Source organism: Drosophila rhopaloa, unplaced genomic scaffold (assembly GCF_018152115.1).
Source record: "Drosophila rhopaloa isolate 14029-0021.01 unplaced genomic scaffold, ASM1815211v1 contig_133, whole genome shotgun sequence".
NCBI lineage: Eukaryota > Metazoa > Arthropoda > Insecta > Diptera > Drosophilidae > Drosophila > Drosophila rhopaloa.
This window is the reverse complement of record NW_025335010.1, coordinates 1,714,130-1,786,218: the sequence shown is the minus strand read 5'-3', so window position 1 is coordinate 1,786,218 and position 72,089 is coordinate 1,714,130. Positions and strand designations below refer to the sequence as shown.

The 72,089-nt window shown below is 44.0% G+C and overlaps 2 protein-coding genes across 2 annotated transcripts; both read left to right on the top strand.

Annotated features, from left to right (window-relative positions):
- Positions 1-36,587: 36,587 nt before the first annotated feature.
- On the top strand, positions 36,588-40,500 carry LOC123037112. The gene is made up of 4 exons (XM_044456609.1): positions 36,588-38,368; positions 38,626-38,998; positions 40,117-40,233; positions 40,441-40,500. Exons 1-4 carry the CDS (start codon positions 37,869-37,871, stop codon positions 40,498-40,500), a joined length of 1,050 nt encoding a protein of 349 aa, XP_044312544.1. The 5' UTR covers positions 36,588-37,868.
- Positions 40,501-49,363: 8,863 nt separating this feature from the next.
- On the top strand, positions 49,364-56,394 carry LOC123037111. Its single transcript, XM_044456608.1, has 3 exons — positions 49,364-49,505; positions 55,670-55,773; positions 55,840-56,394. The coding sequence occupies exons 1-3, from the start codon at positions 49,364-49,366 to the stop codon at positions 56,392-56,394; spliced, it is 801 nt and encodes a 266-aa protein (XP_044312543.1).
- The last annotated feature ends 15,695 nt before the right edge of the window (positions 56,395-72,089 follow it).

The following is a 72,089-nucleotide window of genomic DNA, read 5'->3' as shown; positions in this document are numbered from 1 at the left end:
TCATTTTCAATTTCAATGTCATAGTCGTTTTCTTCTTCTTAATCATCAACATCTAAAGACTCGTCTCCAGTTTCATATTCGCATAATAACAATTGAATGACTTCTGGTGGAAGAGAAAGCAGCTTATGTTTTCGGACGCGCTTCTTCAAATTCATTGATGAAATGATGGGGTCTGAAGTATCCATGGCTCTCTGAAAAAACGTCTGTAAAGTTGGAGATTCGACTGTGTGTTTTCTCGAAGACACTTTTGCTTATGTCACACTTCCAGCAGGGCTGCGTCTTTGATAAAGAGATTGGTTTCTAAAAAATGAAATTACGCGAAAAGTCGCACGAAGCGCACGATGAAACAATATGTTCTGAATTCGCAATTAATGACTCTACAACATGGATATAGACACTCACTGAACAAAGTTAAACATTTTTTTAAAACTATATTGAAAGTATAACTATCTTTCCAAAACCCAAACGAAAACATCACCTGCTACATTTACAAATTGTTAAAATTGGACGCACATATTAAGCAATATACAAGTATTTTTACAAAGAACATACCTGGAGAATTGGTAATCATTTAAAATTTGACTGTCTTACGTCATTTTGTTGCAGAGATAATGATTTGAAAGTGAGCTTCAAAGTTAAGCAAAATGTAAACAAAACATGTGCGCTTGCCTTTAACAGTTGGTATTTAAATACTAGACTTTTAAGTTAACATTTGCGGTATGTTACCAAGCAGCTTGATGTTTTCATAATACATTTAAAAAAAAATAGAAAATCGGCATACTTTTAAAAAATACATTTTTTCCAAAAATTCGAGGAAATTCCCCATGGTGCAACAGCGCCCAACGACGAAGAGAAAAAATTAAAAGGGAGGCAATAGAAAGCAATAACAACAAAACAGCACCGAAATATTGTTTAAAACGTTTTATTTTCTAAACACAAGTTAATCCCAATGCACTCGCGAGGCGAACGGAAAGTTGTTAAAGACACACAACGTTAAAAAAGATTTAAGTTAACCCCGGTGGTTTCAATAAGAAAATTAAAATCTGGAGCGCAAAACAAAAACACGTCCACTGTGAAGAGCAACTCAGCTGAACATAAAATTGGAAACTGCGCTTCCTTCGCAGCTCTAACAGTTCAGCAAAGATTCGATTTTGCTAAAAGAGCACCCTTGTGCATTAACTGCCTTCGAAAGGGACACACTGTCAAAAAATGCAAATCGAACAGATGCAGAGTGTGCAATTCCTCACCATACGTTGCTGCATATATATTCCGCAAGTACTAATCTCGCGTTGCCACCTTCTCAGCCCACGCTCATGCAGGAGACTTCGCTTCGCATGTTTTGAACGTTCAAACAAAAAGTGGCGAGTTTGTATTGGCTCGAGCGTTGCTCGACTCAGGATCACAAATAAATTTTGTGACCGATGAGCTCGCTCAGACACTTCAAATTTCAAGAGAGGACGTGTGATTGAGCTTACGAGGCATTGGTGGGACTAATGCTCAAGCTACAAAAAAAATAAACACGGTTGTGAAGTCGCAAGAAGGGAATTTCCAGTTGTCGTCCGATTTTTGGATCCCAAAAAATATTTTTGGTTATCATCCGGATCAAGCGGAGAGCACCAGCGGGTTGAGGGTGCCTTAAAAAATGCAGTTCGCAGATGCATTCCTTTTCAAGCCCCCCCAACAAAATGTGCTTATCGGAGCAGATAATTTCTTTGAACTTTTATCTGCCAAATAAAAAAGCAGGTGCCTGAGCTCCTGAAACATAACATAAAGGCTGAAAAATGGTATATCTCAGCAGCCAGGAAAAAGCGTTGGAGTCAATTGACACAACCCTGCAGAATTTTGGTCTGTAGAGGACTTGCCGCCCAAGACAACAAGACTTTGAGAAATTGTCGTCCGGTAGATTTTCGGTTCGTTTGCCGTTCAAATCTGAACCAAATTATTCTTGGCTTATCATACGAAGTTGCGAAGGACCCTTCGTTGAGGAAGATGTATCTTGAATTCATGGACAAATATGTTTGAGCTTGCGATCAGCAGAATTCCGAATAGAAATTTGCGCCAAAATATTTAGTTGCTTTATGTTGTGTCACACTCGTTAAATTGGTCCAGAAAATTCAACTAAATTATGGGGAAGTAATTTTCAAGGTATGCACTATTTAATGTATATGGATATTTTATGTCCAGTTCTAGGGATTTAGTATTGTCCAATTTATGTGTATTTTTTTAGAAAACTAACATACGTTCTCAGTATTTCGTGGAATATAACTAATGAGCTGTTCCATCCTGAAAGCAACTAATTGGCCCAGATTGTACTTGTGAGTGTTGTCTTTAGCCACAAACCTAAAATCCCCTTTCGTCTTCCTTTTCTGTTGTTAATATATAGGCATATCAAAAATTTTAATAGTTACATTCATATGATGATAAGATATATGAAACAGTAATATATACAAAACTACCGGGAAACGATAATTTTATACCTAGGAATTCGATGTCATAAAATTCTTCGAAAGTCAGTAATTCAGACGAAAAGGTGAAGTCGACAGCAATCAGGACTCCACCTCCCCGTCTGGACTGACGATCAAGGATATAAATTGTGTTCTTACCCGGGAGAATTTCGGAGCTAAGAATATCTGGCCTTAACCAGGTCTCTGTACATACCATAATATTATATGGGAATGAAAAACTATCCGAATACAATTTAGTCAGCTTACTAAGTAAGCCTCTTGTATTCTGATAGCAAAGAGGCACCCGAACACAACCGTTTTTGGTACAGCACATGCAACCTTTTTTGGTACTACAGAATTTGTATCTGTACTACTAGTATCGGCCGGTAATCCGGTCGTTAAGTCTACATGAGGTGATGGGGCCACTACTTTATTTTGATCGGACAGAGCGGAAGTACCTATCGGCGCCACATCGGTTCCAGCAACTTCGGGTACCGAATCACTTTTTGCCCCCGATCTTAGTACAATTTGAGTGGCGCCTAAGACTGGCAGCTGAGCTGGAATTGAATCGCGGGCAGCAGGTTGCACGGCACCTGCCATAGAATGCCCACCGACCGCGACTTTTTTGCCTTTTGGGGAATCGGGCTCAGCTAGCATGTGACTAGTGAGCTGTGATTCAAGCGCCACGAGCAGGTCCGTATTTTTACGGCAGTTCCGGATTAATTCCGTAACACTGCTTTTTGTGAGCCGCCTAATATATCGCAGTAGTAGCGCAGGCCACTCCTCTTATCGATGGCATCACGAACCAGGCCAGAATAGCCAAGACACTTTGCGTGATAAATTTTATCACATGTATGGCAGGGAATACTTTGCTGTCCCCCCGAAATAACTTTCTTGCAATTTTTTAATGAACAGAAAGCCATTTTCGCTGACCACGGACCACTGTGCACTATAGCGGACAAAAAAATCGAAAGCGCTCAAGAACTTTTTAATGAGAGATCAAGCAGAGCGACAGAGCGGGAGCGAAACACCGAATAACTTTGATGTTAGGCACCACGAAACGATATAGAAACGAAAAGAGAGAGAGAGCGGGATTATTAACCGACTAACTCCGGTATAAAACACCTCTGAGAGATTTGACCGTTGGAGTGCGTGCCGTTCCAACAGCGCTCAACGACGAAGAGAAAGACTGAAAAGAGGGGCAATAGAAAACAATAACAACAAACCAGCACCGAATTAAATTATGATAAAAACTTTTTGTTTACTAAACACAAGTTAATCACGATGCACTCGCGAAGCGAACGGAAAGTTGTTAGAAAACACTTAAAGGTGTAGCTACGATGAAGAGATTTAAGTAAACCCCGGTGGTTTCAATAAGAAAAATGATAATTCGGAGCGCAAAACAAAAACACGACCGTTCTCTGTGAAGACGCACAAACCATATATTAAAGTTACATATTTTTTTATCTGTCTGGGTGTGTTTAAAAATTAAAACTAAAAAAAATTTTAAGATACAAAAAAAAAAAAAAAACTGACATTATGCCAAAAATAACGCGAAAAAACCATAGTGCAGTGGCTTGATCTCTTCGATTTGTTTGCCGATTACTGGTAACCCAAAAGCAGTCTAAAATTATATACCAAAATAAAATAGTTTTTGTAGCTCTGATTTTATTTGAAGTTCCCTCACTTCTAATTCCCATTTCACAGGTAAAACGCATCCTGTTTTGTGAAAAAAAAATGAACAGAACTATAGATAATCTTTTCTCTGCGCTGGACTGGCAGATTAGAAGCTATAAGCTATTAAATGAGTCCGAAAAATTGGATTGGAGTGTGAAAGCAGAGGCATCTCAAAACTCCGATTTCACCGCTTCCGGCTTCACAATTTGAAAAAAGTATATTTATGCCGTAACAAGAAATTACTGAGTCTGACCTACCAGCCCAAGTTGGTTCTGCAGAAACCACTCTGCTCTACAAAAATCAGTTTCTGTGTTTCCACGAAGAAAACAAATATATGTTTCATGGCTTTCCCTGATCAACTTCCGTTGCTGCATTGTCTTTTATCTTTAAAGATCACTATGCTCTGGCAACTTTTGGCAGAAAAATAAAAGACTTCCTAGACGAGGCCAATCCAGTGTACCATCTTCTTCTTAGCGCTCTCTTCAAAAAAAGAGGGCTGACCAGTCTAACATGACTTGCTGGCTGTGTGAAAACATGGTGCACACCAAGTGCGCTGGTTTTACTGGCCGGACAAGTGATGACCTTTCAAAGGGGCACAATTCGCAGTGCTGTGTCGAGGTTGCCAACGAGATGAAATCGTTCATGAGATAGTTTTTGCCGAGCTGATGATCTTCTCTCTGCGCTGGACTCGCAGTTTAATAGTAGTAAGCTATTAGATGAGTCCCCTAAGCGCAAAAAGCCGCTGGTGGTAAGCAGCAAAAGGGGAACACCCTGCAACCGCAATCAAAAGAAAAACCGAGCATTCCGGAGAATCAGCAGCTGATTGCAGCAAACCCTCAAATGTTGCTAAGATCAGCAGCTAAAAAAGTTTCGGTATCAGAATAATGCGTAGCAGAATGCATGCCACCAAGGACTTCCGAATTGTCCGTAGTGGTTTCACAATTAGTGGATCTACCTATCTCTCAAAATGTAGCTAAGACTACTGAGTCCGGACAACCGGCTCAAGTTGATTTTGCATAAACAATGTCTGCTCCACCAAAATCCCTTTCAGTGGTTCCACTAAAGAAACAAATTTTCGTTTCTCGGACATCTTCCTTGCTCAAACCGCTGGTTCCGTTAAAATTATTCAACTAACACCGAGACTTAGTCGGTATCGTTGTCTGACCATTCCTCGTTTACTTTTCGGAGTAGTGCCAGTGTTCTAGCTGAGAACTAAGATTTTCTATAACTGTTTTCTGCTTTAACTTGATCTGCATGCACAACATTTCGCGATAAAATTGTCGAAAAGCCTATTAATATACAGATAAATTTTTTCACAATGTGTTTCGCAACCAGTGCCCCAAGCTTCTTCCGAATTCGTCTTTCCTCTATTACCCCGCCATTTTGCTAACATTCCATAGATTTTTTTAATATTAGACCACAATAAATAAGATTTTAAGCATTTGATTTAATTAGATCGTCTCTTGTTCCACGTGGCAAAATTAAAATGCGTTTTTTGAAATTTCCAGCTAAAATGTATAACACCTCACATTAACAAGTCATTTTGTCTACCAAAGCCATACTGGAAATATTCCAATATTTCAAAATTTAGAAAAAATAAAATGGGATGACCTGTGATTTATGACGTGTTCGCGATTTCTAAATAAAGCAACAAATAGCAGATCCAAATCGCCCTCTGTTCTACCTATTATGTGTTAAAGATGTATATAGTTTCTTGCTCTCAACTTCATTTGATTTGATCGAATATAATTGAGTTGTTCTGTTTAATTTTTCCTAATTCTAATGAAGACATGTGCTTTGTCTCTCTAAGAATTTTTCGATAGCTGTAAAAATTAAATTCCGTAGTCTCTCTTATGACGGTTTTTTAATAAGATCACGATAAGATTATAATTTTAGCATGATGATCCTCATCATAGCGTCCTCTATGAATTCTGGCTTTTTATCTGCGTTATTAACTTTATTAAAAGCAGGTTTAATGTCCTTAATATATCAATTAAATTTATGCAGCATAGACTGAAGTAATTTCACTAACGCTGCGACGGAGTTTTGTATTCCTGTGAGGAGTTAAATAACTCCGCACAAGTAAAAGCGAAGAAGCCTGTCAGTTGGGGCGGTTGCTTTTAACTTTTTCACGACCACATTCTGGCGTATTAGACCGGCGGGTCTGTCAGAGTCGATCAATAGAGTACTGTGACGAGGAACCGTGAGCTCGGGGGAAAGGTTGTCTTAAACCCAGTGTGCCGTGCTCGACTAAGAAGGACCTGGCGCGAAGGACGAGCGGTCGATCGATTTGTGGCTTCAAGAGGCGTTGTCCCGGAGAGCCCTGCGATTGCCGACGAAGTCCTGGAAACAGACAATTGAGGTATTCAAGAGGCGTTGTCCTAAAGAAGCCCAGCGGTTCAGCAAGTCCCGGAACGGCGATCGTCCAAGAAGCAGTGCAGAGGACATTGGCAGTGACGCCAGCAGACATCAAAGGCAGCCGCGTCACGATCGCAGCACAGAAATTAATGGGGGGAGCGCAGGAAGCAATTGGGCTAGGTGGAACGTTCGTCTGCATTAGGCGTAAAGCAAAATGAACTGCTAGGCAGCTTCCTGGCGTTAGCCTGGACTGTGAGCGCGAACCGAGCGAAACCCTAGTTGGACCGTTCGGGACAGAGCAATGGACAGGCGATCATTGTGTCAAAAAGCGTTGTCCTGGAGAGCAAGGCCTGTTCACCCTAGTCTGAGAACGGTGACGCTTCCCTAAGCCCGCAAGGCCGATCTCTCCTAAGCATTGACAACTTGTTAAAAGAGGCCCACAGGAGAGAGTCAAGCCAGGAAAGGAAAACGGCAGCCTTGATCTCGAGACCCAGCCAGTCAGACTATGCAAAGGTCGCTAAACAAGTCCGTGAATGGTCGTTCAGGTTCGACGGCACGGAAAACCATTCGAGTTCCTGGACCAAGTAGAATGGTCCGCCAACACATAGGGACTTGACTCCCCGGGAGATGCCGGAATTGCTTAAGGGAAGGGCATTGAAGTAGTTCATCGCCAACAACAAGCAATGGAAAACCTGGGCGAAATTCATAGAAAGCTTCAACACCTATTTTCTGCCGAGAGATTTCTTTACCAGGCTGGCGGATCAAGTCAGGCAACGGAAGCAGGGCTTCAGCGAGCGACATGCAGACGATGGTGAGGCCACTCAACTACTCGCCGAAAGAGACCCTACGAATTATTAAGGAGATCTAAGGATCTTTATAAGAGCGTACATGGTGTCAGACCTCGATACGCTAATGATCTTAGCCGACTAGTACGAGCAATTGGAGAAAGAGCGGGAAGCATTCGCACAGGAGGACCAATGCAAGTCACGTGCAGAAGGTGCGAAGGTCCGGGCAACCAGGATAAACGGAGAAATGAGTGGTCATCTCCACAGCAAGTCCAACGGCAGCAGGCACCCGAAGCACACCGAGGAGGTCAATGGACACCACCCCAACAGCAACAGAGACAGCCAAACAACAGAGACAGCCAAGCACCACACAGAGGCCACCAAATGCAACCCATATCACAGACCCGCAGGAGACCTGTCGAAAATGTGGTGGGAACGGACACTGGGCTCAAGGATGTCGAAACCTACGGCTGTTGTTTTGCTGGGTATGCAGTGGGCGTCAGAAGCATCGAGTGCTGCCAACAATCGGGAAATGGCCAGCGACCTCAGCCCCTCAGTACAGATGCGAGCGCAGTAGTTAGTTGTAGCTTTTTGTGAATCAAGTGAAACAGAAAGTCAAAACTAACAGTTGCAATTGTTATACAACCCGGGCAAAGGGCCTTTGTATACAGGAAGTCGATATAGCAGCGCTCAGCGCTGCCTAATCTCTTATGGCTGATCTTTCGAACTCCGAAGATGAGCTAAACATTAGAAAATCTGTGGCTCTACAGCAACAGAAAATTAAAGAGACACTTAATTGCCATCTTGACTCCAAAACACCGAATTCAGTCACTAAAAATCTGAGAAATTCCAGTAGCCAAAAACTATAGTTTCTGCCAACCGTTTTTTAGTACTGTCCAATATGGACATAGACATCGAACCCGTCGAAGTTCCGCAAACCGATTTTAAAAGAGCCAGTTTCTCTACCAGCAACATCAACGTCGTCAACACCAAAGGACAATTTTGCAAGTAAGGCACTCGGGGGAGTAAGAATGCGGTCAGTAGAAAAATAAGGTTAGGCAGCAAGAAGTGTAATCGGTGCAGTAAAACGGAAACACGAAGAAAGGCGAAAGTGAATAAAAATAAGTGAAATGTATGTACATATATGCAAAACGACAAAGGATGGTTTTAGTGTTTATTATTATTTTACCTCCACGCACCCTTTTCCTCAAGTGACTTAGAATTTATCCGTTGTTTAGGTCAGTGGCCCACTGCACCGCCGCTGCTCACTAAGCTCTCCGAGCTTTCGCTCTCGCACCTCTTGCGCTCCCTCGCTCACTTTCTCGCAACGTCCACGATTCAGAGCGCGAGCCTCGGGTTTCGGATCCGAACTCCTCGGTCGGCCGCTGCCAATCTCCCGCTCTCGCTTCAGCGGAGTGAAGCGGGCGGGAGCGCGGTTTTATGTTTATGTTAAGTTTAGTCTCATGTGTGCAGCGTAATAAAGCTGACCACCATTTTGAAGTACCATGACGGCCCCGACTTCTTCATTTTCGTTCACTTTGCGTTCGCGGCTTGGGATTTTTGTGGTGCCTTTCAAGGAATCTTTTAGTGGCAGGATCGCCCTTCTACATCATTTGGTCCTTCGAGCCGGAATAGGATATCCTTCCGCCACTCAACCAGCAGTTCCGCTAAAAGATAAGTACAAGCCTTTTCCGTCTCTTTCTCGCTGGCGGTCTTGAGCAGTGGTCCGAACATTGAATTTCGTTCACACTGCTGTAAGATCAATTTTTTCGTGTCAACTCCACGTCCGAGTTTGCCCGACACAACGGCAGTCGAGCTGCTGTCGCGATATTTTTTTTGTTTTGTTTTTTTCTTTCCACATAATTTTCTCTGTTCCGTCACTTCAAATACAGTCTACTTCTCGACGCTCTACTGTACCAATACATGCCCTTACACATACAACACATATATCCATAATTGCATGCATGCCCATATATAAATAAATATATTTTCTTCCTCCATAAATGTTTCACAACTACAGTCCACTTATAAAGTTTCCACTGTATGACAAAGAGCAGCATCCAACACATACGCTCACACATACATATTGTGCATGCTCATTCCGCATTTATATATTTTCTGCCTTCACATACAGGAATTTACATACGCACAGCCATACCAAGCCAAAAAAAATTAAAGCGTGACCAAATTACAAATATTTTAAATAAAATAAACGTCGATTCAAATCCACACGGGTGCGACCGCGATTGTTTTTATACCCTTGCAGAGGGTATTATAATTTCAGTCAAAAGTTTGCAACGCAGTGAAGGAGACATATCCGACCCTATAAAGTATATATATTCTTGATCAGCATCACCAGGAGAGTCGATCTAGCCATGTCCGTCTGTCCGTCTGTCCGTCCGTCTGTCCGTCTGTCCGTCCGTTTCTACGCAAACTAGTCCCTCAGTTTTAAAGCTATCTGCTTGAAACTTTCCCAAAAGTTGTCTTTCTATTGCAGGTAGTATAAAAGTCGGAACGAGCCGGATCGGGCCACTATATCATATAGCTGCCAATTAACTGAACGATCGGAAATGCCATAACTTTGGTGTTTTTAAAGTTAGGAAGTTGGGATTTTCTATGAGTTTTATTTTTGGCTAATCAGCCGCTATCCTATAGCCGCTATATAACTGATTGATCGGAAATGCTATAGCTTTGGTGTTTGTAAAGTTAGGAAGTTGGGATTTTCTATGGGTTTTATTTTTGGCCAATCAATCCGACCTACCAAATTTAAGGATCGGCCGACTATATCTTATAGCTGCCATATAACTGAACGATTGGAAATGACATAACTTTGGTGTTTTTAAAGTTAGGAAGTTGGGATTTTTTATGAGTATTAAGAATGCATCATATGAATAATTTTGGAGAATATAATTTATAGAATATTCTGCAAGGGTATATCAACTTCGGCTCCGCCCGAAGTTAGCTTTCCTTTTTTGTTTTTTTTTTTTCAAATTGCCGCATTAACCGCCGCAGCGGCCGTATTGTTATAGTTGCATTTTTTTTCCTTCTCTTTCTTTCCCGAGTCCATCACGCTTGCACTGCGCTTCCGACGGCATAACCCAGTGAGCATTTCTCCCAAACCAAAGCCAAGGTCTTAATTCCATCGTCCCGACTCCGTTAATTATATATGTTATTAATTTATAATTATAATTATTATTTAATTATAAATATTATTTAAATATTTACGGCCAATGGATAGTAATTAATAAATTTATTTATTATTGCGGTTTTCCTAATTTTTTTGAGATCGAAAATATCATTAACAACGCCCAAAAAATAAATAAATACAATTAAATTATTTAGCAACCAATAACAAAGGTAATAATTAAAATAAATAAAAAAAAAGGGAAGTGAACAAAGGGAGTAACAAGATTAATAAATACATTTTCATTGATTTCCCAATATTTGTTCCGAATCTTCTTGTTTTTACGGCACTGTGCTTTCTACTCCGCACTAATTAACAACGTGACCGTTCTCTGTGGGTTTTTTTCCCTCTCTGGTTGCGTTAGGCTCTGTTTTCATACTAAAAAAAAATCAACCGGCTTCAAATATACCGAATAGGTCCTCCTGTGGCAGTATTCGACGTGGGTTTTTGTTTTCGTTTGTTCATTTGCAGCGACGACCAACTCGTTGTTCACAGCTTAACTGTGAATATCCTCACGTTCCGAACGAGACGAACCTTGCTCAGGTCAGTCGACAAGAGCTGATCCGCAGAGTTCGAGTCCGAGAATGTCCACGGAAGACGACAAGAAACCGCGGTCGATCCCATCAATCCGTTTGGACAGGTCCCAATCCGCGCCTTCGCGGCCGTCTTAATTACCGCCAAAGGCGTTATGGCCATTGCCATTCCAAGGGCAAAAAGCGACGAGTCCGTCGAGACTATCCCTGGTCCCCCGTCATGGCTTTCCCGGTCGGTGTCCAAGATGGCTCAAACTGCGATAGACATCGCCCTCAAAAAGTTTATTAGCCAATTTCGAGCGGATATTCTTACTCCGAGCGCAGCTGAACCAGAACGACTTTCCCCTGGCATGTGTCAAGTCCATCGGGACCAAATCCGGGCCCTGTGGGAAAAGGTGGGGAACAGCTATAAAAGTTGCTCCGATCGTCTTTCCACGTCCACCGGTCCAGCTTCAGGACATAATAGACAAGGCCGCCTCCCAGCCCACTCAGGCTTCTGTCAGTGTTCCAACACCCCCGTCTACGGGCTGTCGTTTGCCACCAGTCGACACCGAAGTTTTCGCCCACCTTCAGAGATCTTTTTACCGCGATATACATCCACAACTCGCGTCTTACACCGGTGGAGAAGTTGTTCCACCTATTGTCCAAAACAAGTGGCGATGCGCACGCCATTGTTTCCAAAGCCCCCTGACCAATGAAGGGTTTATCTCCGCATGGCGAAGCCTCACCGATCGCTTCAAAAATCGGCGGTTATTAATGAATAGCCAGTTGAAAATCCTCTTCAACATTCAGGCAGTACCCTAAGAGTCCGGAGTCCCAAGAGCTGCAAGGCACAATCCAAAGTTGCCTGACAGCCTTAGAGATGTCCTCTATTCAAGTCGAGACTTGGGATTGTCTCCTAGTGTATATGGTTTCTTTAAAGCTTCACACTTTCAATGAGGGAGCAATTCATTCACAACAAGGCTGAAATTTCAACATGGAATGTGTTAGACACGTTCTTGACAGAGCTTCAGGCCTAGGAGTTCGGGTCAGTTTCCGCCAAGGTCGACACCTGCGAACGCCCTAGCGCGCAGGCTCAATTCCTACGAGTGGCTCCAGCCCCAAGAGGGTGCGATGTCTGCGCCGATGTTTGCGTCAGTCCACGAAACTCTGCCATTTTTCTATTCGAACGCCTTCCAGACTCGGGCTGCAATTAGAAACTTCAGGGAGTTACCTGCAGCCTCGACGACTCGATGGATCAGGTCCTTACCAAATTCTGGAAGGTGGAGGAAGTGCCAAACAGATAGTCCCCGAGGCTGATTCTGTCTGTGAACACAATTTTTTTCCAAACTACAAGATGAGACAATTGTGGCAAATACGTTGTGACGCTCCCCTTGCGCTATCCCGCGCAATGTTGTTTCCGAGCTCACATACTTACGATCCTTTGCTCTGGTTCAGTTCCTTCGTGACAAGCAGCGTTAAAAAAGGGATCCTCCCCTAAAGGCCCGATTTTTTTTTTTTAATGACGGTATTTTTTTTTTATCGAATCTTCTCTCTTCAAGACTAACGAAATTTAATTAGTTAAAAATAAGTTTTTTAGGAGAACGGCCCTAGCTATTGTTGCTGGGTGGGGAGATTTCTTCTCCAGAGTCGTGAATGGCTAGTGTTCCAGGCTAAAGACCGCGCAAGCCTATTTGGATGAGCCTGTAGCTTGATCGTATACTTTGCTTTTACATTGTCGATTTCGTCTTTAACAGATCCCATATTTAAATTTCTGTGAATGTTTTCATTCCGTATGAACCACGGTGCACCAGTTATAGTTCTCAGTATCTTTGATAGAGCTCGCTGTATTACTTCTAGGTTGCTAACGCATGCCTTTCCCCATAGTTCGGAGCCATATTTCCAAATTGGCTTGAGAACTGCATTGTACAGAAGTACCTTGTACTCCAATTTTAGCGGAGAACGGGCATTTATTAACCAATGTAGGCTTCTTGCTTTTAATTTAAGTTGTGTTCTTTTAGCTTCGATGTGCTTTCGCCAAGTAAGCCGTCAATCAAGGTGGACTCCAAGAATGTTACTTCAGTTGTTTGTGGAATATGAATGTTGTTCAGAGATAGTGGGGTGCAAGTTTGTCTGTTTAGGGTGAAGGTGACGTGTTTACTCTTTTGCCCGTTATCCTTTATGCGCCAATCTGCTAGCCATTTCTCTAGAAGCCCGATATGAGCTGATAACTGTTGCGTTGTTTTTATGGGGCACTTAGATCGACTTAGAATGGCAGTATCATCAGCAAATGTTGTGGTTGTTTGTCCAAGCACGCTAGCTTGAGGTACTCCAGCTTCAATTGGATGGTATTCGGAGAATAAATCTTTAAATCGCACTGCGAAACTTCTATGCTCAAGATATGACTCCAGTATTTTATGGGTGTTCTGTGGAAGCAAGGTTTCAATTTTTTAAATTAAGCCGTCCAGTCAAACGTGATCGAAGGCCTGGGCGACATCCAGAAAGACTGCAGAACAAAACTCTCGATTTTCAAATGTATTTCGTATCTCGGAGGTTATTCGGTTTACTTGTTCAATGGTGCGGTGTTTCTCGTGAAGACTGTAGGTGTTGCTTTATACGATTCAGGAGCAGCTTTTCAAATATCTTTGATAGGCACGGCAGGAGACTGATTGGCCTATATGATGAAGGCTGGGACTTGTCCTTTCCGGCTTTGTGGATCATAGTGATGACAGACTTTTTCCATTGTTGTGGATAATAGCCCCATTTCATCATGCTGTTGAGAAGATTTACGTGAGAAGAGTTACTGCATAGTTCGGCAACTGTTGTTGCTGCCGAGTCTTGCTCATTATGGCTTTTCGATTTTATTATCACTTATCTTGGTAATTAGAACACTTAGTAATTGATCATTTCCAAAGCACATGAGCACAAGTACCCATGCGTACACTCTGAATTCGGCTATTTGTGGTGTATTTTTAGTTTCGCGGCGAAGCGATATAAAAACACGTCTGTTGTCATTGACAGTCACCAATCAAAGGCCCGATATGATAGTGTGATCCAAGAATACCTCAATTTTGTTCACATGGCCGAGGTTTCTTTGTCGAGCAGTTCCGCCACGTACTATTTTCCACATCATGCTGTTCTCAAGCCCGAGAACACAACCACTAAGGTGCGGGTGGTTTTCAACGCCTCTAGCCCTTCCGTAAACGGGACCAGTCTGAATGACATAATTTACGCGGGCCCGGTCTTAAAATCCAACCTCACAATTCAAATCACTAAAGTGGCGATACTTTAGATTCCTTTTCAACACCTACATCGAGAAGATGTATCGGCAATTTTTGATAGGCCCGAAGCATACTCCTTTCCAGCGTAATCTATTTCGCAATTCCGATGGGGAAATCCGCGACTACAAATTTAAGACTGACACATCCGGAGTTAATTGTGCCCCGTTTCTAACGATCCGTGTCCTGCAACATCTCGCCAACGACCAAGAGTCAAGGTATCCGCAGGCGAGTCGGATTATCCGACAGGACATATACGTCGACGACGTTCTCGCGGGGGCAGACTCCAAAACCGAAGCGCAGGTGACTATCCGTGATCGCCAGGGGGCCCTGGGCTCGGCAGGATTCCCTCTTACAACATCCAGACATATCCTTCGCGCTGATTTCCTTGAAATCGACGCAGAGAGCACGGCTAAAACTCTCGGCGTGCGATAGAAGGCGACGTCTGATGAGTTTTTCTTCATTCCGCCTGAATTGGGTTCATCGTTCACGAAGCGTCAAGTCCTATCCCAAATTGGTCTGGCTCGTCCCTTTCATTGTCGGGCAAAGATGTTCATGCAGGACATTTGGCTCCAGAATCTAGGATGGGACGATGCCCTTCCTCGAGACGCCTCGCAGAAGACGTACGGCGCAGGCATTTACGTCCGAGTTGAGGCTGGTTCCGCGGTAGTGGTGAACTTGCTAACGGCAAAGACGCGGGTGGCCCCAGTAAACACGGTGTCGCTCCGGCGGCTCGAGTTGAGCTTTGTTATTGCACGAAATGGCTAACGCAGTTCTTCCGAAGATGCCCGGGCCGGCGTCCGCCGGCACTGTTGGACGGACTCGACGATTATTCGCTGGCATGCCACTAGACAACGTTCTTGGCAAATTGTCTGACCAAGATCACCTAGTTCCCCGAGGTGGAGAAATGGGAACATGTCCGCTCCGACAATAACCCGACAGATCTCGCTAGCCTCGCGGACAGCTAGCTATGGTGGCATGGTCCTGCCTAGCTTCAAAGGCCTCGCTGCGAGTGGCCTATTCAAGGCTATGACCCCCATGTGACTGAGCTCGAGAAGCGAGCTGTGAAAGTCCATGTTCCAAACACAACACCCGTCCAGAGATCTTTTTACCGCGATATACATCCACAACTCGCGTCTTACACCGGTGGAGAAGTTGTTCCACTTATTGTCCAAAACAAGTGGCGATGCGCACGCCATTGTTTCCAAAGCCCCCTGACCAATGAAGGGTTTATCTCCGCATGGCGAAGGCTCACCGATCGCTTAAAAAATCGGCGGTTATTAATGAATAGCCAGTTAGCCAACATTCAGGCAGTACCCTAAGATTCCGGAGTCCCAAGACCTGCAAGGCACAATCCAAAGTTGCCTGACAGCCTTAGAGATGTCCTCTATTCAAGTCGAGACTTGGGATTGTCTCCTGGTGTATATGGTTTCTTTAAAGCTTCACGCTTTCGATGAGGGAGCAATTTATTCACAACAAGGCTGAAATTTCAACATGGAATGTGTTAGACACGTTCTTGACAGAGCGTCATCGTACTCTGGAGGCGATCGACGACTTCAGGCCTAGGAGTTCGGGTCAGTTTCCGCCAAGGTCGACACCTGCGAACGCCCCAGCGCGCAGGCTCAATTCCTACGAGTGGCTCCAGCCCCAAGAGGGTGCGATGTCTGCGCCGATGTATGCGTCAGTCCACGAAACTCTGCCATTTTTCTATTCGATCGCTTTCCAGACTCGGGCTGTAATTAGAAACTTCAGCGAGTTACCTGCAGCCTCGACGACTCGATGGATCAGGTCCTTACCAAATTCTGGAAGGACGAGGAAGTGCCCAAACAGATAGTCCCCGAGGCTGATTCTGTCTGTGAACACAATTTTTTTCCAAACTACAAGATGAGACAATTGTGGCAAATACGTTGTGACGCTCCCCTTGCGCTATCCCGCGTATTGTTGTTCCCGAGCTCACATATTTACGATGCTTTGCTCTGGCTCAGTTCTTGCGTGACAAGCAGCGTTAAAAAAGGGATCCTCCCCTGAAGGCCCGATTTTTTTTTTTTTAAATACGGTATTTTTATTTATCGAATCTTCTCTCTTCAAGACTAACGACAAATATTCAAATCTTAGCCTAATACAAATATTTAATTAGTTAAAATTAAGTTTTTTTAAGAGAACGGCCCTAGCTATTGTTGCTGGGTGGGGAGATTTCTTCTCCAGAGTCGTGAATGGCTAGTGTTCCAGGCTAAAGACCGCGCAAGCCTATTTGGATGAGCCTGTAGCTTGATCGTATACTTTGCTTTTACATTGTCGATTTCGTCTTTAACAGATCCCATATTTAAATTTCTGTAAATGTTTTCATTCCGTATGAACCAGGTGGGCACCAGTTATAGTTCTCAGTATCTTTGATAGAGCTGGCTGTACCTTGTACTCCAATTTTAGCGGAGAACGGGCATTTGTAAACCAATGTAGTCTTCTTGCTTTTAATTTAAGTTGTGTTCTTTTAGCTTCGATGTGCTTTCGCCAAGTAAGCCGTCTATCAAGGTGGACTCCAAGAATGTTACTTCAGTTGTTTGTGGAATATGAATGTTGTTCAGAGATAGTGGGGTGCAAGTTTGGCTGTTTAGGGTGAAGGTGACGTGTTTACTCTTTTGCCCGTTATCCTTTATGCGCCAATCTGCTAGCCATTTCTCTAGAAGCCCGATATGAGCTGATAACTGTTGCGTTGTTCTTATGTTGCACTTAGATCGACTTAGAATGGCAGTATCATCAGCAAATATTGTGGTTGTTGGTCCAAGCACGCTAGCTTGAGGTACTCCAGCTTCAATTGGATGGTATTCGGAGAATAAATCTTTAAATCGCACAGCGAAACTTCTATGCTCAAGAAGAAGAGTTACTGCATAGTTCGGCAACTGTTGTTGCTGCCGAGTCTTGCTCATTATGGCTTTTCGATTTTATTATCACTTATCTTGGTAATTAGAACACTTAGTAATTGATCATTTCCAAAGCACATGAGCACAAGTACCCATGCGTACACTCTGAATTCGGCTATTTGTGGTGTATTTTTAGTTTCGCGGCGAAGCGATATAAAAACACGTCTGTTGTCACTGACAGTCACCAATCAAAGGCCCGATATGATAGTGTGATTCAAGAATACCTCAATTTTGTTCACATGGCCGAGGTTTCTTTGTCGAGCAGTTCCGCCACGTACTACTTTCCACATCATGCTGTTCTCAAGCCCGAGAACACAACCACTAAGGTGCGGGTGGTTTTCAACGCCTCTAGCCCTTCTGCAAACGGGACCGGGCCCGGTCTTAAAATCCAACCTCACAATTCAAATCACTAAAGTGGCGATACTTTAGATTCCTTTTCAACACCTACATCGAGAAGATGTATCGGCAAATTTTGATAGGCCCGAAGCATACTCCTTTCCAGCGTATTCTATTTCGCAATTCCGATGGGGAAATCCGCGACTACAAATTTAAGACTGACACATCCGGAGTTAATTGTGCCCCGTTTCTAACGATCCGTGTCCTGCAACATCTCGCCAACGACCAAGAGTCAAGGTATCCGCAGGCGAGTCGGATTATCCGACAGGACATATACGTCGACGACGTTCTCGCGGGGGCAGACTCCAAAACCGAAGCGCAGGTGACTATCCGTGATCGCCAGGGGGCCCTGGGCTCGGCAGGATTCCCTCTTACAACATCCAGACATATCCTTCGCGCTGATTTCCTTGAAATCGACGCAGAGAGCACGGCTAAAACTCTCGGCGTGCGATAGAAGGCGACGTCTGATGAGTTTTTCTTCATTCCGCCTGAATTGGGTTCATCGTTCACGAAGCGTCAAGTCCTATCCCAAATTGGTCTGGCTCGTCCCTTTCATTGTCCGGGCAAAGATGTTCATGCAGGACATTTGGCTCCAGAATCTAGGATGGGACGATGCCCTTCCTCGAGACGCCTCGCAGAAGACGTACGGCGCAGGCATTTACGTCCGAGTTGAGGCTGGTTCCGCGGTAGTGGTGAACTTGCTAACGGCAAAGACGCGGGTGGCCCCAGTAAACACGGTGTCGCTCCCGCGGCTCGAGTTGAGCTTTGTTATTGCACGAAATGGCTAACGCAGTTCTTCCGAAGATGCCCTGGGCCGGCGTCCGCCGGCACTGTTGGACGGACTCGACGATTATTCGCTGGCATGCCACTAGACAACGTTCTTGGCAAATTGTCTGACCAAGATCACCTAGTTCCCCGAGGTGGAGAAATGGGAACATGTCCGCTCCGACAATAACCCGACAGATCTCGCTAGCCTCGCGGACAGCTAGCTATGGTGGCATGGTCCTGCCTAGCTTCAAAGGCCTCGCTGCGAGTGGCCTATTCAAGGCTATGACCCCCATGTGACTGAGCTCGAGAAGCGAGCTGTGAAAGTCCATGTTCCAAACACAACACCCGTCCAACACCCCCGTCTGCGGGCTGTCGTTTGCCACCAGTCGACACCGAAGTTTTCGCTGGTGATTACCTGCGTTGGCCCACCTTAAGAGATCTTTTTACCGCGATATACATCCACAACTCGCGTCTTACACCGGTGGAGAAGTTGTTCCACCTATTGTCCAAAACAAGTGGCGATGCGCACGCCATTGTTTCCAAAGCCCCCTGACCAATGAAGGGTTTATCTCCGCATGGCGAAGGCTCACCGATCGCTTAAAAAATCGGCGGTTATTAATGAATAGCCAGTTAGCCAACATTCAGGCAGTACGCTAAGATTCCGGAGTCCCAAGAGCTGCAAGGCACAATCCAAAGTTGCCTGACAGCCTTAGAGATGTCCTCTATTCAAGTCGAGACTTGGGATTGTCTCCTGGTGTATATGGTTTCTTTAAAGCTTCACGCTTTCGATGAGGGAGCAATTTATTCACAACAAGGCTGAAATTTCAACATGGAATGTGTTAGACACGTTCTTGACAGAGCATCATCGTACTCTGGAGGCGATCGACGACTTCAGGCCTAGGAGTTCGGGTCAGTTTCCGCCAAGGTCGACACCTGCGAACGCCCCAGCGCGCAGGCTCAATTCCTACGAGTGGCTCCAGCCCCAAGAGGGTGCGATGTCTGCGTCAGTCCACGAAACGCCATTTTTCTATTCGATCGCTTTCCAGACTCGGGCTGTAATTAGAAACTTCAGCGAGTTACCTGCAGCCTCGACGACTCGATGGATCAGGTCCTTACCAAATTCTGGAAGGACGAGGAAGTGCCCAAACAGATAGTCCCCGAGGCTGATTCTGTCTGTGAACACAATTTTTTTCCAAACTACAAGATGAGACAATTGTGGCAAATACGTTGTGACGCTCCCCTTGCGCTATCCCGCGTAATGTTGTTCCCGAGCTCACATATTTACGATGCTTTGCTCTGGCTCAGTTCTTGCGTGACAAGCAGCGTTAAAAAAGGGATCCTCCCCTGAAGGCCCGATTTTTTTTTTTTTAAATACGGTATTTTTATTTATCGAATCTTCTCTCTTCAAGACTAACGACAAATATTCAAATCTTAGCCTAATACAAATATTTAATTAGTTAAAATTAAGTTTTTTAGGAGAACGGCCCTAGCTATTGTTGCTGGGTGGGGAGATTTCTTCTCCAGAGTCGTGAATGGCTAGTGTTCCAGGCTAAAGACCGCGCAAGCCTATTTGGATGAGCCTGTAGCTTGATCGTATACTTTGCTTTTACATTGTCGATTTCGTCTTTAACAGATCCCATATTTAAATTTCTGTGAATGTTTTCATTCCGTATGAACCACGGTGCACCAGTTATAGTTCTCAGTATCTTTGATAGAGCTGGCTGTACCTTGTACTCCAATTTTAGCGGAGAACGGGCATTTGTAAACCAATGTAGTCTTCTTGCTTTTAATTTAAGTTGTGTTCTTTTAGCTTCGATGTGCTTTCGCCAAGTAAGCCGTCAATCAAGGTGGACTCCACGAATGTTACTTCAGTTGTTTGTGGAATATGAATGTTGTTCAGAGATAGTGGGGTGCAAGTTTGTCTGTTTAGGGTGAAGGTGACGTGTTTACTCTTTTGCCCGTTATCCTTTATGCGCCAATCTGCTAGCCATTTCTCTAGAAGCCCGATATGAGCTGATAACTGTTGCGTTGTTCTTATGGGGCACTTAGATCGACTTAGAATGGCAGTATCATCAGCAAATGTTGTGGTTGTTGGTCCAAGCACGCTAGCTTGAGGTACTCCAGCTTCAATTGGATGGTATTCGGAGAATAAATCTTTAAATCGCACAGCGAAACTTCTATGCTCAAGATATGACTCCAGTATTTTATGGGTGTTCTGTGGAAGCAAGGTTTCAATTTTTTAAATTAAGCCGTCCAGTCAAACGTGATCGAAGGCCTGGGCGACATCCAGAAAGACTGCAGAACAAAACTCTCGATTTTCAAATGTATTTCGTATCTCGGAGGTTATTCGGTTTACTTGTTCAATGGTTCCGTGTTTCTCGTGAAGACTGTAGGTGTTGCTTTATACGATTCAGGAGCAGCTTTTCAAATATCTTTGATAGGCACGGCAGGAGACTGATTGGCCTATATGATGAAGGCTGGGACTTGTCCTTTCCGGCTTTGTGGATCATAGTGATGACAGACTTTTTCCATTGTTGTGGATAATAGTCCCATTTCATCATGCTGTTGAGAAGATTTACGTGAGAAGAGTTACTGCATAGTTCGGCAACTGTTGTTGCTGCCGAGTCTTGCTCATTATGGCTTTTCGATTTTAATATCACTTATCTTGGTAATTAGAACACTTAGTAATTGATCATTTCCAAAGCACATGAGCACAAGTACCCATGCGTACACTCTGAATTCGGCTATTTGTGGTGTATTTTTAGTTTCGCGCCGAAGCGATATAAAAACACGTCTGTTGTCATTGACAGTCACCAACCAAAGGCCCGATCCAAGAATACCTCAATTTTGTTCACATGGCCGAGGTTTCTTTGACGCGCAGTTCCGCCACGTACTACTTTCCACATCATGCTGTTCTCAAGCCCGAGAGCACAGCCACTAAAGTGCGGGTGGTTTTCGACGCCTCCAGCCCTTCCGTAAACGGGACCAGTCTGAATGCCATAATTTACGCGGGCCCGGTTTTACAATCCAACCTCACGATTCAAATCACTAAAGTGGCGATACTTTAGATTCCTTTTCAACACCTACATCGAGAAGATGTATCGGCAATTTTTGATAGGCCCGAAGCATACTCCTTTCCAGCGTATTCTATTTCGCAATTCCGATGGGGAAATCCGCGACTACAAATTTAAGACTGACACATCCGGAGTTAATTGTGCCCCGTTTCTAACGATCCGTGTCCTGCAACATCTCGCCAACGACGAAGAGTCAAGGTATCCGCAGGCGAGTCGGATTATCCGACAGGACATGTACGTCGACGACGTTCTCGCGAGGCCAGACGCCAAAACCGAAGCGCAGGTGGCTATCCGCGATCTCCAGGGGGCCCTGGGCTCGGCAGGATTTCCCCTAACAAACTGGACATTTAATAGCAAGGCGATTTTGGGCAATATCCATACATCTCCTTCGCGCTGATTTCCTTGAAATCGACGCAGAGAGCACGGCTAAAACTCTCGGCGTGCGATGGAAGGCGACGTCTGATGAGTTTTTCTTCATTCCGCCTGAATTGGGTTCATCGTTCACGAAGCGTCAAGTCCTATTTACGTCCGAGTTGAGGCTGGGTCCGCGGTAGTGGTGAACTTGCTAACGGCAAAGACGCGGGTGGCCCCAGTCCGAAATGGCCAACGCAGTTCTTCCGAAGATGCCCGGGCCGGCGTCCGCCCTGCACTGTTGGACGGACTCGACGATTATTCGCTGGCATGCCACTAGACAACGTTCATGGCAAATCGTCTGACCAAGATCACCTAGTTCACCGAGGTGGAGAAATGGGCACATGTCCGCTCCGAGCATAACCCGGCAGATCTCGGTAGCCGAGGGGTAGCCCCGCGGACAGCTAGCTATGGTGGCATGGTCCTACCTAGCTTCAAAGGCCTCGCTGCAAGTGGCCTATTCAAGGCTATGACCCCCATGTGACTGAGCTCGAGAAGCGAGCAGTTTTCTTTGTACAGAAGTTCCAATAGATCAAATGAATAATACAAATTTAGTCTGCTTCTGCAAAAAAATGCAGCCTCGAAATCAGGGCTGACCAGTCTAATATGACTTGCTGGCTGTGTGAAAATATGGTGCACACCAAGTGCGCCGGTTTTACTGGCCGGACAAGTGATGACCTTTCAAAGGGAACCAATTTGCAGATAAAATCGTTCATGCGCCAAACTAAAGGCGGCCTGATGGGGCTGATTAGCTGTTTCGGAGTTGCTAGAGATAGTTTTCGCCGAGCTGATGATCTTCTCTCTGCGCTGGATTCGCAGTTTAATAGCCGTTAGCTATTAGAAGAGTCCCCTAAGCGCAAAAAGGCCGCTGGTGGTAAGGAGCAAAAGGGGATCACCCCGCAACCGAAATCAAAAGAACAGCAGAGCATTCCGGCGGATCAGCAGCTGATTTCAGCAAACCCTCAAATGTTGCTAAGATCAGCAGCTAAAAAAGGTTCGGTATCCGAACAATCCGTTGCAGAATGCATGCAACCAGGGACTAAGAATTCCGATTTGTCCGTAGTGGTTTCACAATTAGTGGATCCACCTATATCTCAGAATGTAGCATCTCCACCACAAGGGACTACTGAGTCCGGACAACCGGCTCAAGTTGGTTTTGCAGAAACAATGTGTGCTCCACCAAAATCCCTTTCATTGGTTCCGCTAAAGAAACAAATTTTCGTTTCTCGGCTTTCCCCTGATCAAACATCTTCTGATGTATTGTCTTATATACAAGACAAAACTAAAGCCGATTGTAATAGTGTAAAGGTGGAAAAGTTTAAGTTTTCTTATGCTAGAGACATTTCATCTTTCAAGATAACTGTCCATAACGAACTTTTTGAAGCCATATGCTCGGGCGACTTTTGGCCGGATAATATGGTTGTAAAAGAGTTCGAGGCTAAGATAAAGAAGAACTAAACCAGTGTACCAATTTCAAAAAACTAACTTCTAACCTCCTTCTTTCCTCTCAGAATGCAAGAGGTTTGCGTAGCAAGCTCACTAAATTGTATTCCGATAGCCTTTTCTTTGCATCTCATATTATTGTGTTTACAGAAACCTGGTTAAAGCCGGAGATCTTAGCTCCAAAGTTTTTCCAGGTAAGTACACAATATATAGGTATGACCGTCCCTCTAGTCGGGGAGGTGGAGTCTTAATTGGAGTTGATTCAAACCTCCCGTCTGAGGAGTTATTTGTTGATGAATTCAATACCATTGAATTTATTTGTGTAAAGTTATCGCTTCCTGGTAGAACTTTATACATAACTTGCTCATATATTCCGCCGTTGTGAACTTCCTGATTATTTAAATCACCTTTTCGTTATTAAGTCCGTTCCTAAGCTTTCCGATAGGGATCAGTTGGAAGTTCTAGGTGATTTTAAAATACCTGGAGTTACTTGGTCCACTGAGGATGGATCGAATGTCTTACTACCTATAGCACAGCATGATTTTATTGACGGCCTGCTTGACATATCTCAAGTAAACAATGTTCGAAATTCATTAGGTCGCCTACTTGATTTGTGTTTTGTATTAAATCCTGAAGGTGTGTTTCTGTCCAGAGTAGAACCACTCACGCTGCCTGAAGATCCATATCACCCTACAATCGAACTTAGAAGAAGAGTTGTAAAAGAAAAATCAGAAAAATCCAAACGAATACATTGGTTTCGCAAGTCAGACTTTCTGAGGCTAAATAATTTTATTTCTGGCTTTAATTGGTCTGATCTTTACTTATGCAATAATATGTCCGATGCAGGTAATGTTTTTGTCACTGCAATTAACTCATTTTTTAATTCCTGTGTTCCGTGGTACTATCCGTCAATTTCCAATAAATCACCTTGGTTTAGCAAAGAGTTGACACACTTAAGAAATGTAAAGCCCAGACTTTTTAGGAAATATAAAAATACCGGTTCTCAATCTGATTTTACTAGATATTTAAGTGCTCGGTCAAGATTTACCGTGCTTAATGCTCAGTGTTATAATAGTTACTTAAACCGTTGTAAGGTCCAGTTCTCTCAGGACCCGAAACAGTCTTATAATTTCGTTAACACCAAGTGTTAGGTATTGCGCTAAGGCCCTGTGCAAACTTCTTCACAAGTTGCTTACTTTATCTCTAGAAACTTCACAATTCCCAAATATTTGGAAGGAATCATTTGTTATTCCTCCTTTCAAAAAAGGTAACAAGTTAGAAGCCAGTAACTACATAGGTATTTCTAAGTTGTCAGCTATTCCTAAGCTTTTTGCAAAAATCAATAGATCAATCATTTCTCCGTGTCAACACGGATTTGTTAAAAGTAGATCCACAATCAGCCGTGGGATTCCGCGCAACCAAAAAAAAAAAAAAACAAGAAAGGAAAGCTAACTTCGGGCGGAGCCGAAGTTGATATACCCTTGCAGAATATTCTATAAATTATATTCTCCAAAATTATTCATATGATGCATTCTTAATACTCATAAAAAGTCCCAACTTCCTAACTTTAAAAACACCAAAGTTATGTCATTTCCAATCGTTCAGTTATATGGCAGCTATAAGATATAGTCGGCCGATCCCTATGAAATTTGGTAGGTCGGATTGATTAGCCAAAAATAAAACTCATAGAAAATCCCAACTTCCTAACTTTAAAAACACCAAAGTTATGGCATTTCCGATCGTTCAGTTATATGGCAGCTATATGATATAGTGGCCCGATCCGGCTCGTTCCGACTTATATACTACCTGCAATAGAAAGACAACTTTTGGGAAAGTTTCAAGCAGATAGTTTTAAAACTGAGGGACTAGTTTGCGTAGAAACGGACGGACAGACGGACATGGCTAGATCGACTCTCCTGGTGATGCTGATCAAGAATATATATACTTTATAGGGTCGGATATGTCTCCTTTACTGCGTTGCAAACTTTTGACTGAAATTATAATACCCTCTGCAAGGGTATAAATATTGCCTGCTTAAGCCAAAAACGGCCAATGCCAGCATCCAGCCTTGTCTAAAACCTGAACCCGTTCCTTGATACCCTAGGGCTCATAAGAGCTTGCGGCCGGGTCACGGCCTCCGAACTTATCCAGTATGGTGAATGGCGTCCTGTCATCCTTTCATAAGACTGCCATCTGTCTCGACTCCTCGTCCATTTTACGCATCGCATGACGCTGCACAGTGGCAATCAGCTGACGATCCGTCTGATCCATTCCAAGTTCTGGATCCCGAGGGTGAAGAATTTGGTAAAGTCCGTCATATATTTGTGCAAGGTATGCGTCATCCACAAAAAGAAGTGGCAAACGCAACTCATGGGAGACTTACACAAAGAACTGGTGTGGACTATGCCGGTCCCTTCGACATCAAAAACTACACGGGACGAGCCTGTCTCATTTAGGGTTGTCGAAAATTTTAAAAATATCGTATCAATGATATATTTTTTATCAAAAAAAAAAAATGATAATATTTAAAATATCACATAAAAATGTCGATATATTTTATATATTTGATATTTTTTGTGTTAAATGAAAAATTGACCGCCCACAATAAAAAGACAATGTTTCTTTTTAAAAACAATAGTATTTTATTATATATATTTTATGACTAGTTTGCAGGGTTTAGGGATTTTAATAACACCCTTTGCGTTATGTGTGTGTCAGTCATCCTGCTTCTTGAGTAGCACACAACACATTTGATGACGGACGCCGTTTTTTATATCCGTATAGTTTGATTTTACACTCAATTTTTTCGATATAAATATATCATTTTTAGGAAAAAATATCGATATTTTGATATATTATCAACAACCCTTGTCTCAAAAGGGTATGTGTTGGTGTTCGTGTGCTTCGCCACTAAGGCCATCCGTTTAGAGCCTACGTCCGACCTTACGACTGTGAAGTCTATCGCCGCCTTCGCTCCTTTCTTGTCCCGGAGAGGATGCCACCGTCAAGTATATTCGGACAATGGGAAGACCTTTGTGGGTGCGGCTGCCCTACTCTCCCGCGAGTTTCTCCAAGCTCTCAAAGAAGCTGTGACAGGTGCCTAAAGTCACCAGCAGCTGCTCTGGCAGTTCATTCCTCCGGGAGCCCCTGACATGGGAGGCTTGTGGGAAGCAGGTGTTAAGAGCTGCAAGACCCTGTTTTCTAAGTCTACGGCGATTCGAAAATACACGTTCAAAAAGCTGTCCACGCTTCTGGCTAGGATCAAAGCATGCCTGAATTCGCTTCCGCTCGCGCTGATGTCCGAACACCCCACTGATCTGTTGGCACTAACGCCTGGGCACTTTCTTGTTGGAGGGCCCCTCCCCGCCATGGTTGAAACCGAGATAAAGAGGGATAGCACATCCTTTACAAACCGCTGGCAACACCTAAAGGCACTTCATCAACAATTTTGTCTGCGATGGAAGGAGGAGTACCTCGAGGAACTCCATAAGCGGAATAAGTGGCGAACCCCTACAAGAAATCTCCGTGCCGGCGACATGGTGGTAGTCAAGGAAGACAACCTTCCGTGCAATGAGTGGCGATTAGGCATAATTGACGCGGTGTTCCCAGGATCCGATGGCCATATTCGTGTAGTCGACATCCGCACTGCTCGGGGACTCATTAAGCGTCCCATAGCGAAGGTCGTCCTTCTTCCGATGAAAACGTCCGCCTACCCGCAATAACCAGTCGCCAGTTCAATTCAAAGTTTCAACCCGTAGTTCCAATTCGTAGTTCTTATCAGTACTGATCCAAATTTTTCATTTGTCCTATTTCGCCAATCAGATCTCACACGGCGAGTTTCCGCTTGCCGACTACCAACGTGGGAGACGAACAGATTTGTTCGGCAAAGGTGGGGTCTAGGATCGACAGCGCTGTTCGGCTCGACGTCATCCGCGTGAGCGCGGTTTTATGTTAAGTTTAGTCTCATGTATGTAGCGTAATAAAGCTGACCACCGTTTTGAAGCACCACGACGCCCCCGACTTCTTCATTCGTTCTTCTTCTTCGTTCGTTCACTTTGCGTTCGCGCCATGGAATTTTTGTGGTGCCTTACAATGAATTTTTTAGTGGCAGGATCACCCCCCTAAATCATCCGTTAACCAACCTGCGCAGTGAGGCGGAAGATTCCCTCACTCTCCCACTTATTCCCCCCGACGAAGTGGCAGAACCCTTCATGTCCCAATAACTCCCACAACGAGGCGGAAGATCCCCTAACTCTCCCACTTATTCCCCCCGACGAAGTGGCAGAACACTTCGTGTCCCATTAACTCCCACAACGAGGCGGAAGATCCCCTCACTCTCCCACTTATTTCACCCGATGAAGTGGCAGAACCCTTCGTGTCCCACTAACTCCCATAACGAGGCGGAAGATCCCCTCACTCTCCCACTTATTTCACCCGAAGAAGTGGCAGAACCCTTCATGTCCCAATAACTCCCACAACGAGCCGGAAGATCCCCTCACTCTCCCACATATTCTTCCCGAACCCTTCGTGTCCCACTAATGCCCTACAGCGAAGCGGCAGAACTCTTCGTGTACCACTAACTCCCACGGTGAGACTGAAGATCTTATCACTTGTCCCACCAATCCTACATCGTTACAGAACGGAGATCATTCCGACATATTTAATCAAACTTTCTTCCAGCCGGCTAATCACGATAAAATCCAGCTGCGGCCTCGCCCAAAGGTCCAGCCCTTAGGATTCTTAGCCCACACGACCCTTGCACCTCGGCCAATCACGATAAAATCCGGCTGAGGCTTCGCCCGAAGATCCAGCCCGTAGGATTCTTAGCCCCCACGACCCTCGCACCTCTGCCAATCACGATCCTTCGCCCGAAGGAATTTTTCATCACGAAAGGACTTTGTGTTCCGAAGTCACCATAACCTCCTTCAAGAATTGCTAGTCCTAAGCCCACCTGAAAAACCCCCCTCGAGCGGATAGGCGTAAATCTCCGGGATTATCGTTCGCCCCGCGGACATTACTCTCTAGCCCAGTGTGTCCGTGATTTTACAAATTTCTTTGGACCTCTGCATCCGACTGAGAGTTAGGGACATTGAGGCTAACTAACTAACTAACAACACCAAAGTGGCCTAAAGACCCACTAAGAGAAAGATCTTTATCCCAAAGAATCGCGCCCCTTCCGAGCATTGCAAACTGTTGAAGCGAAGAACTGCGGCGAGCATAAGGAGAAGGAAAAGTAGAGAATCGATATTGAAAAGGAAAAGGAAGGAGTTTCGCGTACCACAACGGCGTGTAGGAAGAAGCCGATTTGATTGAAAACGCAGGCGTAGGAGTACGATGGATATATGCCCGCCGTAAAGTTGAGCTAGCCGCTCTAGTACTCGAGTTCGGGTTCATCGCCGACGGCACCGTTGCAGAAACGCAGAAGGCTTTCGCTACACTTGTGAGTACAGGATCGTTTCCAGAGTCGGTGTGCAAAGGACTCGCTTAACTACAGGAGGCGACAAAGGGTTCACGACGGGAGCAAAAATGACCCAAGTTAGCACGTTACAAGATTTTATCGCTACGTGGGCAGAGTTTCGGGCCGAATTCTTAAGTTTCTTCCTGCCCCACATTACTTCGAGCGACTAGAGGACGAGATCCAAGCACACATACAGGGAGTGGACGAGACATTTTCGGATTATTTGGTCGAGTTGAGAGCTAATATGCAGGAAGCCGGAGACCAAAAAGAAGAAGAACTCTATCGGGTCTACGAAAATATGGCACCACAATATTGGCTGTGTATCGAGACGCTGAAGCAATTAACCCACATGACGTCGAGTCGCGCAGGTATTCCCAGGATGGGGACTACAGACCGGGATAGGACCAACCCTCGTCTGACGCCGAACCCCTTTCGAAGCCCCTATCAAACATTGACGTACAGTGAGCTTGTGGTAGATGCGGAGAAGTCGGTCACTTAATGCGGGGTTGTAATAATGCACGCCTAAACTTTGATTGGGACTGTGATTGCGTCGATTGTTGCGAACGACGGGTATGTTTGGATGGTAGCAAGACCTGAGAAGATGCAAGAGATCATCACTTCAATAAGGTAAGCTGATCGGTCAAGAATGGCAGTGAAGAAGTTTTGGCTTATGGAATTAGCTAGCACGCAAGTGTGGATGCCATTCTTAGTGATGCAAACCATGTCGGATCGCGTGATATTAGGTGTGGATTTTTTGGCGGCGATGGGAACGCGGATACAGTGTGGAGAAGCCACCCTTAAGGTAAAGAGGATGACCTAAGACGCTCACTCAGTGCCCGACGCGTACCCTGTCCCCAGGATCAATCACATCCTGGAAAGACTACGACAAGACCGATACATTTCGACGCTGGATTTAAAGCACTGTTTTTGGCAGATACCCATGGCCAAGGACAGCCGACAATTCACGGCCTTCACAGTTCCGGGCAGAGGCCTATACCAATGGAAGGTCATGCCCTTCGGACTTCACTGGGCGCTGGCCTTCCAACGCGCTTGGATAGCGTGATTGGTGCGGGCATGGAGCCGTTCGCCTTCGCCTATTTGGACGATAGGCGGTAAAACCGATGACGGCCCTGTTGGAGAAGGGTCGGAAGTGGATATGGAGCCACGAACAACAGAACGCGCTAGAAGAGGTGAAAATAAGTTTAACCACTGCCCCCGGGTTAAGATGTCCCAACTTCGACAAGACGTTTGTGTTGCAAACTGACGCTAGTGACGTGGAACTAGGAGCAGTCCTGTCGCAAGACATCTAAGGCCAGGAGAAAGTCATCGCTTACGCCACCCGTCGACTTACGGCCACGGAAGGCAATTGAACGACAACAGAGAGGAAGTGTCTGGCCATCATATGGGCCATTAGGAAAATGCTGTGTTACTTAGAAGGTTATCGGTTCGAAGTGGTTACAGATTACCTAGCCCTCAAGTGATTAAACTCCTTCGAAAGCCCCTCTGGTCGGGTAGCAAGATGGGCGATGGAATTACAACAGTTCCAGTTTGACTTGCGTTACCGACGAGGCGAATTGAACGAGGTGGCGGACGCGTTATCCCGACAACCCTGTGAAGTCTTGCAACAGATGGCAGAAGTGAAGACACCCTGTAAATTGATCCATGGTATGCAAGTTAAGATAAGAAAATACCCCGAGAAGTTCTCAGATTACGTCGTGGAAAACGGACAACTCAACCGGAATCTAGGACACAGAGCTGATGACAAGGACTACTTCTCGTGGAAACTGTGCGTTCCTAGTCCAAGTAGAGTCCGAGTCCTCCAAGAATGACACGACGCACCCACGGCTGGGCATCTGGGGGTCCGAAAGACCGTTTCTCGACTGTCCCAGAGGTATTTCTGGCCCGGCATGATTAGAGACGCGAAACGTTACGTTCAGCGTTGCGAGTCGTGTCAGAAGTTTGAAACCGCTCAGCAAAAGCGGCGGGCAAAATGTTAAATGTAACAAACGAACCGTTCGACATATTATACGCGGACTTTCTCGGCCCGCTACCCCGATCGAAACACGGAAACACCATTCTCCTGGTATTTGGCGACAATTATTCCAAATGGGTGGAGTTGATCCCGTTACGAAAACCTACCGCCGCCTAAGTTCAGAAGGCTTTCCGGGAACGTATACTAGGTCGAGTCGGCATCCCTCGGAAGTTCGTCTTCGATAATTAACAATTAACCAGTTTGAGAGAGTACTTCTATACGCTGGGGGTAAAGGTCCACAATAAATAAAAGCATGAATTAAATGAATAAGAATGAATTAAATGAATTAAATGAATAAGAATAAAAGCATGAAATAAATAAAGAAAACAAAAGAAGTATTTAATTTCACGATCGCGCATATAGGGGCACACTAGACCGAGAGAGATGGTCACACTTAGCCCGGCAAATCCCACAGACGACGGGCACACTAGATCTCGCCGAGCCCTATATAAGACGGGCCACGGGCCATAGAAAGGCACTTAGCAGCCAACCGTCTAAGGGTATAGAGGCAACTCCCCAGTGGTGGTAAGCAGCAAAGTCATTTTTTTGGTGGACTAGATCATTCGATCCAAGTCCGCTTATATATTGTAGTTAGCTCCCGTAGTACTTTCTCCTCCCTCTAACCTTCTCGGCTTTCCGACCTGAAGGTATCCCTAGGAGACGTCCGATTTTAGGATCACACCTCCTTACGGCACGGTTCACCGGCTGACTTCTCTCTCTCTTGCGGCTGACCTCAGGGTCCCCAAGAGCACTTCTCTCTCTCTCTTGTGGCTGACCTCAGGGTCGCCAAGTAATTCTCTCTCTCTCTTGCGGCTGACTTCAGGGTCCCCAAGCAACCAATTCTCTCTCTCTTGTGGCTGACTTCAGGGTCCCCAAGCAACAAATTCTCTCTCACTTGTGGCTGACTTTAGGGTCCCCGAGCAACAAATTCTCTCTCTTGTGGCTGACTTCAGGGTCCCCAAGCAAAACATTCTCTTCCTCTTGCGGTCGACTTTCGGGTCCCCAAGCAACATTCTCTCTCTTGCGGTCGACTTTCGGGTCCCCAAGCACTAAATAGATCTCTCTCGCTCGTGGCCGACTTCAGGGTCCCCACCCGTGCTGGTCCTATCGAGCAACTGGATGGCTCCCGATACCAGGTATTCTAAGCGTAAGAAGGAAGCGAAGGCTGCAAGGGCGGCACCCGCGAATCCGGAGAATTCGGTAGCTGTTAGTCAAGATACTTACTGAAATAAAACCTAGTTCTAATCAATTACTAAGTAATTCCCCACGACTTCTACTTTGAGCTGGGTCGGAACACTCTTTCAGCAACCACGCCTGACACAAACAAATTCTTGTGACGAACCCTGGCCATCCCTGAGCCACCCGACAACGACGAACCGTCACAGTGGCGCCCGAGCAGGTTAAAGTGGTTGCAAGAGATAAACCGACACCAGCGGAGTAATGTCGAGCTGGGTATATCTGGCACCAAAGAGCGAACTAACGAAATACACGGAAGAGTTCGGATTAGGAACGGCAGAAAGAAGTGAAGATTTAAGACGTTTGTTGGCAGCGTTCGCCAAAAAAACGGATCATACGGAAACGGTCAGACAAAGACTCGCGGAACTGACAGAAAAATATAGGAGAGAAAAAAGCCCGGCGAAGGAAATAATTCCGGCGATCGTGGTAACCAGGGAAAGGGAGGAGATAATGGACATAAAAGGAGCAAGTCGAGGGGACGAAACGGAAGGAAAGACAGAAATAAAAATGGAAACAGAAGTCATAGACCGGGTACGCGGATGGGGCATCCGGTACCAAGGAACAACAAATCCACTGGAGTTCCTAAGCAAAATGGAACAGTGGGCAGGCGGATACGGAATACGGAAGGACCAGCTGATACAGACGATGCCATTCATCGTGGAGGGGATCGCGAGTGATTGGTGGAACACCACGCCGAGCAGGATCGTAACATGGACTCAGCTCAGAACAGAACTTCTAGAATACTTTTTGCCGCCGAGGTATGAGGAACAGTTGGAGAATCAGATTGCACAGATGAAACAAAGAGAAACGGAGCCCGTAAGAGAATATGCAATGGGACTACGAAAACTGATGCAATTCACGAAACTCTCAGAAGAGGCCAAACTGGACCGAGTGTACAAAAACAGCAGGAGCAAGATAAAGCTGTACGCTAGGAGGGCAGGATTCAACTCGTTGACAGAGTTCCTCAAACTAGCGGAGGAGGTAGAAGGAATAGAGGCAGAGGACCGGACAAAGGCAAGCCAACCTGTGCAGCAGCTAAGACCAGAGATATGTATGCGCTGCGGAGGAACCGGACATGTGGCACGCACGTGCAACAATCCACCGAGGCTGTTTTGCTGGGTTTGTGGAAAAAACGGTACGAGAACCACGGAGTGCTGCAGGGCAGGGCCGGGAAACGCAGGAGGCCTGAGCAGATAAAGCTGGCAGCTCAGGCGGCAACAAAAGAGCCAGCAGCAGGGGAACAGTTGTGTTGCGACGGGTTTAAAATAGTAGCCTGGATAAGGGTCGGAAACAGGACAGCGAAAGGAATCGTGGACACAGGAGCATCCAGGAGCGCTATAAGCAGAAACAGATATCAAGATCTGAAACACCAGGGCAAATGGTGTGGAGCCCGTGCGCAAATAACAATGGCCAACGGAACGACGCAGAAGGCGATAGGAGAGTTCACAGCAGAAGTCCAATTTGGAGAAAAATTGTTCAGTGTGTCGTTTATGATACTGACAGAAGTAGCAGGAGGAATACTGCTGGGGATGCACTTTTTGGCAGGGGTACACATAGAGCTGGAAATAAGAGAGCCCGAAGGCGAAGCGGAACAACCGGAGACATAAACAGAGCAAGAAGACACGACAGGGGAACCATCCGAAATGGAAGTACAGGACTTTCTGAAGACACAAAGGCAAGTATTTGAAGGAATGCAGGGAACAAGTAATATAACAGAGCATAAGATTTACCTCAAGGATGATAAACCGATTAAACAGAGGTACTATCCTCGAAATCCGAAACAGCAGGCAATCATCAATGAACAGGTGAACGAGTTGTTGGCACTGGGACTCATAGAACCCTCACGTAGCCCGTACAGCGCGCCAGTAGTGCTAGTGAGAAAGAAGAACAACGTATGGAGAATGTGTGTGGACCAGTTAAGAGAGGCAAAGTTCATCAGTACAATAGATCTCAAGTCAGAATACTGGCAAATCCCAATGGATAGGGATAGTAGACAATACACGGCATTCACAGTCCCCGGTCGTGGACTGTTCCAGTGGAAAGTTATGCCATTTGGGCTAACCACAGCTCCCGCAACGTTTCAAAGAGCACTGGACTCAATAATAGGGCCAGAAATGGAGCCGCTTGCATATGCATATCTGGACGACATAGTGGTTATTGGCCGGAGCAAACGTGAACATCTGGAGAAGCTAACAGAGGTATTCAGGAGACTACAGAGCGCGAACCTGCGGATTAATCCAGACAAATGCCACTTCTTCCAAAAGGAGCTAAAGTACCTGGGACACGTCATAAGCGATCGGGGCATACGGACAGACCCGGACAAAGTAGCGGCAATTCGAGACTTACCAGCGCCGAGATCCACAAAGGAAGTACACAGCTTTTTAGGAATGGCGTCATGGTACCGACGGTTCATACCAAATTTCACCGAACAGGCAGGAGCGTTGCAAGGTTTAATCAGGAAAGGACAAAAATTTGAATGGACCAAGGAACAACAGGAATCGTTTGACCAACTGAAAACGAGCCTAACAAAGGCACCGGTACTGGCATGCCCCGATTTCACAAGGCAATTTAAACTACAAACGGATGCCAGCGACTTAGGCGTAGGCGCGGTCTTAACGCAGGACGGAGAGGACGGGGAGCATGTGATAGCGTTTGCCAGCAGGAGGTTGAGTAAAGTAGAGAAATTACAGCGCAACTGAAAAAGAATGCTTAGCAATATATTGGGGCATCAACAAGTACAAGATGTACCTCAAAGGCTATCGGTTCATAGTGATAACAGACCACATGGCTTTGAAGTGGCTAAACTCAATAGAAAGCCCGTCGGGAAGAGTGGCCAGATGGGCGCTAGGCCTACAACCATTCCAGTTTGAAGTCCAGTACAGAAAGGGAAAATGGAATGCGGTAGCAGACGCCTTTTCCAGAACACCACAGAACGAGTTGAAAACAATACAGTACACGGAGGCATGGATTGAGGAAAAATACAAGGACCTGGAACGAGACCCAAAAAACACGGAATTCAAGATAGAGGCAGGCAGGCTATATAAACTGGGTAGCAATCGGAGAGACACACAACCATGGAAACTATGCATAACTGAAGCTGAAATTCAACACCGTGGGCAACCATATGTGTGGATTTCGTGGGAACTCTACCCAGATCAAAGCACGGGAACACCACACTATTAGTAATCGTGGACAAATTCTCGAAGTGGGTAGAACTTGCAGCAATCAGACAGGCTACAGCGGACGCATTCCTACGAGTCTTTAGAGAAAGGGTAATTGCGAGAGTTGGATCGCCAAAAACTCTGATCTCGGATAATGGGGTCCAGTTCACAGGAGGAAAAACAAGAAAGCCCTTGGAAAAATGGGGGATACGGCAACAGTTGACGACACTGTACACGCCCCAGGAGAACCCTACCGAGCGAACGAATCGAACAGTTAAAACGATGATCGCACAGCTAGCAGGAGAGGATCAGACCACGTGGGACGAACATTTACCAGAGCTAATGCTGGCATACAATAGTAGTGTATCGGAATCTACAAAATATAGCCCTGCGCAGCTAGTATTCGGGAAAGAGTTAAGATTACCAAACACGATGTTCGACAGGGTAACAAAAGGATCGGGGTTACAGGAGGAAAGTATAGAACAAAGATGGAACAGGCTAAAAGGCGTACGAAAGGAGGCAACACAGTATACAGAAGAAGCCGCGGAACAACAAAAACATCACTACAATCTACGGAAAGGGGACTGGAAACCAGATGTCGGTGACTTGGTATGGTGCAAGACGCACTATCTGTCAAAAGCGGCAGAAAAATTTAACGCCAAACTAGCACCAAAGTACGACGGCCCCTGGAAGGTAACCAATTTCGTGTCACCAGTGATCATGACAGTGAGATACCAGAAAACCCGAAAAACAAAGAGTATATTCATCGGAAACATCAAACAGTACGTAGGTACAAATACAATACAGAACGAACACGATGCACTAGCAACACATGAAAAGCACAATCTATCATTGAAAACACATAACCAAACACTACACAAATGCCACTACTTCACAACACACAACTCACATAACATTAGTCATCTTACTACACCATACCCCAAACGTAAACCAACACTACACCATAACCATAACACAACACTACATCCTACACCAAAACTAAACGTTAAGCCTAACACAAACATTTGTCTCATTACAGAAAAGATGAACAAATTTACGGAAGCGGCGCGAAAATTCCGGGACAAACACGCAAAGTTACGGGCGGCACAAACGATGGCAAAACTCATAGAGCGATGGCGGGAACCGCTCAGAAGAGGACAGCACCGGCAAAAATGAAAACCACGGCACCATCCGGGAGTATCCAGTCCAGGCAAGGCAACAGCCAAACGGCCAAAACTGCCCAGGAGAAAAGGGCAACCGAGACACCGGATAGGGACATTCTAGAGCTCCACGGCATTCACAGTCCCCGGTCGTGGACTGTTCCAGTGGAAAGTTATGCCATTTGGGCTAACCACAGCTCCCGCAACGTTTCAAAGAGCACTGGACTCAATAATAGGGCCAGAAATGGAGCCGCTTGCATATGCATATCTGGACGACATAGTGGTTATTGGCCGGAGCAAACGTGAACATCTGGAGAAGCTAACAGAGGTATTCAGGAGACTACAGAGCGCGAACCTGCGGATTAATCCAGACAAATGCCACTTCTTCCAAAAGGAGCTAAAGTACCTGGGACACGTCATAAGCGATCGGGGCATACGGACAGACCCGGACAAAGTAGCGGCAATTCGAGACTTACCAGCGCCGAGATCCACAAAGGAAGTACACAGCTTTTTAGGAATGGCGTCATGGTACCGACGGTTCATACCAAATTTCACCGAACAGGCAGGAGCGTTGCAAGGTTTAATCAGGAAAGGACAAAAATTTGAATGGACCAAGGAACAACAGGAATCGTTTGACCAACTGAAAACGAGCCTAACAAAGGCACCGGTACTGGCATGCCCCGATTTCACAAGGCAATTTAAACTACAAACGGATGCCAGCGACTTAGGCGTAGGCGCGGTCTTAACGCAGGACGGAGAGGACGGGGAGCATGTGATAGCGTTTGCCAGCAGGAGGTTGAGTAAAGTAGAGAAATTACAGCGCAACTGAAAAAGAATGCTTAGCAATATATTGGGGCATCAACAAGTACAAGATGTACCTCAAAGGCTATCGGTTCATAGTGATAACAGACCACATGGCTTTGAAGTGGCTAAACTCAATAGAAAGCCCGTCGGGAAGAGTGGCCAGATGGGCGCTAGGCCTACAACCATTCCAGTTTGAAGTCCAGTACAGAAAGGGAAAATGGAATGCGGTAGCAGACGCCTTTTCCAGAACACCACAGAACGAGTTGAAAACAATACAGTACACGGAGGCATGGATTGAGGAAAAATACAAGGACCTGGAACGAGACCCAAAAAACACGGAATTCAAGATAGAGGCAGGCAGGCTATATAAACTGGGTAGCAATCGGAGAGACACACAACCATGGAAACTATGCATAACTGAAGCTGAAATTCAACACCGTGGGCAACCATATGTGTGGATTTCGTGGGAACTCTACCCAGATCAAAGCACGGGAACACCACACTATTAGTAATCGTGGACAAATTCTCGAAGTGGGTAGAACTTGCAGCAATCAGACAGGCTACAGCGGACGCATTCCTACGAGTCTTTAGAGAAAGGGTAATTGCGAGAGTTGGATCGCCAAAAACTCTGATCTCGGATAATGGGGTCCAGTTCACAGGAGGAAAAACAAGAAAGCCCTTGGAAAAATGGGGGATACGGCAACAGTTGACGACACTGTACACGCCCCAGGAGAACCCTACCGAGCGAACGAATCGAACAGTTAAAACGATGATCGCACAGCTAGCAGGAGAGGATCAGACCACGTGGGACGAACATTTACCAGAGCTAATGCTGGCATACAATAGTAGTGTATCGGAATCTACAAAATATAGCCCTGCGCAGCTAGTATTCGGGAAAGAGTTAAGATTACCAAACACGATGTTCGACAGGGTAACAAAAGGATCGGGGTTACAGGAGGAAAGTATAGAACAAAGATGGAACAGGCTAAAAGGCGTACGAAAGGAGGCAACACAGTATACAGAAGAAGCCGCGGAACAACAAAAACATCACTACAATCTACGGAAAGGGGACTGGAAACCAGATGTCGGTGACTTGGTATGGTGCAAGACGCACTATCTGTCAAAAGCGGCAGAAAAATTTAACGCCAAACTAGCACCAAAGTACGACGGCCCCTGGAAGGTAACCAATTTCGTGTCACCAGTGATCATGACAGTGAGATACCAGAAAACCCGAAAAACAAAGAGTATATTCATCGGAAACATCAAACAGTACGTAGGTACAAATACAATACAGAACGAACACGATGCACTAGCAACACATGAAAAGCACAATCTATCATTGAAAACACATAACCAAACACTACACAAATGCCACTACTTCACAACACACAACTCACATAACATTAGTCATCTTACTACACCATACCCCAAACGTAAACCAACACTACACCATAACCATAACACAACACTACATCCTACACCAAAACTAAACGTTAAGCCTAACACAAACATTTGTCTCATTACAGAAAAGATGAACAAATTTACGGAAGCGGCGCGAAAATTCCGGGACAAACACGCAAAGTTACGGGCGGCACAAACGATGGCAAAACTCATAGAGCGATGGCGGGAACCGCTCAGAAGAGGACAGCACCGGCAAAAATGAAAACCACGGCACCATCCGGGAGTATCCAGTCCAGGCAAGGCAACAGCCAAACGGCCAAAACTGCCCAGGAGAAAAGGGCAACCGAGACACCGGATAGGGACATTCTAGAGCTCCACGAGGAGGAGGGAGCAATCCTGTCCAGAACAGCCAAAAACGACATTAAGGAGAAGCTGGTAGGGAAGAAACCCGGAAAGCAGCAGCGCTGGCTGGTGAAAGATGGAGAGAAGATTTGGCGAGTAATTGCAAATAGGGGGAACTACGTAACAATTATACAACACCACTCGAATCCATGACGGGGGGTAGTGTGACGCTGCGCGCACAATAAATAAAAGCATGAATTAAATGAATAAGAATGAATTAAATGAATAAGAATAAAAGCATGAAATAAATGAAGAAAACAAAAGAAGTATTTAATTTCAAATTCAAACCGAGAACGCGCACGCGGGGCACACTAGACCGAGAGACATGGTCACACTTAGCCCGGCAAATCCCACAGACGACGGGCACACTAGATTTCGCCGAGCCCTATATAAGACGGGCCACGGGCCATAGACAGCCAACCGTCTAAGGGTATAGAGGCAACTCCCCAGTGGTGGTAAGCAGCAAAGTCATTTTTTGGTGGACTAGATCATTCGATCCAAGTCCGCTTATATATTGTAGTTAGCTCCCGTAGTACTTCCTCCTCCCTCTAACCTTCTCGGCTTGCCGACCTGAAGGTGTCCCTAGGAGACGTCCGATTTTAGGATCACACCTCCTTACGGCACGGTTCACCGGCTGACTTCTCTCTCTCTTGCGGCTGACCTCAGGGTCCCCAAGAACTTCTCTCTCTCTCTTGTGGCTGACCTCAGGGTCCCAAAGTAATTCTCTCTCTCTCTCTTGCGGCTGACTTCAGGGTCCCCAAGCAACCAATTCTCTCTCTCTTGTGGCTGACTTCAGGGTCCCCAAGCAACAAATTCTCTCTCACTTGTGGCTGACTTCAGGGTCCCCGAGCAACAAATTCTCTCTCTTGTGGCTGACTTCAGGGTCCCCAAGCAACCAATTCTCTCTCTCTTGTGGCTGACTTCAGGGTCCCCGAGCAACAAATTCTCTCTCTTGTGGCTGACTTCAGGGTCCCCAAGCAACCAATTCTCTGTCTCTTGTGGCTGATTTTAGGGTCCCCGAGCAACAAATTCTCTCTCTTGTGGCTGACTTCAGGGTCCCCAAGCAAAACATTCTCTCCCTCTTGCGGTCGACTTTCGGGTTCCCAAGCACCATTCTCTCTCTTGCGGTCGACTTTCGGGTCCCCAAGCACTAAATAGATCTCTCTCGCTTGTGGCCGACTTCAGGGTCCCCAAGCATCCCATTCTCATTTCAGGTAACCCCACCCGTGCTGGTCCTATCGAGCAACTGGACGGCTCCCGATACCAGGTATTCTAAGCGTAAGAAGGAAGCGAAGGCTGCAAGGGCGGCACCCGCGAATCCGGAGAATTCGGTAGCTGTTAATCAAATGTCAAGATACTTACTGAAATAAAACCTAGTTCTAATCAATTACTAAGTAATTCCCCACGACTTCTACTTTGGGCTGGGTCGGAACTCTCTTTCAGCAACCTGACACAAACAAATTCTTGTGACGAACCCTGGCCATCCCTGAGCCACCCGACAACGACGAACCGTCACAACTGCTCCATACTGTCCACAGGAGAACCCTAGCGAAAGGACAAATCGGACTGTCAAGACGATGATAGCCCAACTCACCTAGGGGGACAAGGCCCGACTCCCTACGACGAGGTCAGCCCCCGGATCTGCGGTGATAGCTAAGGTAAAATGACGGTCCTACACCTTAACGAGGTTCACATCCGCTAAACTTGTTCTTTTGCAACGTCCTGGAGAAAAACGCTCCGCCAACATCAGCCAGCTGAAACCCTACTACTCTGAAGACTTCGAGAATGCAGCCGCAGAAGAAGGTGACGAGACTACCCAGGGAGTTGACACGAGAGGACAAGCAGGGTAGAAGGTTACACGGTAATTTCTGAGTTAAATGTTAGTACAACACTAATATTTAAGTAATCTAAGTCGACTTTCGGCAGAAAAATGTAAGACTTCCTAGACGAGGCCAATCCAGTGTACCATCTTCGTCTTAGCGCTCTCTTCAACAAAATATCTTCTAACCTTCTTCTATCCTAACGCATAATGATAGGATAAAAGAAGGTTAGAATTTATTTTTTTTAAGGCTTGAGTTATTTTTTAAAAAGAGAGAGATGTAGTATGCACTATGTCTCATGAATCTCAAGTGGACATTCTGATCGCATGCGATTCCAATGGAAGGCACTAATGCTGATTTTGCACACTGCCCTCTCCATGTGTGCATGCTAAATCTAGCTAGTGCAGAGAGTTGGTATGTAGAACCTTTTGTTTTGCTTTAAGAATGATTCAATAAAGAGAGCTGGAAAGCAAAACAAACATCCCAATATCTTTTTCGCCCCCTCCATCCTGTACTTGGTTCAGTGGTTCAAATACGTAGAATGAGTAAAAATAATTTGGTATGTTTCGGAAATAAATGCAGCCTCGTAATTAAGGCTGACCAGTCTAACATGACTTGCTGGCTGTGTGAAAACATGGTGCACATCAAGTACGGTGGTTTTACTGGCCGGACAAGTGATGACCTTTCAAAGGGGCCCACTTCACAGTGCTTTGTCGAGGTTGCGAACGAGATGAAATCATTCATGCGCCAAACAAAAGGCGGCTTGATGGGGCTGATTAGATTTTTCGGCGTTGCTAGAGATAGTTTTCGCCGAGCTGATGATCTTCTCTCTGCGCTGGACTCGCAGTTTAATAGTAGTAAGCTATTAGATGAGTCCCCTAAGTGCAAAAAGGCCGCTGGTGGTAAGGAGCAAAAGGGGAACACCCTGCAACCGCAATCAAAAGAAAAACAGAGCATTCCGGAGGATCAGCAGCTGATTGCAGCAAACCCTCAAATGTTGCTAAGATCAGCAGCTAAAAAAGATTCGGTATCAGAACAATCCGTAGCAGAATGCATGCAACCAAGGACTTCCGATTTGTCCGTAGTGGTTTCACAATTAGTGGAAAATGTAGCTACGACTACTGAGTCCGGTTAACCGGCTCAAGTTGGTTTTGCAGAAACAATGTCTGCTCCACCAAAATCCCTTTCAGTGGTTCCACTAAAGAAACAAATTTTCGTTTCTCGGCTCTTCCCTGACATCTTCCTTGCTCAAACCGCTGGTTCCGTTAAAATTATTCAACTAACACCGAGACTTAGTCGCTATCGTTTTCGGACCATTCCTCGTTTACTAGGTGGGGTGAAAAGTAACTTCCTTGACCGCCAGAATGTGCTACTACTGCAAATAAGGTTATGGTTCATATTTAGGCAAGCATACCAAATTTCAGTGCGATACTGCCCTTAGTTTTGTTTTGGCAGCTGATTGTTGTTGACGTGCTTGGCATCATGTTGAATATGGACAAAAACGATTTTCGTTCTCTCATAAATCATTATTTTTTGAGAGGCAAAACGGCGAAGGAAACAAAAGAAAAATTGGACAAACATTATGGGGCAAATGCTCCGTCAGATTACACCGTGAAATATTGGTTTCGAGAGTTTCGTGGTGGCCGCAACTCCACTACCGATGAAGTCCACAGCGGCAGGCCTTCCGATGCGGTTATAGAGGACCATGTCAAAAAAAACATATGAAATGGTATTGGCTGATCGCAAAGTGAAATTGCGCGAGTTAGCAGATGCCACAAAGATCAGTACTGAGCGCACACGCCATATTTTGAGCGAGATTCTGCATATGAAAAAGTTATCCTGCCTCTGGGTGCCGCGCATGCTCACTACGGACCAAAAACTCGAACGCGAGAGCAGTTCGAAAGAGTGTTTGGACTTACTGATGCGGAATCCGGCGGACTTTTGGCGTCGATTGGTAACTGTTGATGATACCTGGATCTACTATTAAACACAAGAGAACAGAATGAGTGCCCGGCAATAGACCAAAGCCGGCACGAGTGCTCCGAAGCGGCCGAGGGAGGCTCGATGGGTCGGAAAGGCTATGGCGTCAGTTTTTTGGGACTACCTCGAAAAAGGAAAAACCTTCACGCGAAAAAAATTTTGTTTTTGCAAGACAATGCACCGGCGCACAAGAGCGTAGCAACAACGGCTAAAATAAATGACTTAGGGCTCCAATTGCTTCGGCATCCACCTTATTCACCCGATTTGGCTCCCTCGGACTATTATCTCTTCCCGAACCTGAAAAGATATCTCATTAATACAAAATTCAGCTCACGCGAGGAAGTCATCGACGCCGCGGAGGAGTATTTTGCAGACGTTCCGAAAAATTACTTTTCGAATGGGATCAAGAAGTTGGAAAATCGCTAGAATAAGTGTATTGAGCTAAAAGGGGACTACATTGAATAAAATAAAAAAACATTTGAGAAACAAAAATTTTTTCATTCCCAAGGAGGTTACTTTTCACTCTATCTAGTACTTTTCGGAGTAGTGCCAGTGTTTTAGCTGGGAACTAAGATTTTCTATAACTGTTTTCTGCTTTAACTTGATCTGCATGCACAAAATTTCGCGATAAAATTGTCGAAAAGCCTATTAATATACAGATAACTTGTTTCACAGTGTGTTTCGTCTTTCCTCTATTACCCCGCCATTTTGCTAACATGCCATAGAATTTTTTAATATTGGACTACAATAAATAAGATTTTAAGCATTTGATTTAATTTGATCGTCTCTTGTCCCACGTGGCAAAATTAAAATGGGTTTTTTGAAATTTCCAGCTAAAATGTATAACACCTCACATTAACAAGTCATTTTGTCTAATATGCACATTCGTCTTACAATTTTTGAGAACCAAAACCATACTGGAAATATTCCAATACTTCAAAATTTAGAAAAAACCAAATGGGATGACCTGTGATTTATGACGTGTTCGCGATTTCTAAAGAAGCAACAATAGCAGATCCAAATCGGCCTCAGTTCTACCTATTATGTGTTAAAGATGTATATAGTTTCTTGCTCTCAACTACATTTGATTTGATCGAATATAATTGAGTTGTTCTGTTTAATTTTTCCTAATTTTAAGACGAGCTATAAAATAATAAAGACATGTGCTTTGTCTCTCTATTTCTAATTTTTCGATAGCTGTAAAAGTTCAATGCCGTAGTCTCTCTTATGACGTTTTTTTAATAAGATCACGATAAGAGTATAATTATAGCATGATGATCCTCATTATAGCGTCCTCTATGAATCCTGGCTTTTTATCTGCGTTATTAATTTTATTATAAGCAGGTTTAATGTCCTTAATGTATGCATTACATTTCTGCAGCATAGACTGAAGTAATTTCACTAACGCAGCGACGGAGTTTTGTATTCCTGTGAGGAGTTAAATAACACATTCTGGCGTATTAGACCGGCGGGTCTGTCAGAGTCGATCAATAGAGTACTGTGACGAGGAACCGTGAGCTCGGGGGAAAGGTTGTTTTAAAACCAGTGTGCCGTGCTCGACTGAGCAGGACCTGGCGCGAAGGACGAGCGGTCGATCGATTTGTGGCTTCAAGAGGCCTTGTCCCGGAGAGCCCTGCGATTGCCGACGAAGTCCTGGAAACAGACACTGTCCGACACCCCGAGAGCTAGAGTACCACACTACCAGCCAGGAAGGGCGACCATTCGACCAGTTGAGGAATTCAAGAGGCGTTGTCCTAAAGAAGCCCAGCGGTTCAGCAAGTCCCGGAACGGCGATCGTCCAAAAAGCAGTGCAGAGGACATTGGCAGTGACGCCAGCAGACATTAAAGGCAGCCGCGTCACGATCGCGGGGAGCGCAGGAAGCAATTGGGCTGGGTGAAACGTTCGTCTGCATTAGGCGTAAAGCAAAATGAACTGCTAGGCAGCTTCCTGGCGTTAGCCTGGACTGTGAGCGAACCGAGCGAAACCCTAGTTGGACCGTCCGGGACAGAGCAATGGACAGGCGATCATTGTGTCAAAAAGCGTTGTCCTGGAGAGCAAGGCCTGTTCACCCTAGTCTGAGAACGGTGACGCTTCCCTAAGCCGGCAAGGCCGATCTCTCTGCGAGTCCAAGGCGCGACAAGCGGCTTTGAGTCAACGCGTCGGCGAGCGAGCAGAGGCGAATCACTACCAGCATCCCGAGACGCAAGAAGGAGCCGGCGGTTACCAAGTCAACGCGTCGACAACCCAGGACGAGCAATACTAGCACCCAGTGAAACCATCGCGAGGCAATACTGAGACCAGCCAAGCCATACACCCGCTGTAACAAATAGCACAAGAATAAACCCACTGTTACCATTCGAATCCTGTGTTGTCTCACTGATCTGCGGGCAATCACGTCATATAAATTTGGTTGGACGAACACACAATCTTCTGAGCTAGTCGCAAAAATCTCGTAGCGAGCTTACACAAATAATTAGTTCGTTACATCTGGCGCCCAACGTGGTTGGCCGAACAGTGACAGTAAAAGAATCAGAATGGGAAAGAAGTGGATTTACCGCCTCAACAAGGAGGACTTCGTCGGTTTCACACAGAAGCTTAATATCGACCTGGATGGCAGATTGGACGACATGAGAAACGCATTGTCGGAATATTATTCAGAAACAGAGAACGATCCACAATATCTGGGTCCTCATCCATATCTGGCCCGAGCTGGAGGCAGCATACCACGACAGAGCCGGCCCAAGCATCACCTTAACAAACGCCGAAGGGGACACCCTAGTGGCAAGCCTAAGCATTGACAACTTGTTAAAAGAGGCCCACAGGAGAGAGTCAAGCCAGGAAAGGAAAACGGCAGCCTTGATCTCGAGACCCGGCATTCAGACTATGCAAATGTCGCTAAACAAGTCCGTGAATGGTCGTTCAGGTTCGACGGTACGGAAAAACCATTCGAGTTCCTGGACCAAGTAGAATGGTCCGCCAACACATAGCGACTTGACTCCCCGAGCGATGCCGGAATTGCTTAAGGGAAGGGCTTTGAAGAAGTTCATCGCCAACAAGCAATGGAAAACCTGGGCGAAATTCATAGAAAGCTTCAACACCTATTTTCTGCCGAGAGATTTCTTTACCAGGCTGGCGGATCAAGTCAGGCAACGGAAGCAGGGCTTCAGCGAGCGACATGCAGACGATGGTGAGGCCACTCAACTACTCGCCGAAAGAGACCCTACGAATTATTAAGGAGATCAAAGGATCTTTATAAGAGCGTACATGGTGTCAGACCTCGATACGCTAATGATCTTAGCCGACGAGTAAGAGCAATTGGAGCTTTCTCCAAGCATTCGCACAGGAGAACGAGTTCTCGAGGACCAATGCAAGTCACGAGCAGAAGGTGCGAAGGTACGGGCAACCAGGATAAACGGGGAAATGAGTGGTCATCACCACACCAAGTCCAACGGCAGCAGACACCCGAAGCACAGAGAGGAGGTCAATGGACACCACCCCAACAGCAACAGAGAAAGCCAAACAATAGAGGCAGCCAAGCACCACACAGAGGCCACCAAATGCAACCCATATCACAGACCCGCAGGAGACCTGTCGAAAATGTGGTGGGAACGGACACTGGGCTCAAGGATGTCGAAACCTACGGCTGTTGTTTTGCTGGGTATGCAGTGGGCGTCAGAAGCATCGAGTGCTGCCAACAATCGGGAAATGGCCAGCGACCTCAGCCCCTCAGTACAGATGCGAGCGCAGTAGTTAGTTGTAGCTTTTTGTGAATCAAGTGAAACAGAAAGTCAAAACTAACAGTTGCAATTGTTATACAACCCGGGCAAAGGGCCTTTGTATACAGGAAGTCGATATAGCAGCGCTCAGCGCTGCCTAATCTCTTATGGCTGATCTTTCGAACTCCGAAGATGAGCTAAACATTAGAAAATCTGTGGCTCTACAGCAACAGAAAATTAAAGAGACACTTAATTGCCATCTTGACTCCAAAACACCGAATTCAGTCACTAAAAATCTGAGAAATTCCAGTAGCCAAAAACTATAGTTTCTGCCAACCGTTTTTTAGTACTGTCCAATATGGACATAGACATCGAACCCGTCGAAGTTCCGCAAACCGATTTTAAAAGAGCCAGTTTCTCTACCAGCAACATCAACGTCGTCAACACCAAAGGACAATTTTGCAAGTAAGGCACTCGGGGGAGTAAGAATGCGGTCAGTAGAAAAATAAGGTTAGGCAGCAAGAAGTGTAATCGGTGCAGTAAAACGGAAACACGAAGAAAGGCGAAAGTGAATAAAAATAAGTGAAATGTATGTACATATATGCAAAACGACAAAGGATGGTTTTAGTGTTTATTATTATTTTACCTCCACGCACCCTTTTCCTCAAGTGACTTAGAATTTATCCGTTGTTTAGGTCAGTGGCCCACTGCACCGCCGCTGCTCACTAAGCTCTCCGAGCTTTCGCTCTCGCACCTCTTGCGCTCCCTCGCTCACTTTCTCGCAACGTCCACGCTTCAGAGCGCGAGCCTCGGGTTTCGGATCCGAACTCCTCGGTCGGCCGCTGCCAATCTCCCGCTCTCGCTTCAGCGGAGTGAAGCGGGCGGGAGCGCGGTTTTATGTTTATGTTAAGTTTAGTCTCATGTGTGCAGCGTAATAAAGCTGACCACCATTTTGAAGTACCATGACGGCCCCGACTTCTTCATTTTCGTTCACTTTGCGTTCGCGGCTTGGGATTTTTGTGGTGCCTTTCAAGGAATCTTTTAGTGGCAGGATCGCCCTTCTACATCATTTGGTCCTTCGAGCCGGAATAGGATATCCTTCCGCCACTCAACCAGCAGTTCCGCTAAAAGATAAGTACAAGCCTTTTCCGTCTCTTTCTCGCTGGCGGTCTTGAGCAGTGGTCCGAACATTGAATTTCGTTCACACTGCTGTAAGATCAATTTTTTCGTGTCAACTCCACGTCCGAGTTTGCCCGACACAACGGCAGTCGAGCTGCTGTCGCGATATTTTTTTTGTTTTGTTTTTTTCTTTCCACATAATTTTCTCTGTTCCGTCACTTCAAATACAGTCTACTTCTCGACGCTCTACTGTACCAATACATGCCCTTACACATACAACACATATATCCATAATTGCATGCATGCCCATATATAAATAAATATATTTTCTTCCTCCATAAATGTTTCACAACTACAGTCCACTTATAAAGTTTCCACTGTATGACAAAGAGCAGCATCCAACACATACGCTCACACATACATATTGTGCATGCTCATTCCGCAATTATTAATTTTCTGCCTTCACATACAGGAATTTACATACGCGTAGTCATACCAAGCCAAAAGAAATTAAAGCGTGACAAAATAGCAAATATTTTAAATAAAATAAACGTGCGACCGCGGTTGTTTTTTTTTCAAATTGCCGCATTAGCCGCCGCAGCGGCCGTGTTGTTATTGTTGCAGTTTTTTCCTTATCTTTCTCTCCCGGGTCCCTCACTCTTGCACTGCGCTGCCGACGGCATAACCCAAACCAAAGTCTTAATTCCATCGTCCCGGCTCCGTTAATTATATATATTATTAATTTATAATTATAATTATTATTTAATTATAAATATTATTTAATTATTTTCGGCCAATGGATAGTAATTAATTAATTTATTTTTTATTGCGGTTTTCCTGATTTTCGTGAGATCGAAAATATCATTCCCAACCCCCAAAAAATAAATAAATACAATTAAATTATTTAGCAACCAATAACAAAGGTAATAATTAAAATAAACAAAAAAAAGGGAAGTGAACTGTAGTATGCATGTATCATTGTAGCGAGTACCCACTGTACCGACACCAACATGGTATTAGAGTGTACTTAAACAAATACAAAAGCGCCGGCCGCTAAACTTTTGCGGCCAGCCGAAATATGAATGCGCCTCAGAGCCCAACATATGGGAAGTGCTAGTGTCAGCATATTCCCATGGCCTGAGTGCAGACACATACAAGGCATGCATGTACAACTTCCCTCGCGCTCTCAGTGCTACCAGCACAAATACAATTGCGAGCATATACTAAGATATATATGACGGCCGCTGCCAATGTTTGCAGGCAGCGTAGCCGCAAATAGCTAGCTGTAATTCATTATTAATTTGACGATTCAATAATAAAGATCTGCCCATGGCAAAGTAAAGAAAAGTGACTATTCTTTTTTATAAAAAATATGATGGCATTATTATAACATGGCGACCGTGACACTGGTCCTGGAGGACCTAGGAAGGAACAACTGCACGAAAGGAAAATTTGCAGCTACAAATCTGGATACCAAACAACCTGAAACGCTGCGGCGATAAGTACCATTTATAAAATTTCATAGAGTGACTTGGCGGAGCGGAGCACATTTACGGGCAGAGGACCAGGAAATTGATGACGACTTCATACAAACTGCAACTGGAATCTGGAAATATAAATCTGAGTGAGTAGAGATGGAGTTATGGCAAAACGTAGAGACGTGCAAAACAAAATAAAAAAATAAAAAAAGTGGCTATTATATAAAAACAATCCAGCACCGCCCTGGGCAACAGCCCAAAAATTACAAAAGAACTTGATTTTCTTAATTCAAGTCTTGTAAATAAAAAGCCAATCACTCCAGCTCACTCAGTGATTAAGAAAATTAATGACGACACAAATTAACACCTCCACCTCCGAAGCAGTTTCCAAGAAGAAACAAAGTGTGCCCGAAAGACGACTGCCCTGGACGACTGGAAAGCCCATTTTGCGAAGGCACCTGCGAAAAACCTGTGCGATGACCGGCACCGGTACTGCCTGAGCCCATAGGCCCAGGACATCAGCAGCTGAGACAACAAGTGTGAGGGGTAGGCCGCCCCTTACGCCAGCGAAGGAGCATCAGCGAGCCAAGCCGGACCCTGGAGAAGTGAACCGACAGCGCTTCCAAGAGCGCACATCTTAAATTTTTTTTTATTATTTTATATGCATCTGCGATGCAAAAACTTATAATTAACAATAATTGTAAAGACCAGGCAGTTTTATACACATACCAGAAAATTTAAACAAAAAAATTTAATTAATTAAATACACATAAATGCCTAAGACAAAAAAAAATAATAAGAGAAAAAGGAGAGGAGGTCAGAAGAACTTCCTGAATTTAAAAATAAAAGAATTAGAACTATATGCTGAAAAATCTACCCCAGTATCCTGGGATGATAATGTAGAAATTAAGAAAGAAATAGAGAACACGTATAGGGAATTAGATGCCTACAAAAATAAAAATTATATGAAGGAGGCTAGAAAACCAAAGTGCAGTTTACAGCAGATTGTAAAGGGCCTTTCGAAAATACAGCTTGCGAGTATTATTATTTTGATGGAATCATAGGCATAGATTTTATGAAAAAATACAATTGTCAAATAGATTTAAAACCAGAAAACGATTGGCTCATACTGAGACCAGATAACCTCTATAATCCGATTAATATTCCAATAAATCTAGAAAATAATTTGACAATTCTACCAGCAAGATCCGAAGTAGTCCGAAAAATTGCTATAAATTCAGCAACCAGGTATATATTAATACCAAACCAAGAAATCCAAAATGGTGTATTCATTGGAAATTCCATTGGAGATTCTAAAAACACTTTTGTCCGAATTTTGAATACAACTAATAAAACTGTAATCATTCAGTTAAATACAATGAAAATTGAACCATTGGATGATTACGACATAATTAAATATAATAAAAATGTAAACAAAGAGAAATTATAGAAAAATTAAACAAAAATTTTCCACCTCAGTTCAAGGAAATTCTTAACGAATTATGCACAAAATACACAGATATATTCGGAAAAGAATCCGAATCAATATCAACTAATAATTTTTACAAACAAAAAATAAGAATGAAAGATGATGAACCGGTATACATAAAGAATTATAGAATTCCCCACAGTCAAAAAGACGAAGTAGAAAAACAAGTAGACAAATTAATTTAAGACAAAATAGTAGAACCTTCAGTTTCATAATACAACAGTCCATTACTAATCGTCCCGAAAAAATCATTACCAAATTGTGATACTAAAAGATGGCATTTAGTAATTGATTACCGCCAAATTAACAAAAAAATTTTATCAGATAAATTTCCGCTACCAAGAATAGACGATATTCTTGACCAATTAGGTAGAGCTAAATACTTTTCATGTTTAGATCTAATGTCAGGATTTCATCAAATAGAACTCGAAGAAACGTCTAGAAATATAACATCCTTTTCCCCGAGCAATGGCTCCTATCGCTTCACGCGATTACCTTATGGTATAAAAATAGCGCCAAATTCTTTCCAAAGAATGATGACAATTGCATTTTCAGGTATCGAACCTTTACAGGCATTCTTATATATGGATGACCTAATTGTCATCGGTTGTTCAGAAAAACATATGATTAAAAATCTTACAAACGTTTTTGATTTATGCAGGAAGCACAACCTTAAATTTCACCCAGAAAAGTGCTCATTTTTCAGATACGAAGTGACCTTCCTTGGACACAAGTGTACTGAAAAAGGTATTTTGCCAGATAATAAAAAATACGATGTAATAGAAAAATAACCAGTCCCAACGGACGCAGACAGCGCTAGAAGATTCGCAACAAAAATACAACTGAACAAGAATTAGCAGTGATCCACTGGGCAATAAATCACTTTCGACCATATATTTATGGAAGACATTTCACAGTCAAGACAGACCATAGGCCATTAACTTACTTATTTTCGATGACAAGCCCGAGCTCAAAACTAACGCGAATGAGATTAGACTTAGAAGAATATTATTTTACTGTGGAATATCTTAAGGGAAAAGACAATCATATAGCCGATGCGCTTTCAAGAATAACCATAATGGATTTAAAGAATATTCAAACGAATAATAAAATTCTGACAGTCACTACCAGAAACCAAAGTAAACAGAAAAATTCCTGCGCAGGAAATGAAAAAGAAAAAATAGATTTGCCTAGGCAAACTCTAAATAAAGCTTCTCAGCCCAACGTATACGAAGTCATTGTAAATGACGAGTAGTCCCCTTGCATATAACAGATTCACTATGTTTACTAAAGCATGGAAAAAAGTTATAGCAAGAATTGAAGTTAGCGATATGTACACCAATGGAATTCTCGACTTAGGTCAGTTCTTTCAAAGGCTTGACAAAGAAGCCGGTATACTTAATATCAGCAAACTCAAAGTGGCACCGAGCGAAAAGATCTTTGACACTACATCAATAGAATCTTTTAAAATAATGGGCAATAAAATATTACAATCTCTAAGAGTAGCGCTACTCAAGCCGGTGACCCTATTATCAAATAATGATAAAGAGAAAGAAGCATTACTGTTTACATTCCATGACGATCCAATACAAGGAGGTCATACATAGCTAGAACATTAGCAAAGATAAAAAGGCATTATTATTGTAAAAATATGACCCGATTTAAAACAAATTATATAAGAAAATGCCCAAAATGCCAAAAATCCAAAACAACAAAACATACAAAAACACCATTGACGATAACTGAAACGCCACAAATGGCTTTCGACAGGGTAATTGTGGATACGATCGGTCCACTACCTAAATCTGAACAAGGAAATAAATATGCAGTAACCCTAATCTGCGATACCAATCCAAAACAAAAGTGCAAAAACAGTAGCAAAAGCTATATTTGAAGATTTTATTCTAAAGTACGGTCCAGTGAAGACGTTCAAAGCAGACATGGGAACAGAATATAAAAATTCGATAATTGAGGATTTATGTAAAAATTTAAATATCAAAAACATAACTTCTACCACACACCATCACCAAACTGTAGGAACCGTGGAGCGAAGCCACAGAACATTTAATGAGTTTATCCGCTCATACATCTCAGTTGATAAAACAGATTGGGATGTATGGCTCCAGTACTTCGTATATTGTTTCAACACAACACCCTCTATGGCACATGACTATTGTCCATATGAGTTAGTTTTTGGTAAAACTTCAAATTTACCTCAACATTTTAATAGCATTGATAAAATAAAACCTCTATATAATGTAGATGACTACGCTAAAGAATCTAAGTTTAGACCAGAACAAGCATTTAAGAGAGCTAGATTAATGTTAGAATCTCATAAAAAGAAACAAAAAATTAGATATGACAAAAACACCTTAGATTTGGATTTAAAAATAGGAGATCAAGTTTTATTGAAAAATGAAACAGGGAATTAGCTAGACTTTAAATATACTGGACCTTATAAGGTTGAAAGTATAGAAGAAAACGATAACATAGTAATTTCAAATAACAAAAATAAAAAACAAACAGTACATAAGGATAGGTTAAAAATGTTTATTTCATAATCACTTTAATTCTCTTATAATATATCATTAATATATCAATATATTAAGAACCATAATTTAATGGAAATATAAGACAAAATTAAAAAAAAAATATATACTAAAATAAATAATACTTTCTGATTCGAAAAAAAAAACAATAATAAATTAAATAAAAAACACAAAAAAAAAAATAAATATATATATTATTTGTAGTGTTATTGAATTACTCGAGGTCATACGTTGGCTATATTTTAATTTCTTCTATAACACAACGATTTATTCCACTTAACTTTCATCACACTTACACTCCCTGGGGAGTGAACCCGACTATGATAGGACTAGCTAGTTTCGTCTGCACGTCACCTCAGACCCATCAGCTATCTACGGGGATGGAAGCAGAGCGTCAGAAACTCCCCAATGTTACGATCAGAGAAGCTTTTTGGCAATTGTGAGTTGCCAAAGTTCATTGGTTTCAACATAGGTGGAGTTCTGTCGTTAAAGCTTCTATCAGTGTGTAAAAGTTTTCAGTGTTTTGTCTGTTGAAAAACCCTCGGTTTTTTCGATATGCAGACTGGTAAATACAACAAATAGTTGAAGATTGTTTTTAATTGCTGAATTTAGGGCGAGTGGATCCCTTTTGTTTATGTTGGTTTTGTATCGACCTTGTAAACAATAATTGTAGTGTTATTGAATTACCCGAGGTCATACGTTGGTTATATTTTAATTTCTTCTATAACACAACGATTTATTCCACTAAACTTTCATCACACTTACACTCCCTGGGGTGTGAACCCGACTATGATAGGACTAGCTAGTTTCGTCTGCACGTCACCTCAGACTCACCAGCTATCTACGGGGATGGAAGCAGAGCGTCAGAAACTCCCCAATGTTACGATCAGAGAAGCTTTTTGGCAATTGTGAGTTGCCAAAGTTCATTGGTTTTAACATAGGTGGAGTTCTGTCGTTAAAGCTTCTATCAGTGTGTGAAAGTTTTCAGTGTTTTGTCTGTTGAAAAACCCTCGGTTTTTTCGATATGCAGACTGGTAAATACAACAAATAGTTAAAGATTGTTTTTAATTGCTGAATTTAGGGCGAGTGGATCCCTTTTGTTTATGTTGGTTTTGTATTTGGTAAATACAACAAATAGTTGAAGATTTTTTTTAATTGCTGAATTAAGGAAAATAACTTCATAGAATTACGTTATTTTTCAAAAGGAGGGATATGTACCGACACCAACATTGTATTAGAGTGTACTTAAACAAATACAAAAGCGCCGGCCGCTAAACTTTTGCGGCCAGCCGAAATATGAATGCGCCTCAGAGCCCAACTTATGGGAAGGGCTAGTGTCAGCATATTCCCATGGCCTGAGTGCAGACACATACAAGGCATGCATGCTACCAGCACAAATACAATTGCGAGCATATACTTCGATATATATGACGGCCGCTGCCAATGTTTGCAGGCAGCGCAGCCGCAAATAGCTAGCTGTAATTCATTATTAATTTGACGATTCAATAATAAAGATCTGCCCATGGCAAAGTAAAGAAAAGTGACTATTCTTTTTTATAAAACATATGATGGCATTATTATTATAACAAAGGGAGTAACAAGATTAATAAATACATTTTCATCGTTTTCCCAATCATTGTTCCGATTCTTCTTGTTTTTACGGCACTGTGCTTTCTACTCCGCAATAATTAACTATGTGACCGTTCTCGTTTGCCACCAGTCGACACCGAAGTTTTCGCTGGTGATTACCTGCGTTGGCCCACCTTCAGAGATCTTTTTACCGCGATATACATCCACAACTCGCGTCTTACACTGGTGGAGAAGTTGTTCCACCTATTGTCCAAAACAAGTGGCGATGCGCACGCCATTGTGTTCAAAGCCCCGCTGACTAGGGAAGGGTTTATCTCCGCGTGGCGAAGCCTCATCGACCGCTTCGAAAATCGGCGGTATCCCAAGAGTCCGGAGCCGCTCTGAAAGAGCTGCAAGGCACAAGGCCTTAGAGATGTCCTCTATTCAAGCCGAGGCTTTAGATCGGTAATCCATTCGTGGCCGCTCTAAGTCCATCTGCGCCAGCCAGGTGTCGACCCGCGCCTACTACAAGAGGCACGAGCTCCACAGGGGATCACTCTGATGTGCAAGTGTGCCTCGCTTCCGGCTAAAGAGCTTTCCTACTGGGCACAGCCCTCATTAACATTTGCCATCTAGGGTGCAATTTCTAGGCGCGAACCCTGATCGACTCTGGTTCCGAGGCAACCTTTATTACGGAGAGATTTTTCAACCTCGTCAAACTTCCATTCAAGACTATCCAGGCCCAAGTCTCTGGTCTAAGTCAAACCGTTGCCGCTCAGTCCACGAAACTCTGTCATTTTTCTATTCGATCGCCTTCCAGACCCAGGCTGCATTTAGAAACTTCAGCTGACGTTCTTCCGCAGCTGGTCGGGAATCTGCCTTCGTATCCAGTCGTTCGAGATCTTCTTAAGGGAATTCCTGACATCCCCAAGTTCTTCGAGAGCTCCCAAATCGATGTCTTGATAGGAGCCGACATTCTTCCGTCCATCCTCCTCGGCAACGCCTGGGCTAACATTTGCGGTTCACTTTTCAATGGGTGTTGACAGGCCCCATATCTCTAACGGCCCCCCGCAATGTGTCCGCCTTCTCCACGCGAGTTACCTGCGGACTTGACGACTCCTTGGATCATCTCCATACGAAATTCTGGCAGGTGGAGGAAGTGCCCACACAGATAGTCCCCGAGTCTGATTCCGTCCGTGAACACAATTTTGTCCAGACTACAAGACGGGACAATCGTGGCAATTACGTTGTGATGCGCCCCTTGCGCGATCCCGAGCATAGTGGTTCTGAGCTCGCATCTTCACGATCCTTTGCTCTGGCTCAATTCCTGTGTAACGAGCAGTGCCTAAAAAGAGATCCTTCCCTGAAGGCCCGGTATGACTCTGTGATTCAAGAATACCTCGATTTAGGTCACATGGCCGAGATCCCTTTGGCGAGCAGTTCCGCCACGTACTACCTTCCACAACACGACAGCACAACCACTAAAGTGCGGGTGGCTTTCAACTCCTCTAGCCCTTCCGCAAACGGGACCAGTCTGAATGACATACTTTACGCGGGCCCGGTCTTACAATCCGACCAATCCACTATTCAAATCCTAAAGTGGCGATACTTTAGGTTCGTTTTCAACGCCGACATCGAGAAGATGTATCTGCAAATTTGGGTAGACCCCAAGCATACTCCCCTGCACCGTATTCTATTCCGATGGGGAAATCCGCGACTACGAGTTGAAGACAGTCACTTTCGACGACGTACTCGCGGAGGCAGACTCTAAAACCGAAGCGCAAGCGGCTGGGCCCTGGGCCCTGGGTTCAGCAGGATTCCTTCTTAGAAAATGGACATCCCATTTTGGCCAACATCCAGAGTGACCATCTTCTTCGCGCGGTCTTCCTTGAAATTGACGCAGAGAGCACGGCTAAAACACTCGGCTTTCAGTGGAAGGCGATGTCTGACGAGTTTTTCTTCATTCCGCCCAAATTGATCTTGGGTTCAACGTTCACGAAGCGTCAAGTCCTATCCCAAATTGCAAAACTATTTGATCCAGCGGGCTGGCTCGCCCCCTTCATAGTCCGGGCAAAGATGTTCATGCAGGACATTTGGCTCCAAAATCTAGGATGGCCCTCCCCCGAGATTTTTGCCAAAGATGGGTTGACTTCCTGGAAAATTACTCCGCTCTCGATCAGATCCACATTCCCCGATGGGTCGCTTTCCGACCACATTTGAAAATTGAGCATCATGGGTTCTGCGACTCCTCGCAGAAGGCGTATGGCGCAGCCATTTACGTCCGAGTTGAGGCTGGGTCCGCGGTAGTGGTGAACTTACTCACGGCAAAGACGCGGGCGGCCCCAGTAAAAACGGTTTCGATCCCGCGGCTCGAGTTGAGCCTTGTTATTGTCCGAAATGGCCAACGCAGTTCTACCGAAGATGCCCGGACCGGCGCCCGCCCTGCACTGTTGGACGGACTCGACGATTATTCTCGCCTGGTTGCATAAGCCGGCATGCCACAAGACAACGTTCGTGGCAAATCGTCTGACCAAGATCACCCAGTTCACCGAGGTGGAGAAATGGGCACACGTCCGCTCCGAGCATAACCTGGCAGATCTCGCTAGCCGGGGGTGGCGCTTCAAGACCTTGCGGCCAGCCAGCTGTGGTGGCATGGTCCTGCCTGGCTGCAGTGGCCTCGCTGCGAGTGGCCCACTCAAGGACATGACCCCCGTGTCCATTTGTGAAGGCTCCTCTTGAAGACATTCTTGAGCGTTTTTCCACACTCGACAAGGCGTTACGAGTCCTCGCTTACGCTCATCGGTTCATCCAGCGCTCGCGAAAGCTCATGTCTCCGTTTGAGGATCACTTGACAGCCCTTGAAACTGCGTCGGCCGAGCGTCTCCTGATTTCCGTCACGCAGAGCAGGCACTTTGCCCTTGAGATTGTCTGCTTAAGCCAAAAACGGCCAGTGCCAGCTGGATGCCTTTTCCAAAACCTGAACCCGTTCCTTGATTCCCAAGGGCTCATGAGAGCATGCGTCCGGGTCACGGCCCCCGAACTTCTCCAGTATGATGAACGGTATCCTGTCATACTTCCATACGACTGCCATCTGTCTCGGCTCCTCGTCCATTTTACGCATCGCATAACGCTGCACAGTGGCAATCAGCTAATGATCCGTCTGATCCATTCCAAATTCTGGATCCCGAGGGTGAGGAATTTGGTCAAGTCCGTCATGTATTTTTGCAAGGTATGCGTCATCCACAAAAAGAAGTTGCAAACGGAACTCATGGGAGACTTACCTAAAGAACGGACTTCCTTCTCGCGCCCTTTCACATATACTGGTTAGTCCACACCGGTCCCTTCGGATTCGCCCCTAAGGCCATCCGTTTAGAGCCTACGTCCGACCTTACGACTGAGAAGTTTATCGCCGTCTTCGCTCCTTTCGTGTCCCGAAAAGGATGCCCCCGTCAAGTATATCTGGACAATGGGAAGACCTTTGTGGGTGCGGCTGCCCTATTATCCCGCGAGTTTCCCCAAGCTCTCAAAAAAGCTGTGACAGGTGCCTAAAGTCACCAGCAGCTGCTCTGGCAGTTCATTCCTCCGGGAGCCCCTGACATGAGAGGCTTGTGGGAAGCAGGTGTTAAAAGCTGCAAGACCCTGTTTTCTAAGTCTACGGTGATGCGGTGACACGCTCCAGAATCTCCACGAATCGCCGAAGTCTTCACGGTAGTCCCGCACGGCGGCACGCCGGTCTCAGAGCAGCGATGCCACTCCACGGCACTCTTCAGCCACTCCTCGGCCCTCGTCCGGCACTCTTCAGCTGCTTGTCGGCCCTCCACTCCACGGAATTCTTCAACCGCTCCTCGGCCCTCGTCCGCCACTCCACTCCACTAACGTCCGTCATGCTTTGGTGCGGTTAGATACCGGGACTCGAGTCTTCGACACTGCGGCGCTTATCGACCTACGAGCTGCATCGACGCTTTGCCAGCGGCGAGTTTCCGCTTGCCGACTACCAACGAGGGAGGCGAACAGATTTGTTCGGCAAAGGTGGGGTCTAAGATCGACAGCGCTGTCCGGCTCGATGTCATCTGTAAAATAGAGCCTCACGTGCGCATTCGCACTTCAATCCGGGAGCTGAGCGACGCGGTGCGGACCCACTTCCGGGATATTACGCTGGCTGACGAGCGCTTCAACCTCCCCACGACGATATCCATCATCCTGGGCGCGGATATGTATCCGAGCGTGATGCGGCTGGGCTTCCTGAAAATGCAGGATGGACTACCAGTCGCCCAGAGCACCGTGTTCGGGTGGCTCGTGTCCGGAGCCTGCCACCAGCAGTGAGAAGAGCAACCAGGCTATGTTGCAACCCGAGTAGTTGCAAGGGCGGGCGGAATGTTTAGGTCAGTGGCCCACTGCATCGCCGCTGCTCACTAAGCTCTCCGAGCTTTCGCTCTCGCCCCTCTTGCGCTCCCTCTCTCACTTCTCGCAACGTCCGCGCTCCGGAGTGCGAGCTTCGGGTTTCGGATCCGAACTCCTCGGATGGCCGCTGCCGATCTCCCGCTCTCGCTTCAGCGTAGTAAAGCGGGCGGGAGCCTTTTTTGTGGCAATAACGCCCCCTACCTTAATAATATATATATATTTTAACTTATATTGATTTAAATCTAAATCTAAATTATGTCAGTAGCCGAGACCACAGCTACTGATTGGATAGAAAAAAGGCATTATTAAAAGTATTTAATTTTCTAGGTAAACCCGTAGTACTGAAAATGGATCAAGATCCAGGTATAACCAGTAGATCATTAGGCTTATGGTTAGAAAACGACAATATAAACAATAAAATAACAAGGTTCTAAAATGGAAGAATTGATATTGAACGTTGTCATAGAAAAAAAAGAGAGAACGCTATAGTCGAGTGCCTCGACTATTAGATACCCGTTACTCAGATAAACAACTTTAGATTTTGCAATAACATAATGTGAATTAGAGTGACCACAGGGAAAAAGGACAAAAAGTTAAAATTATCAATTTGAATTAGGCGATCTCTTAGCGCTGGCAGCTTTACAGCACGAGCATCAGCACCAGCGCTGCTTTAGCAAGGCAGCTTTCGTCCTGCACCAGCATACACACATACGTCATTGTTTGACTCAGACCTCCAATTTGGCTAATTTGATTTTATATGCTTAGTTCTTGGGATATAGTTCGGTATTGACAAATGAAAACCATCGCAATTTCCTTTAATAGAAATCCTTATCGAGAATAAACGTTAACTCTGTTGAGCACCTTGGCCAGCTGTTCCAAAGCCATCCGTTAGACGGCGCTATTGTACCCGGGCCATGAAAGGCGGAAATGTAGGCGCTAGCCAGGCTTAAGCGTTTAATGAGTTTTTGGGCGTTAGAGTGGGCGTGGAAAACTTTTATTAGGCCAATCGATAGGTATTGACGAAACAAATATATATTAATTAAAATTTTCATAATAGCATGGGCGTCAGAGGGGGCGTGGCACCATTTTGAAACAAACTTGCGCTGCCTAGGAACTCCTAAAATCTACATGCAAAATGCCAATCTTCTAGCTTTTATAGTTTCCGAGATCTCAGCGTTCAGACAGACGGACAGATGGACATGGCTAGATCGACTCGGCTAGTGATCCTGAACAAGAATATATATACTTTATAGGGTCGGAAACGCTTCCTTCTACCTGTTACATACTTTTGCACGAATACAATATACCCTTTTACTATACGAGTAACGGGTATAATAAATGAAAACAAGAAAGGAAGCAAACTTCGACAAGCCGAAGTTTATATACCCTTGCAGTTATTACAAATTGACTACATTTCGATTTCTATACCTAAATTACTAAAAATAATAAAGCTGTCTCGACTTTGCATCGGAAATTTCCCCTTCACTGCGCTGCAAACTCTTGACTGAAATTATAATATCCACTGCAAGGGTATACACATGCGAATTATTAGAACGGAAAACATATTAGAAACTGTTTCAATGGATATGAAAGACACTATTTATAATTATATTATTTATATTATTTATCATGGTATTTATAATTAATGAGGAGCCAACGATAGACGTAAAACAATGTAAGGAAGATACAATTAAGCGATTAAATAAAGAGAGAAAGGAACATTAAATAGATACAGCTTTTGCTAAAGTAAATATGAAACTAAAAAGAAAATTTAAAATTGATAACCCATTAAGGAAAACTAAACAAATATGCTCGATGACACTCATTATAAGGAATATTTTAACAATAGAAATATACGGCGACATAGATCTAAATTCAAACGCATAAAATTAACGAGAAATTCGAAAGGAACGAAAATGCTAGTTCAAATGATAATCGCAGCGAACAGTTGTAAACACCTCTTAAAAACCATTGTATGAATTGAAAAATTTAACGTTGTTTAGATTTATAACTTCAACTTTAAGTTCATTTTCTAAGTCAACGTCAACGAGAATAAAACATATAATAAATCTCTGTTCAAACAATTAAAAAGAAAAATTCAAATCGACATCAAATAAAATTGAAAACAAAATAAAATACAATTATTAATTAAATTACCCATATATAATTTACCTATAGATCTTGCACTAGACACAACTAGAGAAAAATTGATAAAAAAAACAAGAGAGAACGCTATAGTCGGGTGCCCCGACTATCAGATACCCGTTACTCAGGTAAAGGGAGTGCGAGGGAGATGGAGATAGAAACTTTGATCACGCATAACTTTTTAACGAATAGTCCGATTTGAAAAATTTCTTCTACATTTCGATAGGTATTGATAAACACAATAAAACTGCATTTTTACTTTTCCGAAATATTTAAATTTTTAAAATCGTATTTAAGCGATTGTGGGCGTGGCACCTTTTTGAAACAAACTTGCGCTGCGTAGGAACTCCTAGAATCTGCATGCAAAATGCCAATCTTCTAGCTTTTATAGTTTCCGAGATCTCAGCGTTCATACGGAGAGACAGACAGACGGACAGACAGACGGACAGACAGACGGACAGACGGACATGGCTATATCGACTCGGCTATTGACCCTGATCAAGAATATATATACTTTATAGGGTCGGAAACGCTTCCTTCTACCTGTTACATACTTTTGCACGAATACAATATACCCTTTTACTCTACGAGTAACGGGTATAAAAAGAACATACATACATACTTTAAAGCCTAGTATCCACTTCGACGTAAGCCGTACGCCACTCATGAGAGAGAGCGAGAGGCAAACAGCTGGCGTTCACTTTTCGTCGGGCCTTTTTTTCACTTCGGTCTCCTGATCGACGAAAAAAATACCAGAAAATTCCATAGCGTTGCCAGTCTGCGGAAATAAACTTTGGGTGAACCCTAGCGAAAAGATTAAAAAATTTAATCTTTTGGCGTGCGCTTCTCACTGAACATTATAAGAAATGGAGGGAAAAACTCAAAAAACTCACAAAAGTCGATTGCAGGTGTTTACATGTGAGGACAAAATAACATTAATACTATCTGGGGTGCCTCTTGTCAGAGCAAAATGTTTTTTAGGTCCAGAATGTACGAAAAAACACAATAAAAGTGCAGCTATGAACTTTGAATTAGCAAATAATTATCAGTAAATTAAAAAAAAGAACTGTTAAATTTGTATTGTATTGTTTTTTATTTTCTTTGTACAGCGGCAGACTTGTCTTGCCAAGGTATTTGATAATATCTTTTAAAGGCTCGTTCCCGCAAATACAATATTTGAATTTTAACTGCTTGTCAACAAACCCAGCTGATTGACAGTACGACCGTACCACGCTTAAATCTGATGAACTCTCAAACTGTTGGTCACACTGGAAAGATTAAAGTTTTTACGCTAGCGTGATCGTTTGTCGATCTGGATACTAGGCTTAAACTCTTTAAATAAAAATATAAAGTTCACACTGGAACAGGAAAACGATGGAAGGTTGGCATATTTAGACCCAATGGTTAATAGACAGGGGAACATTTTAAACTGTAGTGGTATAAAAAACCAACAGCATCAGGACGCTCAACAACACCCTGAGACCAATATTTAATAAAACTATTTTTCAAATACAAATGTCTAACAAAAACAATGTTGTATGTATATAAAATACCATGCATTGGAGACGAAAATAAAAAATGTAAAAGCATATATGTAGGGACAACAAAATCTAAAGATTTGAAGTTTAGACACCAAGAAAATAAATAAAAAAAAACAGCACCAAAAAATTAAAACCACTTGAAAGACTTTATGGCCGGGTTTTTCAGTGTTGCTTTCAGTTAGTGGTGCCAGAAAACATTAGAGTGGTAGAAAGAGCCCATAAAAATACGTTGGGTATATTTTCTCTTTTTTCAGCAAAACACAAAAACATTTCAGTGTGTTCGGTTTTTTCAGTTAGTTGGCCAAAACAAATTGGTCGATCGAGAGAAATAGCGGTATATATATATATTATAGGGATAAGACCATCACTTGATACAACTGATCTAAACGGTTTCGCAGTTACTTTAGATGTATTTTATTGGTCAGGATGAATGAAAGGTGTACACTTGGCCCTCGCTTAACACGGGGGTTACATTCTTAGAAATTATAAAAGTTTCATACATTTGTTCAAATTTAAACAAAAGTTATTATGTATATGCCTTTACTAAATGCATAACATTCATATTTTCAAAATGGACACCACGGATGACTACACGATAGGATCTATCTTCTTTCAACTGCCAGGAATGGTATTGCACTTGTTTAAGGGTAAGGGATTTTATTATAGATCTGTATGCATCTGAATCAGCAGCTATAATGTAAACAGAGTTGTTGGGATGGCATTTGAGAGAGTATTTGGACGGGTCAACGATATTGTCTGTGGATTTAACAAGTCCGTTTAGGTTCTCACAATGATCAACCATAATTGGGGGTGATTTGTGGGTGGGAATTTGTTTCAGGCTGCCAGATGGATGACTGTGATTCTTGTTGTTGCTTCCGGTATTGTTGCCAGCCTTGGTGTGATCAACGTTGTTGTTGCTAGGGTTGTTGGTAGAGCTGTTGCCGTTGTTGGTGTTGCTGCTGTCCTGTCTTAAGCCGGTAGAAGTATTGGCTTTTTCAGAATCATTGGGCGCCAGCTAAAAGATTGATTATTATTTTTAGATAAAAAATCAAATTTTACTTTATTGAGTTGGATTAAGAACTGATTTTAATTACGCAAAAAAATTATTCATTATGACTACACGTCGTTCCAACGCTGCCACCTCTGCCGCTGCTACCGTTTCCGCTAACGTTCTTTATAATTATTGGTTGCTTCTTCGCTGTCGCTGGTGACCAAATTTAATTGTCATTGGCCATTGCATTCAAGTTATTGTTTTTGTTGTATGCACTTGGCCGAGTTCGATCAACTTAAGAAATCTACTAATTCATATATCCCATCATCATCTGAGTTATCCAGTACATTTCCAATAAACTGTCAGGTCGAGATCAGTTAGTAGAATTGATGATTTCAATAAACCTTGTGCGATTTGCTCCCCAGAGAAAAATTTTGGATATTTTACTTCGCGCAGCATGACTATATTGGCGGCTACTAACGCAACTGGAATATCCTTATCACCCAACTCTTGAGATAACTGGAACAGAGTTAAAGAAAACCGGAAAAGTCTGTTCTGAATTCGCTGCTTTCGCAAGGCAAACTTTCATCGCTTAAATACTTTTATATTCGGCTTTGACTGGTCCGAACTATATTTATGCACTAACATGGCTCAGGCCGTTTATATCTTTTATAATGCATTGATCTTCTTCTTTTATGTGTGTTCCGTTATACTATCCGTCAATTTCCAATAAACCTCCATGGTTTAATAAGCAATTGACACACCTAAAGAATGTTAAGTCCAGACTTTTCAATAAATTCAAAATGACGTAGTTTACAATACTGTTTGATTTTGTAAGTTACTCGCTTCTTGTATTTAAGCTAGACTTATTAGTGTTTCCATGTGATCTTCTAACATGGATCTTAAGTTAACTAAGTGGTAGGACACGACGAGAGCTTTTAAAGAGGCTCTATCTCTAATTTGATCCGAGTTACTTCAGGCGTCCCACAAGGTAACCCCTTTGCCCCGTTTTTTTTACATTATTTATTAACGATCTCCCTTTAGTCTTGACAAAGTCGCAAGTCCTCATATACGCAGATTATGTTAAGTTATGCCTGAAATATAGCGACCTTTCCGGCAGTTCAGACTTACAATCGGACATAAATGATTTTCAAACATGATGTTGTGAATATCTTTTGGATTTAAATAGCGTTAATGTAAGGTAATAGCCTATTTTATCAGGTGCTCGTTAGGTTGCCCGATTCTATATTGTCCATTTTCATTTCTTGTTCTTTATGACCTTGGGGAATAGGGCTCCCGCAGAAAGCACCGCTTGATCCGTTTCCCTTCACCTGACTTTGCCATTTGAAGCTCCTTTTCCAACGCCGCAAACTTAGCTGCCGTGGTGTCTGTGACATGGCCTGATCCATAATCGACCGATGGCTTTGGAGTCCGTGGCCGCTACTGCTACTTATTCTAGTCGTGGTGGTCGTGGTGGTCGCCGTTGCTGTTGCGGTAGTCTCTGTCTGTCCAATTCGAGGGCTCCGCCGTGGTTAATGTAGGGTCGGCATTGCACGATAAAGCAGTGCGAATAAAAGAAATGACACTGACCGGTAAAGATCCCCTGGGAGATGCCTTTAATAAAGCTTAGCTTACATCGAAACAAGAATACGCCTATAATTAAAGCATAAGCTGTATGTGTGTGTTGTGTTCTTTCTAATCGATAAAATACATGTATTTAACCTTATTTTAACGATCAGTTTTACATACCGAAGTCTTGCCTCCCAGTTGGGTTGGCTAACAATTCAGCATTTCGACCGCAATTAGATTAGAACTTTATCTCTTTTACTAACATCGATACCAATTTTTTTTTTTTTATTATAAGCTTTGCTTTTATTTATTGAATCTTCTCTTAATTTTGAGACTAACAATAAGTTTACGAATCTTAACATTAAAATTTAACTAACAGTATAATAAGACTGCATTCTGGATGCGCGTCCCTCCAGTCGGTCGCTGAGTGAGTAAGTCATTGCGACGAAAGCGTGTGTGGTTGATTAACCTTGTAAGACCTCTCGCCAGGTGGTTAGGGTGCAACGATAGCTTGCACTTTTCCTTCTGTTCTGCGATCACTTTGACTGGTAGAATGTTTAATTCGCGATGTATGTTTTCGTTGCGAACGTACCACGGTGCCCCGGTGATTGTTCTCAAGATCTTCGACTGAGCTCGCTGGAATATGTCAATATTGCTATTGCTGGCATTCCCACATAACTAAGAGCCGTACATTCATATAGGTTTTAGTAACAAGTTATACAGCAGGACTTCATATTCAAGGCTAAGGGGAGACAGAGCGCTGATAAGCCAATGAAGGCTACTGGATTTTAGCTTTAGGTGTGTTCTTTTGGCTTCAATGTGCCGGCGCCATGTGAGTCTTCTGACGAGGTATACTCCTAGATATATCACTTCGTTTGCTTGCGGGAGTAGAGTATGTTTTAACATGAGCGGCGGGCAGTTTTGCCTGTTCAAGGTGAACGTAACGTGCCTGCATTTTTGTTCGTTCACTTTAATTCGCCAATCTGAAAACCACTTTTCAACATCGACCAGATGAAGAGCTAGCTGCGCAAATGCTTGCCTCGGGCATTTTGAGCGGCTAAGAATAGATGTATAACCAGCAAACGTAGATGATTTTGGTCGTGTGCTTGTCGGAATGTCTGCTGTGTAGAGAATGTTGATTAAAGATGTTAGCCTAAGCACGCTACCTTGAGGAACTCCAGCTCCAATAGTGAAATCGTCAGTTCTACCAGTGTTGGATTTTACAGCAACTTTTCTGTCGTAGAGGTAAGACTCTAAAAGCTTGTGGGTGTTGTAGGGGAGCATTCTCTTGATCTTGTACATTAGACCTTCTAGCCATTAGACCTTCTAGTCAAATGCTTGATAGACATCAGTGCTGCCAACTTTTGAAAACAAAAAAAAACTGTTTTTAACTGGAAAAAAACAAATGCAAAAAATAATCCGAAAAAAGCACAAACATTTTTTTTTTGTTTTTAATCTTTTTTATTTTGTTATTTATAAAATATTTAGAAAGTCATCGAATTCGTCGCGAATGTCATTAGTTTCGCTACCGTACGACATGTTTGTTCCGATCTTGCAGTAGCTGCAATAGACTCTTTTCTCGTCAGTGTCATCGCTGCGAAGCCATGTCTTGAATTCGTCGCTTTTCAACCAAACATCACGGCACTTTTGCTTATACTTTTTGGGCATTGTGAAATACGTGTAGAACACCACTTACGCGCACTTTTTATATTGTTATGGTAGTTTAACGTAAAATAGCGATGGTATTATTGGCAAATATCGACAAGAACATATGATAATGTTGCCACTTCTATACACATTTGGTACATTTGTACGAAAACTGGTAGGTGTTACCGCGTTAGTACACTTTTTATCCACAGCTTCATCAAAAATGGTATTTTTTGTGTCTTTTCATTAAATTTGTGGCAGCATTAAAAAAAATGGGACAAAAAAGCCAACTGCTTTTTAAAAAATCCAGAATTCCCGCTTCCAGCAATTCTCAAATTTCTGATGTTATCCGTTGACCTCCTCAATTTTTCCGTGCTTTTCACGAAACCCTAATTGATGTGACGGAATTCCTTCCTGGATTATTAGGTATGTGTTTGTCCGAGTCAATTCGCTTTTTTCAAAGAGTTATCATTATTATAATCGACTTTTTACATCTCACTGGAAAGTGGCCAAGTTTTGTGATGGCATTAAAAAGCTGGGTGATAGTGCAAACGGCGCAATATGGGAGCGCTATGATAATTTTGGGACTTATGAGGACGCAGCCCCTGGATTTTTCGGATTCAGCTGATTTCTCATGATGCTAACGATTTCGTTTTGGACGAAACTCAATTGGCTCATGTTGAAGCTGAGGCTCATATGGTAAAGTCAGCAAAGTGAACGCACTAGTGACAGGATTTGGTTGGAAGACATTTTTAAGGTGGTTGGCAAACGTGCTGGCACTGTCTGGATCGCTGCGCGCCCAGCCGCCTGTGGTGGGATTTCTAATCACAGTTACTTTCGGTGAGCTTAGAGTTGTGTGAGCTCTCCATAGTGAGTGTTTTGTACTAGATGTTGACAATTGCTCTATGTAGTAAAGCTTTAGCTGTTCGATTTGTAGATTTGCCTTCTTCTGGTTGCATTGTGTACTTGTAGTTTGAGGTGTTGAAACTCGAGCTGCAGAGACGAGTACAGAGTCCAGTGTATTAACAAAGCTGTCTACGTTGGCTTTATCGTTGAGATGAGGACTTAGCTCAATGTGTGATCTAATATATTTCCTGTACTTAACCCAATGGGTTTTCTGTGATGTCAATTTAAACGATTGTTCCAATGCTCCTGGATGTCGGAGTAGAATAACCAGGACAGGCGAGTGGTCAGATGAAAGATCCGAAAGGCATTCGGTGCTTATCAAATTTTTTGGAATGTTTTTGGTAATTGCAAAGTCTATTAAATCGGGTAGTTTTTTTGGGTCTGCCGGCCAGTATGTTGGTCTGCAAGTCCAGCTTGTTCTTGGCTTTTATAACTGCATTTTAGAGCTGCTCTCCTTTTGGAATCACGAGACGTGATCCCCAGTGTGTGTGCTTGGCATTGTAGTCTTCTGCTGCTATGAAGTGGTCTCCTAGTGAGTTGAAAAACTGCATAAACTCATCTTCAGCTATAGTGAAGCGAGGGGGCAGTATACGGCGGCTAGTGTAAGTTGGTTGCCAGTATTTATTTGTATAATTTTAGATGTTTTTATCAAATTTGTTATGATAGTGGTGCTTAATACGGCTTCTGATCAGAATTCCAGTCCCACCATGTGCATTACCATCTGGATGATTTGTTCCGAAGAATGAATAGCCTTGTAGTTGAAAATTGTATTTGTTTGTAAGGTGTGTTTCTGAAAGCAGCATTACGTCGATATAATTGTCGAGTAGGAGCTAACTCAAGTTTATGCTATGAAACGCCATTAGCGTTCCACGTAGATATCCTTAGGGATATTTGGATTGTTGTGAAGACAGCATTTGAATCAATAGATTTTGGTTTCGCAATAAATCTTGCATAGCTGTGCATATAAACGACATAAACTCCGTAAGGCTTTGTTGCAGACTGCATATCATAGCTTCAAAGATGCTTTTTTGCTGCTCCAGCGATTGTTGCTGCTGAGCCGTGTTTGGTTTTTGGTATGCTGATTGCAGACATGAACTTTTTGAGACATGGGTAGCCAATCCTTATTTTAAAGCGCTTGTGTGACATACGCACATTTTTATCAGAGTTTATGGGTCCTAGTGAGGATCTGGCTGCAGTCGAGAAGAAGACTTCAGGGTTTGATCTGCAAGCTGTCATCTGTGTATGCGACTTTCCAGCTCTATAGTTAGCAGTGTGATTGCCACCGCAGTTACCTCACTGTTTCGAGTTGCAGTCATCTTTGCTCGCTGGGCAGTGTGCGGAGTCACGAAGCTCTTCACAAACTACACACACCGGGCGCAGTTTACAGTATGACCTTCTATAGCCATATTCTTGGCAGTTCGCACAATGTACCGGGCCATTGCGTTTGTGCGGTTCCTCAACTGTTATTCTGCGGTGCAGCAGGAACTGAAGATTGTATATAGGGTGCACTTCGTATTATTATTATTTTCTGATTCGAGCTCAACCTTAAAGATTGTCTGTCCCTGTTAAGGATATTGAAGACTGTCTTAGCGCTAAATCCCTTTTCTTGTAGCGCCTTTGTTATCTCGTCGGACTCTATGCCCTTAAGTACGACTTGCAGGCCCTTGCTACTTTTAAGCTGATCCCTTCTCTTGTAGCGCCTTTGTTATCTTGTCGGACTCTATGCCCTTAAGTACGACTTGCAGGCCCTTGCTACTTTTAAGCTGATAAGTGTAAAAGTTATTTTTATTCTCGGTAAGATATTTCGATAATACATCTTCAGACTTCATTTGAACCTTTGTCTCTTGGATGTTACCCTTTACAAGGGGTATTATGTGGAAGTTATCCATTCCAATAAGCTCGATCATTTTGTTGACAAGAACATTGGAACTTGTTTCTCGAATATAAATAGGCGGAGGCTTTGGCTTCCTTTTCTCGACTCCATTAGATTCGGCCGCCTCAACGTTTTAGGCGTCTGCCAAGATTTTAAATCGGGTTGAGTTCATGGGCGTTTCTATTGCAGTTAGGCTAGCATTGCCACAGGTTATTTTGCGGGTTATTATGTTATTGCATTCCTGCATTGGAGCACATTCAGCGCTCTTTGGCTGCAGAGACGTCGATGGTAGCGACGGGGAGCAAGAACGCGCTCTCTCGCTTAAGAATTCGGTCAAGTTGGGGGTAATTGCCCGCGATTGATCAGAGCTTGCATTATTTTCGGTTGCTGTAAAAGAGAAGTAACTTTTTTTTTTATTTAACTTTGCTCTTATTTATTGAATCTTCTCTTAATTTTGACACTAACAATAAGTTTACGAATCTTAACATTAAAATTTAACTAACAGTATAATAAGACTGCATTCTGGTTGCGCGTGCCTCAAGTCGGTCGCTGGGTGGGTAAGTCATTGCGACGAAGGCGTGATTGGTTGATGAACCTTGTAAGACCTCTCGCCAGGTGGTTAGGGTGCAACGATAGCTTGGTAAAGTACATTTCCTTCTGTTCTGCGATCACTTCTTTGACTGGTAGAATGTTTAAGTCGCGATGTATGTTTTCGTTGCGAACGTACCACGGTGCCCCGGTGATTGTTCTCAAGATCTTCGACTGAGCTCGCTGGACTATGTCAATATTGCTATTGCTGGCATTCCCCCATAACTGAGAGCCGTACATCCATATAGGTTTTAGTACCGAGTTATACAGCAGGACTTTATATTCAAGACTAAGGGGAGACCGAGCGTTGATAAGCCAATGAAGGCTACTGGCTTTTAGCTTTAGGTGTGTTCTTTTGGCTTCAATGTGCCGGCGCCATGTGAGTCTTCTGTCGAGGTGTACTCCTAGATATGTCACTTCGCTTGCTTGCGGGAGTAGAGTATGGTTTAACATGAGCGGCGGGCAGTTTTGCCTGTTCAGGGTGAACGTAACGTGCTTGCATTTTTGTTCGTTCACTTTCATTCGCCAATCTGAAAGCCACTTTTCTACATCGACCAGATGAAGAGCGAGCTGCGCAGTTGCTTGCATCAAGCATTTTGAGCGGCTGAGAATGGCTGTATCATCAGCAAAAGTAGATGTTGTTAGTCGTGTGCTTGTTGGGATGTCTGCTGTGTAGAGGACATATAATGTTGGCCCGAGCACGCTTCCTTGAGGAACTCCAGCTCCAATAGTGAAATCGTCAGTTATAGCAGTGTTGCATCGAACAGCAAATTTTCTGTCGTAGAGGTAAGACTCTAAAAGCTTATGGGTGTTGTAGGGGAGCATTGTCTTGATCTTGTACATTAGACCTTCTAGCCAAACTCTATCAAATGCTTGAGAGACGTCTAAAAATATGGCAGTACAGTACTCTCGTTTTTCGAACGCGTTCCGAATTTCTGATGTTATCCGGTTTACCTGCTCAATTGTTCCGTGCTTTTCACGAAACCCAAATTGATGTGACGGAATTCCTTCCTGGATTCTTAGGTATGTGTTTATCCGAGTCAATACGCATTTTTCAAAGAGTTTAGATAAGCATGAGAGTAGGCTTATAGGTCTATACGACGTGGGAATTGTGTGGTCTTTTCCTGGCTTTGCTATCATTATTATAATCGACTTTTTCCATCTCACTGGAAAGTGGCCAAGTTTTGCGATGGCATTAAAAAGCTGGGTGATAGTGCAAACGGCGCAATATGGGAGCTCAATAATCATTTTGGGAGTTATGAGGTCGCAGCCCGGGGATTTTTTCGGATTCAGCTGATTTTTGATGATGTTAACGATTTCGTTTGGGCGAAACTCAATTGGTTCATGTTGAAGCTGAGGCTCATGTGGTAAAGTCGGCAAGGTGAACGCGCTAGTGGGAGGATTTGGTTGGAAGACATTTTTAAGGTGGTTGGCAAACGTGCTGGCTCTGTCTGCATCGCTGCGCGCCCAGCCGCCTGTGGGAATTCTAATAGGCATCACGGTTACTTTCGGTGAGCTTAGAGTAGGGTGAGCTCTCCATAGTGAGTGTTTTGTACTAGATGTTGACAATTGCTCTATGTAGCGTCGGTGGACCTGTGCTTCTCCTTGCTGTAAAGCTTTTGTGAGTTGACGTGAGGCATATTTTAAGCTTTGCCTAGCAGATGGTGATCTGTGGAGTTGCCACTCTCGACGTAAGCGTCGCTTTTCGAGGACGAGCTGTTCTATTTGTAGATTTGCCTTCTTTTGGTTGCTTTGTGTACTTGTAGTTTGGGGTGTTGAAACTCGAGCTGCAGAGACGAGTACAG

Bases quoted from the DNA above. Each gene is read 5' to 3' on its own strand.
- LOC123037112 (XM_044456609.1), top strand. From the start codon at position 37,869: ATGATCGCACAGCTAGCAGGAGAGGATCAGACCACGTGGGACGAACAT. The intron at 38,999-40,116 runs GTAATTGCAAAT...TTCTCATTTCAG, and splicing joins ATGGAGAGAAGATTTGGCGA to GTAACCCCACCCGTGCTGGT. The intron at 40,234-40,440 runs GTAGCTGTTAAT...TACTGTCCACAG, and splicing joins CCGCGAATCCGGAGAATTCG to GAGAACCCTAGCGAAAGGAC.
- LOC123037111 (XM_044456608.1), top strand. From the start codon at position 49,364: ATGACGACACAAATTAACACCTCCACCTCCGAAGCAGTTTCCAAGAAG. The intron at 49,506-55,669 runs GTACTGCCTGAG...GGGTGTTGACAG, and splicing joins CTGTGCGATGACCGGCACCG to GCCCCATATCTCTAACGGCC. The intron at 55,774-55,839 runs GTGGAGGAAGTG...AATTTTGTCCAG, and splicing joins TCCATACGAAATTCTGGCAG to ACTACAAGACGGGACAATCG.